Below are 60,948 nucleotides of genomic sequence, written 5' to 3' on the forward strand. Positions count from 1 at the left end.
ACTTCCCTACCGTCAACCGCCAACCGTCCAGCCCCCCCTCCCAGGTCCACCTATTCGGCCTGGGCTCTCTCTCAGGCCCATCGGCCCTGGAAAGTTTTTCTTTTCATATAAACCAAAGCTGGACTTTGAAGGTGGCTCCTTCAACAAGGCTCCCTTCATAAAAAAGTTTCCACCTCAGTTGCTTGAATTTCCTCCTGCCCCACCCAGGGGTCCCAACCCCCCTGTCCCCATCCTCCGACCTCGGAAGAGGCGACCTCCCCCGCCTGGTTTTCGAACATGGTTCCTGCCTCCTGCCTGGCTCCGACCCGCTCACAGATTACGAGATTATCGCAGACTTTCTGGAATGTTCTTTCTCCCCTTGCACACCCCATCCTGGTCCGGTCGACATCATTTCCTGAGACGTCTGGAGTTTGGAGTCTTGAGGTTTGGCGGCGAGGGAAGGCTTGAACCTAAGAAGAGCTAGGCCCGAGGCTGGCTTGGAAGGCTCAGCTGCAGGGGGGCAAGAGGAGGTTGCAGACATGAAACTGGCAGGTGGGCACAGGATGGCACAAAAGTGACTAAATGGGCAGCTCCTGGCACTTCTGAGAATTGATCACTCCGAAGCCCCCGCCAACCAGAGCGGAGGAGTGGACTTCTAATCATCATCGTCCTCATCATTAATGGTATTTATTGAGCGCTTATTGTGTGCAGAGCACGGTACTAAACGTGTGGGAGAGTGCAGTGCAGTAGAGTTGCTAGACACTTTCTCTGCCCAGAACAAACTTACAGTTTAGACTTCTATGGAAGTTTTTTGGGTCCGGGAAGACAGATGGTTTATCAACGGTCATAATCATTCAATCGTATTTATTGAGCACTTACTGTGTGCAAAGCACCATACTAAGCACTTGGGAGAGTATAACAGACACATTCCTGCCTGCAAGGAGCTCACAATCTAGAGGGGGAGATAGACATGCATATAAATAGATAAATAAATCAGTCCTCAGTCCTTCATGGTATTGATTGAGCGCTTTCAGCTGTCCTAAGCTCCTGAAAGAGTACAGTGGAGTAGAGTTGGCAGACATGATGCTTGTTCTCAAGAAGCTTCCAATCTAAAATAAGTTAGAGTTGGGGGAAATGGGCAAGTAAAGCAATATTTTCCTAAGTGCTGGGAGTGAAGCAAATATCAAGTGAAGCAGCATGGCCTAGTGAAGAGAACACGGGCCTTGGAGTCAAAGGACCTGGGTTCTAATCCTGGCTCCACCCAGTTATATTGAGTTATATTGTCCTCTCCCAAGCACTTAGGACGGTGCTTTGCACACAGTAAGCACTCAATAAATACCACTGAATGAATGACTCAGACGAAGGCAGTTCTCTCTGGTGGTCCTTGTCTCATGGCCCCGCAGCAAGCAGCAGGGGTTATAGGTGTCTGCAGAGTAGGTGGGGAGAAAAGAGCACAGCGGTTCACGGTGAGGCAGAGGGTGTCTCCCTCTCTCCCTTCCTTCCTCCCTCCCTCCCTCCCTCTCTCCTCCTCCTCCAACTCTCTCCATTCCTTGTTTGGCAGAACGGCGCCAACATGCTTGCTGCTGGAAATAGTCCCTGGGCTGAACCTCTGTTGCTGATTTTTTTTTTTCCCCTTCCTTCCCTCATTCATCCAGTTGTATTTATTGAGCACTTGCTGTATGCTGAGCACCTACTAAGCACTTGGGAGAGTACAGTGTAACACCCACCGCCCACCCTTGGGCACATCTGGGGGATCTCCGGGACCTCCCGCCCTTTGGCGTGGTTTTGCACGAGGCCTCGGTGCTTCGGCCTGGTTGGCCGATCTTCCCGCTGCCCCCATAGCGGGTCCTAATGGACGGAGTATGGGACTGGAGGCTCGGCTCCTCATCCCGCTCTGCCCCTGGCCGGCTGTGCGACTGCGGACAAGTCACTTGACCTCTCTGGGGCTCAGTTTCCTCACCTCTCACTTGCTGATTCCTGGATCGCGAGCCCCGTGGGGGTCGAGGACTGCATCCCATCTGATAAACTGAATCTACTCCAGCACTTAGCGCAGCATTTGACACATAGTAATCCTTCAATAAATGCTGTAAATACAATGATCAGTGCCCATGTTTTTTTTTCTTTGGGGAATATTGGAGATCCTTTGGGGTCTTTAGCCCTGGGATGTCACCCCGTTAAGGAGTCAACTGCTTCACCAAGGGGAGCTTGGCACCCTGGGAGTGAAATCCAGGACTCACTAGTTTCTAAGCGTGAGAGCCACAGAAAGAGACAGTTCAGATGACCCCCAGTGATCAATCAATCAATCAGTTATATTTATTGAGTACTTACTGAGTACTTAAGAGAAGCAGGATGGCCCAGTGGAAAGAGCAAAGACTTGGGAGTGAGAGGACATGGGTTCTAATCCCGGCTTCGCCGCTTGTCTGCTATGTGACCTAGGGCAAGCCCTTTAACTGCTGAGTGCCTCAGTTACCTCATCTGTAAAAGGGGGATTAAGAAAGAGAGCCCCACGTGGGACAACCTGATGACCTTGTATCTATTCAAGAACAGTGCTTGGCACATAGCACTTAACAAATACCATCATCACTGTTATTACTGTTACTGGACTAAGTGCTTACTGGACTAAGTACAATAGTAACAGAGTTGTTCCCTGTCCACAATAATAATAATAATAATAATTATGGTATTTGTAAAGCGCTTACTACGTGCCAAGCATTATTCCACATACTGGGGGAAATATAAGGTAATCAGGTTGTCCCACGTGGGGCTCACAGTCTTAATCCCCATTTTACAGATGAGGCAGCTGAGGCACAAAGAAGTTTAGTGATTTGCCCAAAGTCACACAGCTGGCAAGTGGCAGAGCTGGGATTAAAACCCACGCCCTCTGACTCCCAAACCCGTGCTCTTTCCACTGAGCCACAACAAACAGGGTCTTACGGTCTGGGGAAATGTGTAGGAAGAGGGCAGGCGTGTCTCGAGTGAGCCGGTTGAAGTCTCCAGGTTTCTTGGGATGATAACAGGGCCCGATTCGGCGTCCTGAAGCGAGGGTGGAAGCCCTGATGGGGTCCATCCAACAGGCCCCTCTACCGCCCGGCTCTTGCAAGACCGGAGAGTGGAGGTCTTCCTGGACTCAGCAATGATCTCAAAGGGGCACAAGCTAACACCCTCTTCTCTGTGGGGGGTTTCAGGGAGCCAGCTCTCCCCTCTAGAAAGGTATTTTCTCAGCTCTGCCCCCTCTTTTCTTTTCTTTTTTTATGGTATTTGTTAAGCATTCGCCATGTGCCAGGCACTGCACTAAGCACTGGGTTAGGTTCAAGCTAATCAGGTTGGACAGAGTCCCTGTCCCACGTGGGGCTCACAGACTTATTCCCCATTGTACGGATGAGGGAATAGAGGCACAGAGAAGTGAAGTGGCTTGCCCAAGGTCCCAAAACAGACCAATGGTGGAGCCGGGATTAGAACCCAGTCCTCCTGACTCCTAAGCCCGGGCTCTGTCCACTGGGTCACGTTGCTTCTCGGAGACTGCGTCTCAGGGTTGTGAAAGGAAATTGCCAGAGGCTTTCATTCTCTCATTAAAGGCTTCCTGAATAATTCATGGTAATAATCGAATTACTGACATACGGGAAGGGGAGGGCTGGGAGGGTCCCACCGACCCTGGCAGGGGATGCATGGGGAGATATTTAGGCTTGGGAAGCTCCTGGCTCCAAGACTAGTAAAACCGGACTTATTGAGTACCCTCTGGCTGCAGGGTCCTGAAATGCACTGTACTAAGCGCCTGGGAAACACAAAACAAAGAAGTAAGGAGCAATTAGAGGAGCAGCGTGGCCTAGTGGAAAGAGCAATCAATCAGTCAGTGGTATTTATTGAGCACTTACTGTGTGCAGAGCACTGTACTAAGTGCTTGGGAGAGTACAACATAGAGTCGGTAGATACGTTCCCTGCCCACAACGAGCTTACGGTCTAGAGGGAGCAATCGTCAGTAGACTACCCCTTCTCCCCGCACCCTCCCGGACACCCTCCCTAACATCCTTCCTGTTCTCTCCCCCACCTCCCACTAAGGTGCCCCTCTGCCGTATGACTTTACACAAAGCCCATGCCGAGACTCTAAAAAAAAAATGTGTGGGATGCATGAGGGTCTAAAAATACCCAGAGAGTCAATAATTATAGCACAGGCTTCCGAAGGTTTGTGTTTTGTGCTTTTTCTTCTCCCCCCATACCCACCACCACCTTCCCGGCCTTAAATCTTGGTTTATTGACAACACTGCGAAGCTGGCTTCCTGTAATGCCATAATAGTATGGAATTAGGCTGGCTGCCCGTCATCTTCAACAGGAAAGACACTATCCCGGGAATATCAGGCATTTAGCCCCCAATCTCTGTGGGCCCCCCAGGGATAGGACTCCCACCCTCACCTCCCACCCCCACCAGCCTTTGAACCCCGCAGCTTGGCAAATCTGGATCCTTCGCTTGGATCTGCTATTTTGGGTGGGGGAGACGGGGAGAACAGGTCCCCGGGAACAAGGCGGTGTGGGAGGGAGACTCAGTCAATCAATCGAAGGTATTTATTGAGCGCTTACTTTGTGCCAAGCACTGCACTAGGCACTTAGGAGAGAACAATACTGTAGAGTTGGTAGATGCAACAGCCGATGGAGCGGTCAGGGAACGTGACTACCAATTCTCTTGTAGTGTACTCTCCCAAGCGCTTAGTACAGTGCTGTGCACAAAGTACGCGCTCAAGAAATGCCATCGGTGATGACGATGGAGCCCCTAAAGGGTGTGCCAGAAGGGGCCCTGGATCTCTTCCACTGAGGAGGACGAGGAATGACGAGGCCACGGACGTTTCTAGTGCTGGTGCCACCGTCAGCTCTCCGAGGCCTGCAGCCAGCAGCTCTGCATCCATCTCTCCCCCTCAGAATCGAGGGTCCTGGATGCTGACCACCCTCCTCTCCCCCCAGCAAATTACTGTCAACTTTCCAGCTGGGGGTGTTGTCCGAAGGCTGGCAACCCCGGCCTCGGACTCTCCATTCTGCTCCATGGAGCGAGCAGTCCCCCTGTTTTTTCTATATGGTATTTGTTAAGCGCTTACTATGTGCCAGACGCTGTTCTAAGCATGGGGTAGATGCAAGGTAATCAGGGTAGACACAGTCCCTGTCTCACGTGGCACTCACAGTCTTACCATTTTACAGATGAGATAACTAAAAATAATAAAAAAGTCAGTCGTGCCATTCTAAAGCAGGTTACCGCTGAGCAGTTGTGACATCTTTGTAACTTTTTTTCTTAATGGTGCTTATTAAGTGCTTATGATGTGCCATCCTAAAGTGACTCATGCCTTCCCTCAGCTTTTCCTCAGACCGCTCACCCATGAAGCTTCCCCATCTTAGCCAGCCCCACAAAGCCCTCCAGTCCTCTTGTCCACTGTCTCCTAGCCACTCCCACCTCTTCCTAGCCACCCTGGCTAGTCCACCCTCTCCCCCCACGACTAGCCTTAAGCCTGCCTAGACACCTCCATATGCACCAAACAGCCAATTTTCACCCTTAAAGGGCTGCAGGATGCAGAAGGAGGAGACAGTGAGGCGGCCAGTTCCCAACAAATGACTGGTTTTCCTCATCTGCCTCCTGACAGTCAGATAGAGAGGCTTCCTGAAGGTTTGGGGCTTTGCCTCTCTTTCTCTCTCCTCTTCTCCATCTCTCTCTTTCTCCCCCTTTCCCTCTCTCTCCCTCTCCCCTTCTCTCTCTCTCACCTTCTTCCTCCTTTTGCCCCTATAGACTGTCAGCTCTGTGTGGGCAGGGAACGTGTCTACCAACTCTGTTATAGTGTACTCTCCCAAGCGCTTAGTACTGTGCTCGGCACACATTAAGCATTCAATAAGTACCATTGATGGATCCTTCTCTCTCCGCCTTCTCCCTTTCCTGGAAAAAGAATTCCCCTTGCCCCAAAGTCTGGGATCCATGCCAGAAAGCCCACCACAGGCCCCAGCATCTCCAACCTCTTCTGGGATGCAGATCCTTTGTGCTTCAGTTTCCTCATCTCTAAAATGAGGATTCAATACCTGTTCTCCCTCCTCCTCAGACTTTGAGTCCCATGTGGGACCTGATTATCTGCTGTTTACCTCAGCACTTAGTGCAGTGCTTGGCACATAATAAGCAATTAATAATCACTTGTTATTGTTATTATAACTTACTATTATTAGATTGTAAGCTCCTTGTGGGCAAGGAACATGTCTGCTAATTGTGTAGTACTCTCCCAAGCACTGCACACAGTAAATACCGTTGACAACTGCCCCCTTACAAGTCAGGAGGATTATTGCCACATTCCCCAGGACCTTCTAGACTGTGAGCCCGTTGTTGGGTAGGGACCATCTCTATATGTTGCCGATTTGTATTTTCCAAGCACTTACTACAGTGCTCTGCACACAGTAAGCGCTCAATAAATACGATTGAATGAGTGACCCGCTTAGATGCCCAAGCAGAGCTGAGGGGAACAGAGAGATGCTGCCAATCAGCCTTTGCTTTTCCACCTACCAGGTTTTCCAAGGGGGCAGCTCTAAATGGCCACTGTCACATATGTTCCCCTCCTCTGTGGAAACCGTTGCGTTGGTTCCCCTGCCCTCTCTTCTGTTTGGAGCTCTTCTGTTCAGGCGTAGGAAGAAAAAGGCTTGGGAAACTGCCCAAAGCCAGCCTCGTGAACAATAGCCCCGGAAGCTGGCACCTCCTTTGAGTCCCCAAGCTAACGTGGGCCGTGGCTTTGTTTAGACTCGGTATCTGGTTGTCCTCGTTGGAAAGATGACGCTATCGACGGCGAACTTGTCCGCGGGGCCGCTGAAAAGGCTGGTGTGCATTCAGTGGTCCCTTGCCCCCCACGTACGCTGAAATGACGTCCTTCGCTGTGCACTTGCATTTATTTCTCGGTTCTTCCGTGGCGGTGACCTTTACGGCATTCTGGGATCTCATCAGCGGCGTTCTTGAGTCACCCCTAGGTGACAGTGGTAAAACTGCTCAAAAAGGCAGATGCAACAGCTGTGGTAGTTCGAGGTCGCCAAGATGCCGATCAGTAATGATTAGTATTTACTGAGTGATTTCTGCATGCACAACACTGGACTGTGTGCTTGGGAGAGGACAAGAGTTAGTAGGTGTGTTCCCTGCCTTCAAGGAGCTTTCAATTTAGTGGGGGAGATAGGCCCTAAAATAGGAGACTGGGACCCTACCACAATTTTGTAGACCCTAGGTTTGGCCTGGGGCTTGATTCCTAGTTGGCGCTGCTCTATGTCCAACAGTATTGCAGAGGTTTTCTCGTTTCCTTGATCAGGTTCTCTTCTCTGTCAGGTCACCGTGTTGCTTAGGTAATAATAATAATAATGACGGCATTTGTTAAGCGCTTACTATGTGCAAAACACTGTTCTAAGCGCTGAGGGGGATACAAGGTGATCGCGTTGTCCCACGTGGGGCTCACAGTCTTAATCCCCTGAGATATCTGAGGCTCAGAGAAGTTAAGTGACTTGCCCAAGTTCTCACAGCAGACATGTGGGGGAGCCGGCATTAGAACCCATGACCTCTAACTCCCAAGCCCGTGCTCTTTCCACTGGTAGCGGAATCCAGTGACCATTTTCAGCTCTGCTTCCATCATGAAAGTCCTCGGTTGTGTGCAAGGCTTCCCTGATTTCAGACTGGTTGAGAACCTTGACTTTCTTCAGGTCCATAGTGCTTTGATAATTCTGCAAGCAGGTTTGTAATTATTTACATATCCCCTTGGGTGTGCGCTTCCAAAGCATAACCATTCGTGTCTAACAGCTCCGCTGATGACTGTTTCTAAGGGTTTCGATGCTGCTCAAAGCCTGTTGAGTTGGAAGAGTTTCCCGGAGGACCAAAAGGACATTCTAACACCTCTTGTTGCTTGAGGAATCGTACGTTTGTGATGGAGAGAGAGGCAGACAGGACCCCTCCAAGTCCGACACAGCCGGGCCCTCACTCTGGTGTGATAATCGTCATCTCGTAGGGCACTTGGGGTCTTGGAGAGCATCTGGAAGCAGCCATATTTACTTACGAGATGCCAGGGCCCGTGGAGCCGAGGTAGCAGCCGGCATCTAGTTTAGTGATGGCATTTATTAAGCGCTTACTATGTGCAAAGCACTGTTCTAAGCGCTGGGGAGTTTACAAGGTGATCAGGTTGTCCCACGGGGGGCTCACAGTCTTAATCCCCATTTTACAGATGAGGGAACTGAGGCCCAGAGAAGTGAAGTGACTTGCCCAAAGTCACACAGCTGACAAGTGGCGGAGCCGGGATTTGAACCGATGACCTCCGACTCCAAAGCCCGGGCTCTTTCTACTGAGCCACGCTGCTTCCCGCACAGATGAGGGAATGTCTAATGGTGTTGAACATTTTTGTAAGAACCACAAACGCTGGGCAGAGAGCTTGATGTCCCGACGGTGGCCATTGCAGCCAGTCCCTCACCCTAAGACACAAAAACAATGTCTTCAAGAATAAAGGAAAGCTTTACATGAAGAGCTTGATGATGTTTCTGCATCTGCTGAGGGTTTTTTATGGCATTTGTGAAGTGCTTATTATGTGCCAGGCACTGAAGGACACCGGGATAGACACAAGGTTGTCAGGTTGGACACAGTCCCTGTCCCACATAAGACTCATAGCCTTCACCCCCATTTTACAGAAGAGGTAATGGAGGTACAGAGAAGTGAAATGACTTGCTGAAGATCGCATAGAAGACAAGTGACGGAATCAGGTTTCGAACCCAGGCCCTTCTGATTCCCAGGCCCATCTTCTATCCATTAAGTCACTCTGCCTCTCTGCAGTTACAGTCTAATCAGTCAATCAGCGGCATTTATTGAGTGCCTACTATAAGATGATTCTGAGGATACATGTAAACAACACTTTTCTGCTGAAACCCCGATAGAAAGAACCTGGCTAGGAATTTTCCGGCAATAGAGAAAAAAGATCAATCAATAGTGTTTATCGAGCATGCTCAGGGCACTGTACTAAGTGCTTAAGAAAGGCAACAGAATTAGTAGACATGATGATTCCTGTCCTCAAGGGGCTTCCAATCTAGCAGGGGAGACCCGTTACTAAAATAACTTCCAGATAGCAAGAAGCGGATGACGACAGCGTTCGCAGTGAACTCTCAGTCTTCTTATGAGGAAAAGGTGAAAGTTGGTGGCCTCTGGGAAATCCTGCGGTACTTCCTCACAGCTCCAAGGGTGGGGGAAAAACTCCATATGGACTTTAGGGCCAGTGAGTCCCAACGGGGCTCCTGTCAGATCTCGAAACTTTCCCATTCTTTCCAGCTTTGACCACAATGGTGACTTTGAAGGTTGGAACGCAGCCCAAGTCATTTCATCTTGGCAGGTTCTTTAGTCTCTGTAGAGTTTCATCCTCAGTGGCGGAAGGTGTAGGGAGAAGATTTTTGAACTATCGCTGCCTTCACTACAAGATTCTCTCCCGGCCTGGCGCCGTCTCCAGTCTTCACCAGGATTCTGTGGTTGTGAGCGTGAGTCCATTTAGAGTGTTCAGGGATGTTAGAAGTCTCAGCGGCAGGATCCCAGATCTCTTTAGTCTTTGAATTCTACTAATGATAATAATCATAATAATGATAATTGGGGTATTTAGCAAGCGCTTATTCTGTGCCAAGCACTGTTATGAGCACTGGAATAGATACAAGATTCAAGATACAGGACAGACCCAATCCCTGTGTTGAATGGGGCTTGAGTCTAAGTAGGAGGGAGAATGGGTATTTAATCCCCATTTTACAGACGGGGAAAATGAGGCCCAGAGAAGCACAGTGAGTTGCCTAACGCCACATAGCAGGCAAGTGGCGGAGGTGGCATTAGAACCTGGGTCCTCTGACGCCCAGGCCTGTGCTCTTTCCTCCATTTGGTGAGGATCCCAAGGAATCGCAGAATAATAATAGTGATAATGATGGTATTTGTTAAGTGCTTACTATGTGCCAAGCACTGTTCTAAGCACTGAAGTGGATACCAGTAAATCGGGTTGGACACAGAATTGGAGAAGCAGCGCGGCCTGGTCGAAAGGGCAGGGACCTGGGGGCCAGAGAACCCGGTTTCTAATCTTGGCTCCACCACTTGTCTGCTATGTGACTTTGAACAAGTAACTTACCGTCACTGGGCATCAGTTTCCTTATCCGTAAAATAGGAATTCAGTACCTTGTACTTAAACTGTGAGCCTCAGGTGGGACAGGAATTTTGTCTGCCCTGACTATTTGTATCTACCCCAATGCTTAGTTCAGTGTTTGATGCCTAGTAAATGCTTCACAAGTACCCTAATTATTATTAAAGTGTGGGAGGAGAGTAGAGAGGAAGGCGGGAGGGCTGGGAGATAGGGCTCAGATGAGGACAGGTGGCCCAGAGAAGTGAAATGACTTGCCAGTGATCCCACAGCAGACAAGAGACAGAGCTGGGATTAGAACCCAGGTCCTCTGACTCTCAGACCCGAGCCCTTTCTCCTCGGCCACGCTACACTAGACTGTAAGGCCCCCCTCTAGACTGGAAGCTCATTATGGGAAAGGATCATGTCTGCTAATTCTGTTGTATTGTACTCTCCCAGGTACTTAGTACAGTGCTCTGTACATAGGAAGCGCTCGGTAAATACCATGATCAATTGATTGATTGCAGCAGTTTATAGGGCCCTTGGGTTAGCGGAGCAGCACACGGGCTGTTTCTCCAAACATGGATGCCTGGCCCCTGGCCTGCATGCCTTCTCCCACTTGGCTTGTGTATTTCTAGAGAAGGAGCCAGGAGCCCAGTCAGTGGTTCATGACAGAGAGCACAATTCCTCCCCCGAGGTCCACAGAATGATCAAAAAGATGCCACCCATCTCTGTGTGGTCACGAGTATGGAGGTAATTCTCTCTCTCACACACACACACCTGCACACACACATAAAAACACCCACACAGACGCTTCAGAAATGTGTGGATGCAATAACCATCAGGGAGGCTTAGACATGTCTGGAGGATGATCCAAAGAATAATAATAAAATGTCAGTAATCTTTAGGGACTTCTCCCTAAGGAACTCCAAAATGCTTTCCGTATGGCATCTCCTTCGGGTAATTTGGAAACCAAAGGGGAGGCCGGGACCCCGATGACGTTGTTAATCAGTGAACCTGGGCTGGGGCTCTCCTCTTCAGGGCTTGCTCAGCTTGGGTTGGGGTGTGGGGGGCGGAGGGAATGGGGGTGACTGTACATATTTATTACTCTATTTATTTTACTTGTACATATCTATTCTATTTATTTTATTTTGTCAATATGTTTTTGTTCTCTGTCTCCCCCTTCTAGACTGTGAGCCCACTGTTGGATAGGGACCATCTCTATATGTTGCCAACTTGTACTTCCCAAGCGCTTAGTACAATGCTCTGCACACAGTAAGCGCTTAATAAATACGATTGATTGATTGATTGAGGAGGAGTTGGGGTTTGGATTTACTGAGAGGGTAGGGTGTTGGCCACGGTGAACGGTAATAATAAAAATACCACTAATAATTGTGGTGTTTGTTGCGCCAAGCACTGTAATAAGCCCTGGAATAGATATAAGATAGTCAGTTCCCACTTGGGACTTACAGTCTAAGTAGGAGGGAGAACAGGTGTCGGTTCCCCATTTTGCAGATGAGAGAACTGAGGTCCAGAGAAGTCAAGTGACTTGCCGGTAGTCAAAAAGCGGGTACATGGTAGAGCCGGGATTAGAACCGAGGTCCTGTGATTCTCAGGCCCAGGCTCTACCCATTGGAGAAGCAGCGTGGCTCAGTGGAAAGAGCCCGGGCTTTGGAGTCAGAGGTCATGGGTTCGAATCCCGGCTCCGCCACTTGTCAGCTGTGGGACCTTGGGCAAGCCACTTAACTTCTCTGTGCCTCAGTTACCTCATCTGTAAAATGGGATTATGACTGTGAGCCCCATGTGGGACAACCTGATCACCTTGTATCCCCCTAGCGCTTAGAACAGTGCTTTGCACATAGTAAGTGCTTAATAAATGCCATTATTATTATTATTATTATTATTAGGCCACGCTGCTTCTGATGCTCTCCACCTCTTCCATCTTTTCTCCCAGAAGCCTCCCCCGGGGAGCTTGACCTGGACACCTCTGGGGGCTTCTGCCTGAGGGGGCTGGTGACTAAGCTCTTTGGCAATCCAGATGACCACCCTCTTGCTCATTCCACCCCCCCTTGCCCCCAACCTTTAGCATGAGGGCACAATCCTTATCTCAGCCCCCCACTATAGAAGTCATTGTATAGTTACCGGTCCTGAACAGTTGACACTTCTTCAGTACTTTCCATCAATGATACTGTACTATCATGGACATATACACTACTCTAGTATATAGTATCCTATGCAAGTGTATATACAATATACCATTTATTGAGCACCTCTTGAGTGCAGGGCTCCCGAGTGTCCTTGGGAGAGTGCAGTAGAGGTAGAAGACAGAATTCCTGGCCTCGAAGGTCCTACATCCCCCTGGAGTGTGAGAACTCTGTAGTCAGGGAACGTGTCTACCAATTCTGTTATATTGTCCTTTCCCAGACGCTTAGTACGGTGCTTTGCAGAGTTAAGTGCTCAACAGATGCAACTGATGGATGGATCGATCTAATAGGAGAGAGAGATCTTCCCTGAATCCCCAAGGAGTTTTCCCCACCAGCCCCCTCATATGTGGACAAGGGCCTGGGGTATTCACCTCAGGGCAGCCAAGTGGAAAGAGCACAGATCCGGCTGTCAGAGGACCTGGGTTCTAATCTCCGCTCTGCCACTCGTCATCCCTGTGACCTTGAGCAAGCCACTTCTCCGTGCCTCAGTGACCTCAGCCGTAAAATGGGAATTAAGCCCAGAAGCCCCATGTGGGACAGTGAGTGTGTCCGGCCCGATTATCTTGTATCCACCCCCTGCACTTAGTACAGTGCCTAGCACATACTAAGCGCTTCACAAACACCATGAACAACAACAACTACCCCGTTTTCCTTGGGGGGAAGACCTTCTGCGCTAGCGGGGAAAGATGGGGCTGCTCTCTTGGAACATTCATTCATTCATTCATTCAATCGTATTTATTGAGCGCTTACTGTGAGCAGAGCACTGTACTAAACGCTTGGAAAGTACAATTCAGCAACAAAATAACATCAAGGAACTCTGAGGAGCAGCGTGGCCTAGTGGATAGAGCACAGGCCTAGGAGTCAGAAGGACCTGGGCTCCAATTCTGGCTCTGCCACTTGTCCTCTGTGGGATCTTAGGCAAGTCACTTCACTTCTCTGGGCCTCCATTACCTCATCTGTAAAATGGGGATTATGAGACCTGTGTGGGACAGGGACTGTGTCCAACCTGATTAGCTCTAGACTGTGAGCCCGCTGTTGGGTAGGGACTGTCTCTATTTGTTTCCAACTTGTACTTCCCAAGCGCTTAGTACAGTGCTCTGCACACAATAAGCGCTCAATAAATACGAATGAATGAATTAGCTCGTACCTACCCCAGAGCTTAGTTCAGTGCCGGCTGTCAGAGGACCTGGGCTCTAATCTCCACCTCCTTCAGGAGGCCTTCCCAGACTGAGCCCCCTCCTACCTCTCCCACTCCTCCCCCTCTCCATTCCCCCAGCCTTACCTCCTTCTCTTCCCCACAGCACCTGTATATATGTATATATGTTTGTACGTATTTATTACTCTATTTATTTATTTTACTTGTACATATTTATTCTATTTATTTTGTTAATATGTTTTGTTTTGTTCTCTGTCTCCCCCTTCTAGACTGTGAGCCCACTGTTGGGTAGGGACCATCTCTAGATGTTGCCAGCTTGTACTTCCCAAGTGCTTAGTACAGTGTTCAGCACACAGTAAGTGCTCAATAAATACGATTGAATGAATGAACTTAGTGAGTGCTCAACAAATCGAATGAATTAGCTCGTACCTACCCCAGAGCTGAGTTCAGTGTCTGGCACTTAGTAAGTGCTCAACAAGTAAGTGCTTCTAGACTGTGAGCCCACTGTTGGGTAGGGACTGTCTCTATATGTTGCCAACTTGTACTTCCCAAGCGCCTAGTACAGTGCTCTGCACACAGTAAGCGCTCAATAAATACGATTAAAAAAACAAACAAATACCATCAACAATTTTAAAAAACGAGGTCAAGCCTCGGTGGGCGGGGAGGGGGCCGGGGAATCCCGCTTCTCCCACCCCGACCCCCGAGAAGTCTGCTTCAGAAATGGGCATCCCCCGGCCAGGGTAGGGACTGTCTCTATATGTTGCCAACTTGTACTTCCCGAGCGCTTAGTACAGTGCTCTGCACACAGTAAGCGCTCAATAAATAGGATTGATTGATTAAAGCGGAGCCGGTGTCGTGGTAGTGGGGGATTCTCCAAGAGGGGAAGGGGGGAGTCTGTCCATCAATGAAGCCAACTGTGGGAAGGACCCAGGCCGGGGACAAGGAGCAGGTGGCCACCGGGGCCCACCCCCTGGCAGTGTCAGTCATCACAGACACACACACACACACACACAGAGAGAGAGAGAGAGAGAGAGAGAGAGAGAGAGAGAGAGAGAGAGAAAGGCGGCCCTGGTGACCGGCCTCCCCCCCTCCCCGGCTTTAGGAGGGCGAAGGGATCTTTTGTTATTCCAATCCCAATCTCCGGCGTGCGGCGGGCCGCGCCGCAGGCTCCAGCCAAGGCCGGCCCTCCTTTTTTTTCTTTTTCTTTCTTTCTCTCCCTCTTTTCTTTTTCTCCAAACAATGTATTATTGATTTTTTTCCTCGTCCTCCTCCTCGTCGTCGCCGGTCCCTGGCCGGGGTCGGGGGTCCTCGGTGTGTGTGTGTGTGTGTGTTTTCCGTCCGGCGTTGGGCCTGGGGGTCCCCGGGGGTGGCCGGGCCATGGGGGCCGGGGGTCCCGGGGCCCCGCCCCGGCCCCGGCTCCCGGTGCCCGGCCCCTCCGCCGCCCGGGGCTCGCCGCGGCCCGGCCCGCTCCGCTGAGCCCCCAAGACACGACCCCCGCCCCATCGCAGCCTTCGCCATGGATGGCAGCAAGATGGTAAGCGCAACGCCCCCCCGAAGCCGGTCCCCTCCCAAGGGCAGGGGAGGGCGAGAGGAGGGAAGCTGGGGTCCCCCCCCTGTGCCCCCGGGGAACGAGCGGCCCTGGCATGAGGATCCCCCCCACACACACCCCTTCTTGGAGAGATGGGGGGCAGCCCCCAGACAAACGGACCGTCCGGTGTGCCAGCTGGCCACGGGTCAGCAGGAGGGGATGGGGAGGGAGGGAGGCCGGGAACCCCCAAATCCTGGAAGGAGCCAAGTGGAGCCTCCTTAGCCCATCGGGCAGCTGACACCCAGGATAAGGGGGTGCCCGCGGGCACAGCTCAGTGCCAAGACGGTACAACCCATCGGACCCCAATCCTCAGCCGCCTCAAAGGTCACCCTCCACCCCGGCCCCTTCGGGGATGACCCGGGGAACCCTGGCCGGGGGCGGCTGCCTGGGCAGAGCGGGTCCCGGGCGTGCTTATACTTCTATCTACTTATATTAATGATGTGCATAGAGCTATAATTCTATTTGTGTTGATGCTATTGATGGCTGTTGACCTGTTTCGATGCCTGTCTCCCCCCTTCTGGAATGTGAGCCCGTTGTGGGCAGGGATGGTCTCTGTGTGTCACCGAATTGTACTTTCCAAGCGCTTAGTACGGTGCTCTGCAGGCAGTAAGAGCTCAAAAATATGATCGAATGAAAGACACCCCACCCCCGTGGAACCAGCGGGAGTAGAAGCCGTGGGGCCGGGGTCCCTCACCCCTCGGCTGCCAACGCTCCAGAGGGCACAGGCCCAGGCGCGCCCTCGACTTGGATTCATGCGGAGCCTGGGCGATCTCTTGGCTTGGCTACGGTCGGCGTCTGACCGACCACCGGACTATCGAGGGGCAGCGGGTTTCCTGGCCATCAGAACTTGGTGCCCCATAAGCCCCCAATAGCTGCCAGGGGTGGGCGGGAGAGGCCTGTGAGGGATCCGGGGGTCCAGTCTGATCCATCCACCTCCTCCTTCCGGGGTGCAGGCAGCCCGCGGAGGATCCAGGTGGATGGGGTCCAGGAGTGTGAGGGGGGAGGGTGTGTGTGTGTGTGTTTGTGGTGATTCCCTGCCATGAGGAGGTGGAAACCCCCTCCCTCCCTGCTCTCTGAGGACTCGGTCATCCCTGCTGTCTATCAGTCTCTAGGACTCCGTGAATGGGGACCAAGCGGAGGAGCCAACGGTTCCAGGGACGAGACCAAACGGGAGCGGAATCTCTCCCCTCCGAGCACATGCAAGATGGCCGGAGGTGGAAGAGAAAACAAATCCTCCCCAACCCCAATTCCCTCAGAATGTGTGGGTCCTCAGTTCATTCAAAGAGAAGAAAACCTAGCGTCTCCCCACCCACTCTCCGGGCAGGACTGAGGGATTTGGACAGAGCCTGTGTTTCGCTCATTCAATCAACAGTATTTTTTGAGTACCAGCTGTGTGCAGAACACTGTACTAAGCGCTTGGGATGGCACAATAGAATTAATAGACATGATCCCTGTCTTGGAGGGTCTAGCAGAGGAGACAGATGTAAAATCTTCTAAAGATGGAACAAAAAGGAATCCAGAATATGTAGATGAATAATAATAATAATGATGATAATTAAGGTACTTGTTAAATGCTTACTATGTGCCAAGCGCTGCACCAAAGACTGGGATAGGTACAGGAAAATCAGGCTGGACATAGTGTCTGTCCCACATGGGGTTTACAGTATAAGTAAGTGAGCGAAGGATTTAATCTCCATTTTACAGTTGAGGAAACTGAGGCATCGAGAAGGTTTTTTTTTGAGGGGAAGGGTTGGTTTTTTTTTTTCATATTTAAGTGCTTTTTATGTGTCAAGCCCTGTTCTGAGCACTGGGGTAGATAAGAGTCAATCAGGTTGGACACAGTCCCTGTCTCACAGAGGGGGGAACAGTCTAAGAAGGAAGGAGAACAGGTATTGAATCCCCATCTTGCAGTTGAGGAATGTGAGGCCCAGAGAAGTGAAGTGACTGGTCCAAGATCACACAGCGGACAGATGGCGGAGCTGGGATTAGAACCAAGGTCCTCTGACTCCCAAGCCCGTGCTCTTTCCACTAGGCCACACCACTTCCATAAGTAAGAAGTTAAATGAGAGGATCTGTCACTCAGTGCCACTGGGGCCAGGTCTCCAAGAGATAGACCGGTGAGCTGGAGTCCTGACTGTCCCCTCCCCTCTGTTGTCCCAGTAGCCTGCACTGGTGGAGAGCCGGCGAGGGTGGGAGAGAAGATGATTGGATGAATGTCATGTGGCATTGGGGCTTGAGATGGAACTTAGGTTTAAACAATGATAACAATACTAGTTGTGATGTTTGCTAAGCGCCTATTACTTGCTGGGGTAGATGTGACGCAGAGTCTGTCCCAAACGGGGATTACAGTCCAAGGGGAAAGGGAAAACAGGTATCATTTTACTGGCGAGGTAACTGAGTCCCAGGGGAGTAAACTGACTTGCCCACAGTCACACAGCAAGCAAGTGGCAAAGCCAGGATCCGAACTTCAGTCAATTAATCAGTCCATCAGTTGTACTTATTGAGCATTCACTATGTTCAGGGCGCTGTTCTAAGCGCTTGGGGGGGAACACAGTACCCCAGAATTAGCAGACACGTTCCCTGCCCTTAATGAGCTTACAGTCTAGAGGGACTCTTGATTTCCAGTCTTGTGTTCTTTCCACCAGCCCCGTTCTAACCATTAAACTCTTTCCTCCCCCGTCACCCGCCCCTCACCCCCATTCCCATCTCCTCCCTTCTCCGAAGGGGGCACTTCTTAAGGCTCCACGGGTCTGGCATTAATGCCAACTGCCTTTTGAATGCCGGGGTAGGCCGAGCCAGACGCTCGGTTGGTTCGAATGTGATGGACATTTCTCGGCAGCATTGAGAAGTCTTGCTGCCCTCTCTCCTTTCCTCCCTCCCTCCTGACCCAGAGAGCCGTGCCGGCGGCTCAAAGAGATGCCCCTGCGGGCCCAGCCCCGATAGGGCTCTCTCAGGCTGTAGAGAATGGGCCTAGAGGAATCAGCTTACGGTCCATCCCCCTCACATGTGTCCTTCCGCCTTGGGGCGTGCCAGCTGTGCCCCTACCCATGGGTCCCCTTGTGGAGAAACAGAGACGGGGACCGGCCGGGGGCAGCTGCCATCAGAGCACAGCGGGGTGGCCGACGGGCCGGACGGGATGAAGAGGTGCCCGCCGCCGCCCCCGGGCCCGTGAACAGACCGAGAAGCCCACACGGCTCCCACTTGATGAGGGCAGAAGCGGACCGGACCGTCGGGGGCCGCGGCCCGGCTCTGAATTCCTTCGTGCTAAAATGGCTGCCGGGAGGAGAAGTGAAGGCATTTCACTTCTCTGTACCTCCATTACCTCATCTGTAAAATGGGGTGAGGGGCAGATACCTCAGTAGGTGGGCGTCCTCTCTCGCCCTCCCATCAATCTCTCCATTAGCGCCACTCGAATGAAGCCTTCGAGCGCCACTCGAATGGGTTTGGGCCAGACGGTTCTTGGCAAAGGCAGAGCGGGGCCATTTCCGGTCCACTCCCATCCCTCGCCTCCTCATCTGTTTCCTTGACGCCAGGACTGGAGCAGTTCCAGCCCAGAGTGGCACCCTCCGCCCCCATCTCAGAAGATCTGTCTTTCTGCCCATGGGCAAATTAACCCCGATCCCAGGGTCCAGAGGGAGTTAAGCAGTGGGCCGGAAAGAATTAGGATAAACTCGGCCTCCTCGGAGCTCCTGTTCCCTAGGTTCTGTTTGGAGTCTTCCGGTGAGAGGGAGCCCCGGAGACAGAAGCCGAAGGCTCGAGCTGGGCGGGAGGGCTTGAGTCCAGGCAGATTCTGCAGGCTGAAGATTTTTTAAACCTTTGGGTCAGGCCAGCCAAAGTTCAGAATTCCGGTGGTTTCACTTGATGGCTTGGGCGGGACTTTATTTTTTTCGGTAGAAATGGTAAGGAACAGTGTTCCCAGACTGTTAATGGGGGCGGTAATATGTATTTGGGGGTCCTCGATAAACGTCCACATATATTGTATGGTATTTACTAAGCACTTTCTACAATCTGTCGGTGGTTTTTATTTTAACACTGTGTGCAGAGCACAGTACTGAGCACTTGGGAGAATACAGTACAACAAGGTTAGCAGACACATTCGGTACCCACAATGAGTCAGTCAGTCAATCATATTTACTGAACACTTACTATGTGCGGAGCACTGTTACTAAGCGCTTGGGAGAGCACAGCTAACAGTCTACTTACCAAGACCCAGGGGAGACACAGAGCCTCAGTTTCGACACAAATCCTGACCCGTATGGGGCTGGCTCATAAAGAGGGCATCTTGTCCCCATTTTGCAGATGAAGCAAGTGAGGCTCAGAGAGGTCATGTGACTTGCCCAAGGTCACACAGCAGGACAGTGGCCAAACTGAGTCTAGAACCCAGGTCTTCCCTGACTTCCCACCCTATTCCATTTCCTCTAGGCCATGTTGCCTCTCAGCCAACAACAGGCAAGCAAACCTGTAGTCTAGTTAGTGAAAGATAACCAGGGAGAGGAAGGTTTTTACGGGAAGCAGCATGACCTAGTGGATAGAGCACGGGCCTGAGAGTCAGAAGGTCATGGATTCTAATTCCGGCTCCTCCACTTGTCTGCTGTGTGGGCTTGGGCCAGTCACTTAACTTCTCTGTGCCTCCGTTCCCTCACCTGTAAAATGGGAATTAAGACTGTGAGTCTCGTGCGGGATAGAATCCAACCCGATTTGCTTGCATCCACCCTAGCGCTTAGTATAGTGCCTGGCACATAGTAAGCACTTAAGAAATACCATAGGTATTATTATTATTGTTATTATTAAAAGCCCCCCCATTGGCCACCACCTAAAGGCTTTTCAGAACCCCCAACCCTGGCTCTCAGGCAGTCATGACAGAAGAATCAAGCTAGGGTCGGCTACAGAAGTCAAGACTGCTGAGATCGGCCTTTGGTCACCTCAACACCCCTAGTGCGTAGAGATTTCGGGGCCCGGAGGAGGGGTCCTGAGCCCCTCTGGATCTCTCTTGGGGGCTTCGGTGTCCCCCCGCTTTCTCCGTAGCCTGTGCTTCTCTGACAAAATCTGGCCACCTTACTGTCCCATGGCCTTGGATAAACTGTTACCGTCCAAGGCCGAGAGCAGTCAGATTTGACAGAGGGGACCCCAAGGGCCCAGAGCCGGAGGCGATTATCTGGGAGATTTTGTCAAGATAGAAGGGAAATCCAGCTTCCCTCCACCGCACAGGCTGAGCATCGGCATTTCCAGAGACGCCCCGGCAGCACAAAAGCCTCCTCCCAATGGGAAGATCAAAAGGTGCTGGAGAGATGAGGGAATGTTTTTATCCAGTGAGCAAGAGAAATAGCCATAACACACATAACAAGTGAGATAGCCATAGTGCACGCGTCTGAGGAGAGCCAAGCTCCCCGAGCAGAGGTGTTTGGCCACAGAAGACTTGGAGCGGGAGAAAGGGGTCGGGGACGTTGGCCTTGGTTTAGATTGGCTGAGGACTGTCAGCGTTTGTACCCCAGGCATGGCCTGGAGAGGAGTTAACTGCACACCCCGAGCCAGGGGAAGGTGGACTTGAGCCACGCGGGAATACAGAATCTCCCGGAAAAGGTTCGGCCATGGGACCGAATGGAAAGAACCTGGGCTGGAGAGGTGGGGCCCAGGTTCCACTCCCGGATCTGCCACTGGCTTGCTGGGTGACCTTGGGCAAGTCATTTCCCTCCTCCGGGCCTCAGTTTTCTCATCTGGAAAGTGGGGAGTCGATACCTGTTCTCCTTACTACCTAGACTCTGAGTCCCATGTGGGCCAGGAACTGGGTTCAATCTGATTGTATTGCATTTACCTTAGGGGTTAGCATAGTCCTCGGCACAAAGTAAAGTGCTTAACAAACACCGCTAGTCCGGTGATGATGATGAAGTGTCTAGTCCGGTGATGATGATGAAGTGTCAACTTGCAAGCCTCTGGCTGAGGAAGCTTGGCTTCCAAGTGTCTGGTTAAGATTAGCCTCTCTCAAACTGGAGGAATTGAAACTATAAATACCAAGAAAGTTGAGAAGCCCTTAGAACGCCACTCCCTCAGCCAAAGCTGAAGCTCGGAATAGACGTCCGGGCCAGCCAGTGGAGCTGAAGACTAAAGACGCCTTTAAGGGACACGTTCCCTGGATCTCCTCAGGCAAGGTGGGAGAGGGCGCTAATAATGATGGTAGTAATATTAATTGTAGTGTTCGTTAGTAATAATTACCATATGTATCAAGCACTTACTGGGTATCGAGCCCTGGGGTAAATACAATCAAATCGAACATAAGCGCTTAACAAATATCATCAACATTATTATTATCATTATTATTATTATTATTACTACATAGTCCCTGTCCCACACTGGGCGTATTTTACAGTTGAGGAAATTGGGGCATGGAGGAAAGCGAAGTCACAACTTCTCATTGCCTGTTTCTTCGTGTGAAAAATAGGGATCCAGTACTTGTTCCCTCTCCCATTTAGACCGGGAGCCCCATGTGGGACAGGGACTGGGTCTGACTGGATTATTCATTTATTCGTTCAGTCATATTTATTGAGTGCTTACTGTGTGCAGAGCACCGAACTAAGTGCTTGGGAAAGTACAATACAACAATAAGTAGATTATCTTTACCTACCCCAGCACTTAGTACACTCCTGGACTGCTTGACTGCTTAGCAAATGCCACAGTTATTATTATTATTACTTTTCCAGGGTCACCCAACAGGCAACTGGTAGAGTTAGGTTAGAACCCAGGTCTCCCGGGCTCTGGAGGCCAAGGGCGACTCTGTCCCCTAGTCCCCAGATTGCAGTCTGCTAATCCTCTCCCTGCGGTTCTTCTTCACAAACTGGTGAGAATGGGAAAGGATCATGTCCATGGCCTTTTTAGTGTTCTCCTTAGCGTTGAGTACAGTACTCGGCACCCAGACGGCTCTCAGTAAATACTCCTGATGGAGTTTTATTTTATTTTGTTATTTATTTTATTTGTTATTTGTTATTATTTATTTTATTTGTTATTTATTTTATTTTGTTGGTATGTTTGGTTCTGTTCTCTGTCTCCCCCTTTTAGACTGTGAGCCCACTGTTGGGTAGGGACTGTCTCTATGTGTTGCCAATTTGTACTTCCCAAGTGCTTAGTACAGTGCTCTGCACATAGTAAGCGCTCAATAAATACGATTGATTGATTGAGTTCAACCTGGAGCTTCCGTTGCCCGTCTCCCTGTTCTCCCCAACTCCGGTCCTCCTCACTCCCCTAGGGGCCACTGGGATTTCTCCTTGGGCAGGTCAGCAGGGAACCGAGGAAACAGGGTGGCTCAACTCTGCTAGGGTTCTTTTGGTAAAGTAAGGAAACTCAGGGCCTGAAAGTGGGACAAAATGCCAACTTCAGGGGGAGAGGGTTGGCCAACCTCCCAGCAGCCCCTCCTGGATCGCTTCACCCCATCCTCCGCCCCTCTGGGCAGCACAAGACCCTCTCCTTTCCCCCTCCCTGAGGGAAACTGGCCTCACCTCCCACAAAGGAGAAGTGAGAGCAGTGACCCTTTTCTTCTCCTCAGAGGAAGTGTCATCATCGCTCTGTTGTCAGCCAGGAACTGGCAGTGGGGCGGGGGGGAGCGGTGGGATGGTATTGGGGGGAAGAAGATGATAAAATCCACCTTTAGAGAGCCCAAAGAGAAGCTGCCCCTCAAACCTCACAACCCGAGCTCCTGCCCGGAGAGGGAGGGAGACCTCGGGGGCTCCAGTGGGCTTGGAGCGAGCCACCAGGAAGAGAAGCAGCGGAACCTAATAGCTAGAACACAGGCCTGGGAGTCAGAAGGACCCAGGTTCTAATCTTGGCCCCTCCACTTGTCTGTTGCAGGACTTCGGGCAAGTCACGTCACTTCTGTGGACCTTGGTTACCTCATCTGTAAAATGGGGATTAAGACTGTGAGCCCCACGTGGGACAGGGACTGCGACCAATCTGATTAGCTTGGATCTTCTCCCAACGCTTAGCACGGTGCCTGGCACATAGTAAAGTGTTGAATGCGATAAAAAGAAAACAGGAGAGAAGGTGATGGATTAGGAGGTGGGGACCTGCCTTCCAGAGATTCATCCAACCCTGACCTCAGGGAGTCAATGGACCATCCCCCCCATTCCCCATAGCCTCCCCCAGTCCCAGTCTGCTGCTGGGGTCAGACCCAGTTAGCCCACTGAGCTGCCTGAGAACTGGAAGGGGCTGGGGGCGGGGTGTGCAGAAGGCAGGAGGAAGCCCAAACCATTTCCTGAAAGGGGCGGCCAGGCAGAGACAGAGCAGGTGACTCAGTTTGAGTGGGAAAGCCCTGCTCCCTTTGGAAGGGACCACTGTCCCTTCCCAGTACTCCCTCTCTAGCCTGTGAGCTCACTGTGGACAGGAAACGTGTCTGCCAACTCTGTTGTATTGGCCTCTCCCAAGTGCTTAGTATAGTGCTCTGCATATTACTCTATTTATTTATTTATTTATTTTACTTGTACATATCTATTCTATTTATTTTATTTTGTTAGTATGTTTGGTTTTGTTCTCTGTCTTCCCCTTATAGACTGTGAGCCCACTGTTGGGTAGGGACTGTCTCTATATGTTGCCAATTTGTACTTCCCAAGCGCTTAGTACAGTGCTCTGCACATAGTAAGTGCTCAATAAATACGATTGATGATGATGATGATATACTAAGCACTCAATAAATACCACTGATTGATTGATAGCACCTTCGGCAGGGTGTTTCACCAACTGTCCCATCACCCTGTTGTCTTCTCCCTACGCTCTGCCACCCCACAGACCATTCCCGGCATCTTAGATGTAGAGAAGCAGGGTGGCCCAGTGGAAAGAGTCTGGGCCTGGGAGACAGAGGAACCAGTTCTAATCCCGACTCCGCCACTTACCTGTTGTGTGACCTTGGGCAAGTCGCTTCACTTCTCCATGCTTCAGTTTCCTCACCTGTAATGTGGGGATTCAATACCTGTTCTTTCGGTCCTTTAGCTTGTGAGCCCCATGTGGGACAGGGACTTTGTCTAAGCTGCTTATATTGTATCAACTCCAGCACTTAGTATAGTGCTTGGTACATAGTAATCTCTTAATAAATATCATAAGTATTTATTCACAAATATCACCATTATTGTCCCAGAGTGAGACACAGCCAGTCCCCCATCAATGGTATTCATTGAGTGCTTACTATCTGCAGAGGACTGTACTAATCATTTGAGAGCATACAACAGAATCAGCAGATGTGTTGTTCCCTGTCCGTAACAAACTTCCTCTTCCACCTCAACCAATGGTATTTATTGAGCGCTTACTATGTGCAGAGCACTGTACTACATGCTCCAGAGAGTACAGTGCAACAGAGTTGGAGAACATGTTCCCCGCCCACATGAAGCTTAGAGTCTGGGTGGGAGGCAGACATTCATATGAAGTGCTTAGTACACTGCTTGGCACACAGTAAGCACTCAATGAATAGAAATTGAATAAATAATTTAGAATATATAATTCAAAGATATAATAATGATGGCATTTGTTATGCCCTCACTATGTGCAAAGCACTGTTCTAAGTGCTGGGGAGGTTACAAGGTGATCAGATTGTCCCACGTGGGGCTCACAGTCTTCATCCCCATTTTACAGATGAGGTAACTGAGGCACAGAGAAGTTAAGTGACTTGCCCAAAGTCACCCAGCTGACAATTGGCGGAGCTGGGATTTGAACCCATGACCTCTGACTCCCAAGCCCGGGCTCTTTCCACTGAGCCACGCTGCTTCTCTATGTAGATATGTAGGTAAGTGCTGTAGGGGAGCCTTTATACAGGCTTCCCGTCCTCAATCCTCTCTTCCTCCACAAAGCACTCTTCCTCTAGCCCGGCAAAGCCTGCTCACCGGCCAGTGCCAACATGTCCCCACAGCCAACAGGGCCAGATCTGTCAGTCAGTCAAGTCAGTTGTATTTATTGAGCGCTTACTGTGTGCAGAGCACTGTACTAAGTGCTTGGGAGGGTACAGTATAACAATGAACAGGTACACTCCCTGCCCACAACGAGCTTACAGTCTAGAGGGGGAGGTAGACATTAATATAAATAAATAAATGACAGATATGTGCTGGTGGGGCTGGGAGAGGGGATGAATAAAGGGAGCAAGTCAGGTCGACACAGAAGGGAGTGGGAGAAGAGGAAAGGAGGGCTTAGGGAAGGCCTCTTGGAGATGTGCCTTCAGTAAAGGAAGGTAGGCTCAGGGTCTGTCGGAGGTGAGCACACACTAAAGCCCCCGGTACTTGAAAGCCAAATTTGGTCACGGGTACAACTGCAAGTCATCCAGCAACTCCCCGCAGCCTGGGTCATGCCACTTCCAAGCCGGAGTCTTCAACCGCAGAATCTGGCAAGGGACCTGAGTGCTTCCCAGCAGCAGGAGGAGACGCAGGGGGTGGAGAGGAATCCATGCAGGCACCCCGCCCTCCCCCGCCCCCCGACTGTTGACCAGTTGACCAGAAATCAGTGCCTCGCACCCCATCCCTGAGGGCCGCAGAGGCTGCTCCTCTTGGGCAGAGAACCGGGGCTGGCTCCTAGTGGGAAGCACGGGAGGCAGCTGCCTCGGGGCACCCTGTCAGAAAGGGCAAAGCGGCAGCAGGAGCGGATTTCCTCGGCAGAACTTTTGGGGCCCAGCCATTTTGAAGTCGACTCGTTTTAAAGTCGATAAAAGGAGGCTGCATTGATCATTAGTCTTTTCTAGTATCACGTTCTTGAGAGAGTTTGGGGCGGATTTCCACCCAGTGACCCGTATGACATTTCGTTAAGCCGTGTGCCCAGTGCGGTGGTGTTTCCCAAGTGCTTATTCTGTGCCAAGCACTATACTCAGCACTGGGGTAGATACAAGGTAATCAGGTCGGGCACACTGCCCTATGGATTGGAGCGGCTGTGGTAAACGCCTTCCTCCTTGGGACAGCCAGATGTCTAAAGCCAACCACTTGGGGAACGTGTGTTTGGCTTCGGCCTGTACTCTCCCAAGCGTAGGTGCAGTGCTGTCCGTGCTGTAGACCTGCCATAAAACCACTGCACTCTGGAGAGGAGCTTGCCATCAAATGTTGACAGATCCCAATGGACAGACATGTCCATAGATGGAAGTTTCTGGTCACTATGGTCACCCTCCTTTATTTTTTTATAATATTTGTTAAGTACTTACTATGTGCCGGGCACTGTACCAAGCGCTGAGGTAGATACGAGCTAATCGGGTTGGACCCGGTCCCTGTCCCACATGGGGCTCACAGTCTTAATCTCCATTTTACAGAAGAGGTAATTGTGATGATGATGATGGTGTTTGTTAAGCACTTACTATGTGCGAAGCACTGTTCTAAGCGCTGGGTTGTGGTCCATAGAAGTGAAATAACTTGCCCAAGGTCACACAGCAGACAAGCGGAGGAGTTGGGATTAGAACTCAGATCCCTGTGACTTCCAGGCATGAGCTCTATCCACTAGGCCCCACTGCTCCCAGCTCTACCTCCTAGGGCAGAGGAGGTCAAAAATTTCCAGCTCATGATTCCCCGTCTTATTCCTCCAGGGTCCCTCGTGGCCTGCCAGGGACCAGTCCAGCCTAGAGATTCAGTCCAGAGGCAGCCGGCACCAGGAGTCAGTCAGTCAATAGTATTTATTGAGTGCTTTCTCTGTCAAGAGCACTGTACTGAGCGTTCAGGAGAGTACAGTATAATGATATAACAGACGCATTCCCTGCCCACAACGAGCTTAAAGTCTTGAGGTAGGAAGTTAGACAGGGCTTAGCAGAGCCTGAATGTGAGGACCTAAGGAGTCTGATGGGTCTGTTGGAACGGAGAACTGGTTCAGCCCAGGATAATGATAATAATAATTATTATGAATAATTAACAATAGCAATGATATAATGGTCATTATGACATCATTCTGTTAAGCCATGCACCTGGGGTGGGGTGGGGGGGTCTTCTTTAAGTGCCTACTAAATAGCCCACCCACCTGCTCCCCCAAAAGTCCTCTCACCCACAGCATCGTCGGGATGGCAAGCAGTAGCCCAGTCCACTCTGCAGACAGGGAGTTGGAGCCAGGAGTGGGAATTTGGACTCCCAACCGGTCCTCGGGAACCTACTGTTTTCCCTGCGCTCTTCTAACCCCCACCCCACCCCCACCCCAGCTCCTGCGCGGAGTCTAACGAGGTTCCGCTCTCCAAGGCCCCTTGGTCGGGGGCCTGGCCAAGAGCTGTGTGCGTGACTGGGTAGCGCCCAGCTGGCAAGGAGCGGGCAGGGCCCATGCCTTGCTTTCCAGAGGAAAACAGTCAGTGATTTCTTGGCTTTGGCCGTGTCCCGGTGTGGGCTGCCTTTGGGGCGGGGGGTTGGGGGGCAGGGGGTGCTGGGAGAGAGCCCGCCTTCCTGTGTACGGCCGCCGATAATTGCCTCTCCGGAACTAGCGTGGCACATAGAGGCCAGGGCAGGAAGCGTTGTACAATGCAGCTCTTTCAGGGGAAACTCTGAAAGGTCTCAGCCCCTTCTGTGACTCCAGGAAACGCCGAGTCCTATGTGACTCGTTCTCTAACCTTCCGGGCGGGCGGGTGGTCCGGGGCGAGACTCTCCAACGCCCGGAGAGCCGCATAGGTTAGGTGAGGAAACGGAGTGGGAGGAAGCTCTCGAGCCCGCCAACCCCCACAACCTCCCAGCCGCATCTTGGCCCAGAGAGACCAGAAAAGGGCTCTTGACGGGGGTGGGGCCGGGTGACCCCAAGGGGCCCACCCGTGGGGCTTCCCAGCGGAGCTGTTGACTGGGCTACCGGGAGGTCGGCCCTGAGCCTCCGAAAGGGAATGTTCCCGCCCAGCTTGCCAAGCCCGGCGGCTGGTTCCTGGCCCCCTGGATCCATTAGTCCGAGTCTGAGATCTACTGGAAATCAGGCAACGGGCCTAAAAGGCATCAGATAAACTCCCCTCCTTTCTAGTCATTCGATTTTGGTTTCAAGGGAATCTCACAACAATAATCATTGTGGTCGTTGTTAAGGGCTGACTCTGTACCAAGACTGTACCGAAGGCTGGAGGAAGTGCAAAATAATCAGGTCGGACACAGTCCCTGTTCCCCACTGGGCTGGCGTTGGGGGACGTGGCACAGTCTAAAGGGGGAGGGAGAACAGGTTTCTTTTCCCCATTTTAAAGTTGAGGGAACTGAGCCCCATGGAAGTTCAGTGACTTGCCCAAGATCACACAGCTGGCAAGTGGCAGAACCGGGATCGGAACTCAGGTCCTCTGACTCCCAGGCTGTCTCCACTAGACCGAGCTGCTTCTCTAATATGTGTAGGGAAGTTTGATCGTGGAAGTTGCCAATGTGGTATTTGCTGCTTGGTAATTTGGGCAGCCCGGGGAGGGCATGGGACCCCTCAAGAAGAGCCGGGCAGGGCCGGTGGACACTGAGGGTCAGAGATTTGTTAGGACCCAAGAGCAAGGATGGTCAAGTGGGTAGCTCTGGGCTTGTTAGATTGGAAACTCCTTGAGAGCAGGGACCGTATCTACTGACTCTGTTGTGTTGTACCTGTTGTGTTGTGTTGTATCAGGCAGAAACTCCTCACCCTGGGCTTCAAGGCTGTCCATCACCTCGCCCCCTCCTACCTCACCTCCCTTCTCTCCTTCTCCAGCCCAGCCCGCAACCTCCGCTCCTCCGCCGCTAATCTCCTCACTGTACCTCGTTCTCGCCTGTCCCGCCGTCGACCCCCGGCCCACGTCATCCCCCGGGCCTGGAATGCCCTCCCTCTGCCCCTCCGCCAAGCTAGCTCTCTTCCTCCCTTCAAGGCCCTGCTGAGAGCTCACCTCCTCCAGGAGGCCTTCCCACACTGAGCCCCTTCCTTCCTCTCCCCCTCGTCCCCCTCTCCATCCCCCCATCTTACCTCCTTCCCTTCCCCACAGCACCTGTATATATGTATATATGGTTGTACATATTTATTACTCTATTTATTTATTTATTTATTTATTTTACTTGTACATTTCTATCCTATTTATTTTATTTTGTTGGTATGTTTGGTTCTGTTCTCTGTCTCCCCCTTTTAGACTGTGAGCCCACTGTTGGGTAGGGACTGTCTCTATGTGTTGCCAATTTGTACTTCCCAAGCGCTTAGTACAGTGCTCTGCACATAGTAAGCGCTCAATAAATACGATTGATTGATTGATTGATTACCTCTCAAGTGCTCAATACAGTGTTCTGCACAGAGTAAGTGCATGGCCTAGTGAAGAGCATGGGCCCGGGAGTCAGAAGGACCTGGGTTCTAATCCTGGCTCCACCACTGATCTGCTTGGTGAGCTTGGGGAAGTCACTTCACTTCTCTGTGCTTCAGTTCCCTCCTCTGTAAAATGGAAATTAAGACTGCGAGCCCCTCGTGGGAGAGGGACAACCAGATTAGCTTGTATTTATCCCAGCGCTTAAGGCAGTGTTTGACACATAGTAAGTGCATAACAAATTCTGTTATTATTATTATAATATAATAATATATTATAATATAATATAATAATAAATTCCACTGATGGATTGAGAGTTTCTGGGCTTCACCAAAGGCCTCACGTTGGGTCGGAGATCCCCAGCCGGCTTTGCACTGGAAGCCCAGTTTGGGCAGGAGCTTGGGAGCAGGCTCCATCCCCGGGCCTCCCACTGGTCGTCAGTGACCCCTGCCCGTCTTTTCCCGTCTGGGAGATGGAGAAAGCCCCTGTCCGCCAGAGATGTGGGGCTGAGTCGCTGACTAGACCAGATGGGGAAATCCGCCGAGGGTCGTCACTTCTCCCTTCTAGCGGCACCCTGCTCAGCCCCCGTCATCCACTCTCTGCCTAATGGGCCGGGAACAAGAGGGGTTTCTGCTTCATGGGCCGATGCGGTGACTGTGCTCAGGAAGGGTCAATTTGTCTGGCTTGGAAGGTGGGAGAGAGAAGAGGGGAGAGGAGAGGGGAGAGGAGGGGGGAGGGAGGGCCCCTGCTCTTCCTCCATGAGTTTGGAGGGAAGCCTCAACTTGTCTAGTCTTCCTCCTGCCGCTGCTGCTGCTGCCGCCGCCACCCTGACCAGAGGAATAATGTTTCCCTCAGGAATGAAAAGTTTCTCTTTGTCACCATTTTAATTGCTGTGTTGTTGTGCCCAGTGAATGAGCGGTGGCCTGGGCTGAGCAGCTGGCCCGGGAGCCGTGCCCGCTTCCCTCCCTCCACCAAGCCAGAGGCCGCTGGAGCCAGGCCGGGCGGGCAGGAGGGCGGGCACGGACGGGCAGGGGTGGGGAAGGGAGGAATGCCGAGCGGGAGGGAGAGAGGAAAGGGGTCTGGGAACCGCTCACATCACCCTTGGCGGCTTATTCATCCCTTTCTCCTCCCCCCACCCCTCCGTTGTTTTCCAGACCGTCAGCATCAATAAGGCCATTAATACACAGGAAGTGGCCGTGAAGGAGAAACACGCCAGAAATATCCTTTTTGGAGCCGGTCCCCCGCGAGGGGTCAGGAGGTGGGGGCTCTTGAAGTTTCAGGGTGGCGGGGACCCCGAGGCTTGGGTCCCCCGGGAGTGGGAGCGGCCCCCCCGGTGCCGGCGGGGTGAGGCCTAGCCGGGCATAAGGTTCTTCCGCTTGGCAAGGCCCTCAGAGCCCGATGGTCTCCTCGCCCGGGGAGCGAGGGCCTGACAGTGCCTCAGCTCTGAAGGCCCCGGGATTGGTGAGGGTTTGGGAATGGGGGGCGGAAGGTGCTGAGGGAAGGTGAGGACAATGGGCAGCCAACTATAGGAAAGCAGAACAGACACCTCCACCGACAGGGAGAGGAGAAGGGTGGAGTTGGGGGGGTGGGGGGGGGGCGTGTGTGTGTGTGTAAAAGAGTTTCCCTGCTCCTCTCCCCAGCCCCTACAGCTTCTCAATCCCTTCCACCTCGTCTGGGGCCTACATGGTGGAAAGAGCCTAACACCTTCCCTTCCCCCTTCTTTCCGGGACTTTTTATTTGGGGAGAACAAAAGCCCTGGTGAAGGCCTCTCCAACCCTCCAAAGCCTAGGGAGGTCGCTGGCCTCCTTGTCCTCAAAGAGCCTCACGGGGAGGGAAGGAGGAAAAGAGAGAGAGAGAGAGAGAGAGAGAGAAAGAATGAATATCTCGGGCAGAGCAAGAACTTGATCCTGTGCCCAAGAGGTAGAGCTTGGAGTCGGAAAGATTGACACTAATAGTCTTAAAAAGATGCGTGCAGAATGTAAACAGAGGGAGGCTGCCAGGGGCGCTGAAGCAGCGGTGTCAGTGTAAAAGAGAGTGCGTGTGTGTGTGCGCACGTGTGCGCCTAAGTCTGTGCCCGTCTAGGTCTGCGTGTGTCCGAGTCCACATGTGTCTCTGTGCGTGAGTCGGAGACTGATTTGCGGGTCTGTGCCTGAAACTGTGTCTCTGGGCGTCTGTGTTTGTGTGCCTGAATCTGCGTGCGTGTGTCTGTTTTTGTGTTCCCGAGTCTGTCTGCGTCTGTGTTTGTTTTCCGAGTCTGTCCGTGTCTGTGTTTGTGTCCAAGTCTTTGTGTGTCTGTGCATCTGTCGGAGTCTGTGTGTGAGGAGGGGTGCCTGCAAGTGGGGGCCTGGGATTGTGTGGAGCTCTGTGTTTGTACTTGCGAGTGGGTCTGAATCTATAGGTGAGACCCTGAATTGGGTGTGTGTGTGTGTGTGTGTGAATTTTCCCAAGGAGCTATGTGTATACGTGTGTGTGGGTGTGTTTGAGAGTTTTCCCAAGAATCTTTGTATGTGTGTGTATATGTGTGTTTTCGAAGGAGCTGTGTGTGTGCGAGAGAGAGAGAGAGAGAGAGAGAGAGAGAGAGAGAGAGAGAGAGAGTTTTCCTGCGGAGCTATGTAAGTGTCAGTTTTCTGAAGAGCTGTGTGTGTGTGTGTGTGCGTGTGTGTGTATGTATGTGAGTTTTCCTCAGGAGTTATGTAAGAGTTTTGTGAGGAACTGTGTGTGTCTGAGAGTTTTCTTGAAGATATATTTGTGTAAGGATTTTTCTGAGGAACTGTGTGTGTGTATGTGAAAGAGAGTTTTTCTTAGCAGTTGTGGTTGTGTAAGTTTTCCCAAGGAGCTGTTTGTGTGTGTGTGTGTGTGTGTGTGTGTGTGTGTGTGTGTTTGAGGAGCTCTGTGTGTGTGAGTTTCCCCAAGGAACTGTGTGTGTTTGATGTGTGTTTGTGAGAGTTTTCCTGAGAAGCTGTGCTTGTGTTTGTGTGTGTGTGTGTGTATATGTGTATGAGATTTTTCCTGAGGGGCGGGGTGTGTGTGTGTGTGTGTGTATGTGTGTGAGAGAGAGAGAGAGAGAGAGAGAGAGAGAGAGACACACACAGAGAGACAGAGAGAGAGACAGAGAGAGAGTTTTCCCGAGGAGCTGGGTGCTGCTCTCAGTGGTCCGGGGCAGGAGAGTGGGCAGCAGCCCTGCTGTGTGTGGGTGGGTTGGTGCCAGAGGAGCCAGGGGCCGCGGCGGCTGGAACAGGAGAGTCCTGAGTGGCACCACCCGCCCACCCGCCCACCCCCCTGCCCGCCCGTGATGTCACTGCTCCCACTGGGCCTCAGCCTCGACCGCCGGCAAGGGAACGGAAGGGAAAGGAACAGAATGTGCCGCTGCCGCCGCGGCCTCCGACCGCTCCCCACCTCAGCCCTGGGAGCAAACCCGATCCAAGGAGCCGGGGAACCACAGGCCTGCCGGAGGCCTTAAAGGAGCCCCATCCCTTTCCAGCCCGGGGCCTCTGTGGTGCCCAGTGGAGTAGGGGAGAGGAGGAAGGGAAAAGGGGGCTGCCTGAAACCCAGAGGGGCTGGGGTCCACAAAGGGAGCCCCATGAGGCGCAGCCTGGACCAAAGCCCCTATCCCTCAGGCCAGGGGTTTCCCCATCAGCACCCCATCCAGGCCGGGGGCTTCCCCACCAGTACCCCTACGGGCCAGGGGCTTCCCCTCCGGCATCCTCACAGGCCGGCTGGCTAGCTGCTGCGGGACGGCAGGCTCTGCCTCATCCAGCTGGGAAGCAGCTGGCCCCAGGCGGCCCCGGCCGGCCCTGCTGGCATTTTCCGTGACTCCTTCCCTCACCATGCATCCTGGGGACCCACCACGAGAAGGGGGCGCAGACCTTCTGGTCCGTGGTGAACCGCCTGCCCCTGTCCAGCAATGCCGTGCTCTGCTGGAAGTTCTGCCACGTGTTCCACAAGCTGCTCCGGGACGGCCACCCCAATGTGAGTCCCCCGGGACCGGGAGCAGGGCCCCTTCCCCTGCTCTTTCTGGAGGCTCTGGCCGTAGGTCTTCCCCTGCCCCAAGCTGTGTCCTAGTTCTGGCCCCCTCCCTCACTTTCCCCACCTCCTCTTCCTCCTCCTTTACCTCCCTTCCTCCCCACCCCGGCTCCTTTGGCCCATCTTCATCTCTTCCTTCTCCTCCTCCTCCTCTTCCTGGTCCTCGTCCTTGTCCTTCTCCTCCTCCTCCTCCTTGTGTTTACCCTGCTAGTCCTCTCAGAAGCAGCTTGGCTCAGTGGAAAGAGCCCGGGCTTTGGAGTCAGAGGTCATGGGTTCGAATCCCAGCTCCACCACGTCTGCTGTGTGACCTTGGGCAAGTCACTTAACTTCTCTGAGCCTCAGTTACCTCATCTGTAAAATGGGGATTAAGACTGTGAGCCCCACATGGGACAACCTGATCACCTTGTAACCTCCCCCCCAGCGCTTAGAACTGTGCTTTGCACATAGTAAGCACTTAGCAAATGCCATCATCATCATCATCTTTTCCCTTCCTAGGTCCTGAAAGATTCGGTGAGGTTCAAAAATGAGTTGAGCGACATGAGCCGGATGTGGGTGAGTTTGGAGAAGGTCCGCGGGCCCTGCCCCCTGGGGTGAGAGGTGCAGGGTCTCTGACTGGGGCCCCCTTCCCCACTCCAACACCCTCCAGACATGTGCCTCCCCTGCCCGCCCTCTCATTCATTTATTCATTCAATCGTATTTATTGAGCGCTTACCATGTGCAGAGCACTGGACTAAGCGCTTGGGAAGTACAAGTTGGCAACATATAGAGACGGTCCCTACCCAACAGCGGGCTCACAGTCTAGAAGGGGAAGACAGACAACAAAACAAAACATATTAACAAAATAAAATAAATAGAATAAATATGTACAAATAAAATAAATAAATTGAGTAATAAATATGTACAAACATATATACAGGTGCTGTGGGGAGGGGAAGGAGGTAAGGCTGGGGGGATGGGGAGGGGGAGGAGGGGGTGAGGAAGGAAGGGGCTCAGTCTGGGAAGGCCTCCTGGAGGAGGTGAGCTCTCAGTAGGGCTTTGAAGGGAGGAAGAGAGCTAGCTTGGCAGTGTGCGGAGGGAGGGCGTTTGTGCGGAGGGAGGGTGTTCCAGGCCAGGGGGAGGATGTGGGCCGGGGCTCGACGGCGGGACAGGCAAGAACGAGGCACAGTGAGGAGATTAGCGGCAGAGGAGCGGAGGGTGAGGGCTGGGCTGGAGAAGGAGAGAAGGGAGGTGAGGTAGGAGGGGGCAAGGGGATGGATGGACAGCCTTGAAGCCCAGGGTGAGGAATGATGGCTTATCTTCAGGGGCAGTCCAGAGGAGGAGAAAGGGAACCATAGTCCAAGTAGATGCAGTACTGTTTGTTATCTATCAATCAATGGCATTTACGAAGCACTCTGTGCAGAACACCGTACTGGACGCCTGGGGTAGTTCAGTACAGTTGATAGACACGATCCCTGCCCTCACGGACCTTACAGGCTAAAAGTCAGTTAAGCGATAACCATGTACAACACACTGGACTAAGCACTGGGGAAGAAATACTAGCATAGGAGCAAAACTCCATGGGAGCCATTAACTCTTTCGAGGCCATTTTCAGAATGCTTTTCACTGCCCGCCCCCAGGACCCAGCCGGAGCCGAGAAGGCTCTAAATCTCCATGGTCCGGGCCGGGCGAGGGAGGGGAACTGGCTCCCGGCCCTGGAGGATTCCCTGTCCTCGGCCCCCAGCTACCTGTGGGTCTGGCACCCCTCCCCCGGCCCGAACCTTGGTGTTGACGGAGTCCGTCTGCTTTCTCTCCCCTTTCCTCCTCCAGGGCCACCTGAGCGAGGGGTACGGGCAGCTGTGCAGTATCTACCTCAAACTGCTGAGAACCAAGATGGAGTTCCACACCAAAGTGAGTGGCAGCCAGCTCCCGTCCTCCTTGTCCTCCCTCTGTCCCTCCGTCCATCGTCTGGGTCAGGCTGGGGGGCTCCCTCGGTGTCTCCAGCCGGGGGCCGAGCCCTACCCTGCAGGCCAAGCTGAGGGGCTGCCCTGGACTCTGACCAGGCCACGAAGGGCCACGAAGTGGGGAAGTGTTTGGAGGCACTTCAGGTGGAAGTTCCAGGAAGTCATCACTGACGATTCCTCCCGTCTCTGTTCCCCCCCACTTCCACTGGGCCCCCCTCTCCCAGAATCCCCGCTTCCCTGGCAACCTCCAGATGAGTGACCGGCAGCTGGACGAGGCGGGAGAAAACGATGTCAACAACTTGTAAGTGAACCTTTTCCCGGTCGGGCCCATCCACCCTCACGAGGGCTGGGGTTCGAGGGTGGGGGCTCAGGGAACAGCCCCATCTCTGTGGCCTCCCTCCAGCTGCATCTGGACCCAGTGGCCCGAGGGCCTGGCTTGGCCGTAGTTCTGATCCCAAGAGCCAGGCCTGCAGCCTTCAGGTTAGGGGCAGGGGGCTTCTAAGCAGCGACCGATTCCAGGGTCCCCAGACAGAGCTTGGGGCCGGCTTCTTTTCCCAGAAGCTCCTGCCCATCGCAGGGCAGAAGGCACAGCGCTATCCCATTAACACACCGGTGCTGTGAGTTTGGAAGATTGGAAGAACGCTCGCCTACTGGCCTGGGCTCCATGGAAGGTGTGGGAGGCAGTGTGGGGTGAGGGTTGGGCAGTGACTCGGAGAGCTCGGGCCCCCTTTAATATTGGCGAGGTTTTTGGAGGTGACTGGCTTGTGTTCTCCCGGGCTTAGTTTCCAGCTGACGGTGGAGATGTTTGACTACTTGGAATGGGAGCTGAATCTGTTCCAGACTGGTGAGCCCCCACCTCCCACCCCCACCATAATAAACCACTGGTATTTATTGAGCGCCTGTGATGGACAAAGCCCTGCAGGAAGGACTTGGAAGAGTGCACTAGAAACAAAAGACAGTCCCCTTGACCTCAAGGAGGTTTTACTCTAATGGGGCAGACAGGCAGACATAAATTCTTGGCAGGTAGCAGGAGCGAGAGGACCAGCCTTGATCTAAAGGAAGTAGCACGAGTATCTCAGGATGAAGTAACTGAATAAGTAATTAAAGACACATATACATCCAAGTGCTGAGGTTGGGTAGAAATGCCTAAGTGCTCAGGGTAGCTGCTGAGTTAATCATTAAGAGTAATAGTAATAATAATTGTGGTATTTGTTAAGGCCTTACTATGGGCTAAGCATGGTACTAAGCCCCGGGGTAGATAGAAAGTAATCAAGTCCCACATGGGGCTCCAGACTAAGTGTTGGGGGAGCATAGGTATTGAATTCCCCTTGTGCAGATGAGGGACCTGAGGCACAGAGGAGTGAAGTGACTTACCCAAGGTCACACAGCAGACAGGTGGCCGAAACCGGGTAGCAGTGTGGCCTAGTGGAAAGAGCATGGGCCCGAAAGTCAGAAGAACCTGGGTTCTAATCCCGGCTCCGCCACTTGTCTGCTCTGTGACTTGCCAAGTCACTTCACTTCTCTGTGCCTCGATTCCCTCATCTGCCCAAGGGGAATTCAATACCTATTCTCCCCCAACACTTGGTCTGTGAGCCCCATATGGGTCGGGACCTGTGTCCAACCTTATTTGCCTGTATCTCCCCCAGCACTTAGGACAGTGCCTGGCACATAGCACTTCACAAATATGACAATTGTTATTATTATTATTATTATTATTTAAACCCCAGGTCCTCTCCCTGCCAGGCCGGTGCTATTTCCACTAGGCCATGCTGCTTCTGTAGTTGACACGCCTTTGTTTGTTGACTGTTAACCAGGGAAGGCTTCCTGGAGGAGATGGGTTTTCAGGAGGGCTTTGAAGATGGGGAGGGTTGGAGTCTGCCAGACTTGGCAGAGGAGGAGGGACAGAGGACAAACCTGAGGTTGCCCACCGGGAAGGGGTCCCGATTCAGGCCGCAAGGGACCATGGAGATCCAGCTCCCCGCCCCAGGCCCAGCAGACGGCGAGTTCTGCGTCTCATTCTAGTGTTCGGCTCCTTGGACATGTCTCGCTCGGTGTCGGTGACGGCGGCCGGGCAGTGCCGCCTGGCGCCCTTGATCCAGACCATCCTGGACTCCAGCCACCTGTACGACTACACCGTCAAACTCCTCTTCAAACTCCACTCCTGTGAGTCCTGCAGAGTGCCTCCCCAGCCCCAGGAACCCCTCCTCTTCCTTGTCCTCCTCCTCTTCCTCCTCCTCCTCTTCCTCCTTTTCCCCCACTCCTCTCTAGGCAGGGGGCCAGACGCCTTGTCCACCACTTCCCTGTCCCCCCAACTCAACCTCCTCCCACCCTATCACTCTTCCTCCGAGAGGAAGAATAAGAGAGAGAGAGAATCTGGGGTAGGAGGAATTGCCCAGCTACCTCGACAGGGAATTCATCCCTTCGTGACAGGCTTAGGGACATCCCACACCCTGGGGCTCCATCCAGCCACCCAAGCTCGGAGGAATATTCCAAAGAGGCCGGCAGAATCCCTCCAGAATCGAAGTCCCTCCAAAGACGATCGGTCCGGCTAGAAACCCATCGGCTCCAGATCGGTTGTCCCGGATCTGACCTCTGTCTCAGTCCATCCAGGGCAGCCCGCAGGGTTGGCCATTGGACAGCTGAGAGCCCAGGGACCCTCGCTTCCTCAAAATGTCAGCTCCCCCCGGCTCCCCGAGCATCTGGGCACAAGCAGCGCCCTGGGAAGGAAGCTCGGGGTCTCCCCCCCTCCCTCCTCCATCCCCACCGCAGGGCCTGCCTGCAGCCTAAAGAACAATGCTGGGTCATCACAGCAATGTGCCCACCAACCCCGCCCTTCCTGTCAGCGTCTCTTCCTCTTCTCCCCGCTGCCTCACCCCCACCCAGCCTAACCTCAACCTCGCTCTTCCTCTCTCCCCCGAAATTCCCAAGTGGGTCCCAGAGAGAAGAAACTCCCAGCACAAAGCCCAACTTAACAGACCATCTCTTGGTGGTTCCTGTTAGACCCGCCGCTTCTCCGTGACTGTAACTCAGGACTGTTCGCCGGCGGGTAGGAAGAAGTACAGGCCACCAGATGGGACTCAGATCAGGCCCTAGAGGGAAGTCGCTGAGGTGTTTGTATATCTGAGGGAAAAGGGAGTGTTGGGTTTGCAGTAATAATAATATAATAACTGTGGTACTTGTTAAGTGCTTACTGTGTGCCCGCACTAAACGCCGGGGGTAGATACAAGATAATCAGGGTGGACACAGTCCTTGTCCCGTGTAGGGCTCACAGTCTTAACCCCCAGTTTTACAGATGAAGGAACTGAGGCCCAGAGAAGTCAAGTGACTTCGCCAAGGTCACACAGCAGACAAGTGGCAGAGCTGAGATTCGGACCCAGGCCCTCTGACTCCTAGGCCCGGGCTGTTTCCACTAGGCCACGCTGTCATATCAATCAATTGATCGTATTTATTGAGCACTAACTGTGTGCAGAGCAGTGTACTAAGCGCTTGGGAAGAACAAGTTGGCAACATATAGAGACAGTCCCTACCCAACAGTGGGCTCACAGTCTAGAAAGTCTCACAGTCTCGCAGTTGAGCTCACAGTCTCATATTCAGCCGTGGGAACAAATGCAGCTTCATCATGGTGAGGGATTCGCTCCCAACCAAATATTTTCAAAACCCCAGCCTTCTGTGCTCCCCTAGAACACCCATCCAGGCTCGTTGTAAAACCGTCCGGATCGAGAAATGCCCCCAAAGCTGCTTGCCCCGTGGGTGATTGATGGCTGCTACCGGAGAACCACTCTGCTCTGAGATTGTTCTTCGCCCGGCTGCAATCTGCCTCTGAGCTCTGCCAACTCAGACGGTCCCCAGGGGGATGGAGAAGGTCTCCGTCCGCCCGGATCCATCTCCGATTTCCACCCGCAGCAGGGCCCCGCCCCGCTGCCCAGAATTCTCCTCCGGCCAGGTTCTGGAAGAGCGGGGTCCCCGGGCCAGCACACATGCTCAGTCTCACAGATCACAGCACTAAGCACAGGGTCTGAGGCGAGAGGGAACTGTGGGAAATGGGCAGGGTCAACCTGGTTCTCTGAGGCAGTGTCGGGGACAGGAGAAACAAGGCCGTGGAGAAAACAGGGCAAGCTAAGGCTGGACTGGGCCAGTGTCGGCCAGTTCTGAGTTGGAGTAGCTCACAGAAGCCATGCTGACAGTCAGCTAGGAGAATGTTGCAGGAGACGGAGTAAAGGCACTTCTGCTTCTCAGACAGTCCCTCCTCTCCCCTACCCTTCAGACGCATGCGCTGTCCCTCCCTGGGGAACGTTCTGGGGTCATCCTAGCCCTGCCCCGTGACTGGCCAAGCTCAGCCCAATATCGGAGATGTGACTACAGCCCTTTGGAAAAGAGAACGATTCTTCTTCTTTGGCCCAGTGACCATTAGCAACCATATCCATTCCCTTTCGGGGATCATGATGTCCAGGGCGTTTTTCTGGGAGGTTTTTTTCTGGAAAGTTGTGGGCACCCAAGCTGAGGAGAAGGAGCCAAGCCCAAGGAGGGGGCCAGTGAACTGTCATGACAAGAACACGGGGCAAGGAAGACCTCTCTAGGTTTGCAAAGGAGGTAGGGAAGAAAGAGAGGTTGGAAGAGCCCCCACCTCACAGTTGTTGCAAGTCCCCACTCAAGAGCCTCCTCCACTGGTCTTGAGCCCCCTGTTAGGAGAAATCAAGCCGCGGTCACACCTTTTTGAAACTCTTTCAGGTCTCCCAGCCGACACCTTGCAGGGGCACCGGGACCGCTTCGTGGAGCAGTTCAAAAAGTATGTGGCGTGGGCTGTGCTGGCCTCTGAAAGCGTCCGCCATTCTGCCCGCTGTTCAGCTGGGCACTGGGCACTGGCTCCAGGCCTCTGTCTAAAGCCCGCCCGCCCCCACCCCAGTGGTTTAAGATCAGCTCTGAGAAATGGGCTTTTCCACCTGCTTCTCTCCCACTGGTCTCCTGGGCCAAAGGGCCATCCCGGCACTTGCTGTCCCCTCCAATAATAATAATGATAATAATGATGGTATTTGTTAAGCGCTTACTATGTGCAAAACACTGTATAGTAATAATAATGATAATGGTGGTATTTGTTAAGCACTTCCTCAGCATCAAGCACCATACCAAGCTGTGGGGTAAATACAAGATCATTAGGTCGGCCACAGTCCCCGTCCCACGTGGGACTCGCTACTTCCCCCACCCAGGCTCCCCGAGCCCACCACGATTCCAAGGCCGGTGGAGTTGGCTGGGATATTGGAGACCACTGGCTGCTCAGGTCCAGGGAACTTGGAGCAGGTGGCTGAGGGCCCCCCCTTCCCCTCCCCGACGCCAAATACTTGAGCATCTGGAACGAGGCATTCCTCCACATGACAGTGACATGGGCACTGGGCTGGGCTCTGGGCTCTCCTTGCCCTTGGCGAGAGCACGGGAGGGAACGGAGGGCCGCCACACTTTAGGTATGACTCCCCTGAAGGGCTGGCAGTGAGGATGCCAGGGACCCTGCTCCCCCAGGCCGGGGCTGAGCTGGGTTCCGGAGCCTTGACCCCGCTGTCACTTCCAAGGGAGTTGTTTGGTGTCCTTTCCGGGCAGGCGAGAGGGCGGCTCAGTTCTGCTGCCTGATACCCAGGGCCAGTCTGGTTGAGGGCAGGGAGCGTGGGTGGTCCGGGCCAGAGTTCCATGAGTCATTGCTGGAGGCTGCGAACCACGCAGAAGCACCAGGGAACATTCATTCATTCATTCATTGACTCGTATTTATTGAGCGCTTACTGTGTGCAGAGCACTGTACTAAGCACTTGGGAAGTACAAATCGGCAACAAATCGGAACACTCAGGCCAAAGGGAACATGCCGTGTCCCACTGGGGCACGCTCAGTGCAGGGGTCACCCAGACTTTCCCAAAGCTCTGGACAACTCCCCCAGGGTGGGGCCCCCTTCCCCATCCCTCAAGGCTGGTGCTCCACAGCTTCCGTCCCGGACAGCGAGGCGTGGGGTACAAGCCAAAGTGTGAGGTTGTGGCCGGGCTCTAACTTGGGCCCACGACTGCTCCCCACCTCCCCTCCCCATGGTCCTGCAAGGCAGCAGAGATCCAGAATCCTTCTCAGTGGGAAATAAGGGGCTCCCTCAAGCATTGGCCCTGGGGCAGAAGCCATGATTGCCCACCCCTGCTGCTTCTCACCTTACACCATCCTCTCTCCCATAGGTTGAAAGATCTGTTCTATCGCTCCAGCAACCTGCAGTACTTCAAGCGGCTGATCCAGATCCCCCAGCTGCCAGAGGTGAGCCACCTACCCTGGCTTTCCTCTGCTCCCCCAACCTGGGCAGGGGGTCAGCGGCGTGATGCGGGGGGGGTGCCGGGGACCCAACCAGGGGTTCAAGGGTCCATGCGTGCGTGCGTGCGCCTCCCGCAGCACCCCCCCAACTTCCTCCGAGCCTCGGCCCTGTCAGAGCACATCAGCCCCGTGGTGGTGATCCCGGCGGAGGCCTCGTCCCCGGACAGCGAGCCCGTCCTTGAGAGGGACGACCTGGTGGAGATGGATGCCACGTCCCAACAGGTCGGGGGCCCCTTTGGGAGCCTCCCTGGGCCCCCTGCTCCCCCTTCCCACCAGTAAGAGCTACCCAAGGGATGAGCGTGTGGGACTGTCTGATCCAAGGGGCCTCTTGCCCGAGTCCCCAGTTTGGCCTGAAGTTGGGGACCACCTTCACCCCTGGGGAGTAATGGGGTTTCCATTCCAGGCAGGATGTGGGGATGGCGTGGCCCTGCCCATCTTCCCCTTCTCTCCATCCCTCCCCACTCCCAGCCCCTGACTGAAGCTATGTGTCCTTGGGTCCTCGGGCCCCGCAGACATTCGACAACAAGTTCGATGACATCTTTGGCAGCTCATTCAGCAATGACCCCTTCAATTTCAACAGCCAGAACGGCATGAACAAGGACGACAGGTGGGCAGCGGGGAAGAAGCCCCCACCCTGGAGTCCGAGCCGAAGGAGCAGGCACGGGAGGCGGGAGGGGTGGTCCACCGGCCCCTTGAGGGTGCCCCAGGCCAGGTCTTCGTGGGGCTTCATGACAGCCTCAGATGGGACGCCAATAGGTTCGGGAGCTCGCTGTGTTTTGGAATTGCCTCATGGAAGCTCTCCGGTGGAGAGGGGTTGAGTCTCCTATGAGGAAGGTTGTCCCGGAGATGTCACCCCCCCTGAAGACTGAGGGCGAGGGTGGGCCTGCCGAGGGAAGGCAAGCCACCCTCTCCCTCTCCTGACCAGGGACCGCCTGATCGAACAACTGTACCGAGAGATCAGTGCGCTGAAAGGAGAGCTGGACAACTGTAAAGCGGAGGTAGGCGTTGGCCGTGTTACTCCCGGCACCCTCTCGGCCCTCAGGGGACCCTGACATCGGGGCTAATCTACGACTGACCTGCTGGGTGTCCTAGGGGGAGACCCTTAGCCTCTCTGAGCCTCAGTTTACTCCCCTGTAAAATGGAGCTAAGGTTCCTGCTCTCCCCACCCCTTAGAGCGGGAGCCCTGGGCGGGACAGGGATTATATCTGATCTGATCATCTTTATCTACCCCGGGGTTTAGCGCAGTGCTTTGGTGAGTGGGAAGCGCTTAGTAAGTACCACAGTCACGATGATTGTTATCTGGGTGCTGAGCAGGGCCATCTCTGAGGCTTTGAGTGGGATACCAGTGGGGACTCCAGCCCATCAGAGTCACCGCACCATGCAGGGTCAGGCCGTAAAGGACGTGCGGAACCGGCCTCCCGCCCAGTGGCTGGAAGGCCAGGTCTCTCCCCCTGCCTGTTGGCTGGAAGGGCAGGAAGGATGTCTCCCTGGGCGAGTAGCCGGGACTCTCATCAATCCTGGCTCCCTGAAGGGACCCAGGGTGGAGGAGTTGCGGGCCCGGTTCTGGGGCCTGGGGGAGTCCCCGGCACCCCTCCACCGCCACCCCCCCAGCCCTAAATCCCCCTCTTCCGGGCCCCCAGAGCCACTGCCTCACGGTGCAGCTGAAGGGGCGGATCAGCGAGCTGGAGGCCGAACTGGCCGAGCAGCAGCACCTGAGGCAGCAGGCGGCCGACGAGAGCGAGTTCCTGCGGGCCGAGTTGGACGAGCTGAAGAAGAGGCGGGAAGACACGGAGAAGGCCCAGCGGAGCCTGACGGAGATCGAGAGTGAGAGGCCGAGCGGGTGCCGGGGAGCGCGAGGGGGTGGGGAGGAGGAGCGCTGAGCCCCGGAGCTGAGGCGGCAGGAGACGCTGAGGAGACTCCTGGCCCTTTCAGCTCCAAAGGATTCGTGGTCCTGAGTGGAGGGTGGGGAGGTTGGCGGCGGGGCTGGGGGGGATGGTCCTCAAATGGCTGGGGGGCCTCCCTCGCCTGTCCTTGACCCCTGTCCCCCACCGTCCCCTTCAGGGAAAGCCCAGGCCAACGAGCAGCGCTACACGAAGCTGAAAGAGAAGTATAGCGAGCTAGTCCAGAACCACGCCGACTTGCTCCGCAAGGTGGGAGTCCCCCCGGCGCCTCCCTGAGCCGACCACTGGTCCCTGACCCCGGCCCCCCGGAGACTTCTGAAGTCCCCCAGGGGCTGCCTAAGGCCCGCTGCTTCTGGGGAGCCCGCCCGGAGTCCATCGTGCCATTGGCAAGAAGCCGCCTGGTCCGGTCAGAGGCCTAGAACCAGAACTCCTGGATCCCCTCTCTGGCTCGGACCCCGGCGACACCACTTGAGTCCCCTGCCCGGCCGCGGGGCCTCTGCAGCCCATCAGTCCATCGTAGTGTAATCTGCGCATCAGGCAGAAACTCCTCACCCTGGACTTCAAGGCTGTCCATCACCTCACCCCTTCCTACCTCACCTCCCTTCTCTCCTTCTCCAGCCCAGCCCGCACCCTCTGCTCCTCCGCCGCTAATCTCCTCCCCGTACCTCGTTCTCGCCTGTCCCGCCATCGACGCCCGGCCCACGTCATCCCCTGGGCCTGGAATGCCCCCAATCCCTCTGCCCATCTGCCAAGCTAGCTCTCTTCCTCCCTTCAAGGCCCTACCGAGAGCTCACCTCCTCCGGGAGGCCTTCCCAGACTGAGCCCCTTCCTTCCTCTCCCCCTCATCCCCCTCTCCATCCCCCCCATCTTACCTCCTTCCCTTCCCCACAGCACCTGTATATATGTATATATGTTTGTACATATTTATTACTCTATTTATTTATTTTACTTGTACATATCTATTCTATTTATTTTATTTTGTTAATATGTTTGGTTTTGTTCTCTGTCTCCCCCTTTTAGACTGTGAGCCCACTGTTGGGTAGGGGCTGTCTCTATATGTTGCCAATTTGTACTTCCCAAGCGCTTAGTACAGTGCTCTGCACATAGTAAGCGCTCAATAAATACGATTGATGATGATGATGATGAGTGCCGGCTGTGTGCAGAGCACTGTGCTAAGCGCTTGGGAGAGTACGGTAGAACGAGAAGACACGACCCCTGCCCTCGATCCGCTCACAGTCTCTGCTGGCCGCGGGGGAGGCCGAGACCCCCTGTTCTCGGTTCCCTTTGTCTCCCGGGTCCCAGGAGGCCTGGGACTCCCTGCATGAGCCTCCCGGGGGCTGAACCCGCTGGATGGTGACTCGCCCCTTCCCTCCCTCCCCCTCACAGAACGCCGAGGTAACCAAGCAGGTGACGGCGGCCAGACAAGCCCAGGGGGACGTCGAGCGGGAGAAGAAAGAACTGGAGCACTCCTTCCAGCGTGTGAGTGAGCAAGCCCAGAGGAAGGTGAGTTGGACAGAAGGACACGGGAAAGCGTTTCCGCTTCACCACTGGACCCTCAGAAAGAGCGGCCGCGACCCCTCCTCAGCCCCGCTGTACGTACGCGTGTATGTTCGGAGGAGCAGTGTGGCCTAGCGGAAAGAGCCGGGGCCTCGGAGTCCCGGGAACCGGATTCTAATCCTGGCCCCACCACTTGCCTGCTGGGTGACATAGGGCCAGTCAGTTTGCCTCCCTGGGCCTCGGTTACCTCATCTGTGAAATGGGGATTCAATTCCTGGTCTCCCTTAGTCTGTGAGCCCCAGGCGAAGCAGGGGCCTGATTATCTTGTACCTAGTCCAGTGCTTGGCACATGGTAAGCACTTTACAAATATGATAATAATCATAATAATGTTATTCCATTGTACAGTCAGTTTTTTATTCTGATTTATTCCGGTTATAAATACTCCCTATATGTCTGCCCCCTTCCTTCCTCTCCCCCTCGTTCCCCTCTCCATCCCCCCCATCTTACCTCCTTCCCTTCCCCACTGCACCTGTATATATGTATATGTTTGTACATATTTATTACTCTATTTTACTTGTACATATCTATTCTATTTATTTTATTTTGTTAGTATGTTTGGTTTTGTTCTCTGTCTCCCCCTTTTAGACTGTGAGCCCACTGTTGGGTAGGGACTGTCTCTATATGTTGCCAACTTGGACTTCCCAAGCGCTTAGTACAGTGCTCTGCACACAGTAAGCGCTCAATAAATACGATTGATGATGATGATGATGATGATGCCTCCCCGACAGAGTGTAAGCTCCTCGGGGGCAGGGAACGTATCTTGTTCTTTCATTTATTGAGTGCACACTGTGTGCAGAGCACTGTACTAAGCGCTTGGGAGAGTGTACTACAACAGTAAACAGACACATTCCCTGTCCACAACGAGCTTACAGTCTAGAGTTCTTGAGTTGTACCTCCCCGAGGCTCAGAGCACAGTACTGCTCTGCTTGACGGGTCAGTAGTACAACTTCTTAGGGAGAGCCATGACCAGCTCAGAGATCCTTCTGCTTTCACCTTCTAGAAGGTGCTTTCACCAGGCGCTTAGTACAGTGCTCGGCACACAGTAAGCGCTCAATAAATACGATTGATTGATTGATTCTAGACTCAAGAACAGACCGAGGTTCTGGAGACTTTAAAGCGAGAACTGGCAGCCAGCAAACAGGAGCTCCAGACCGTAAAGGGCACGCTGGAGACCTCTGCCCAGGTAAGACCCTCTCCCTCCACCCCCCAGCTTCCTCCCCTCATTTCCTCCTCCGGAAAACGGGACCATCTCTGCCCCTCCCATCCTTCTGGGATCTTGAGGTAACAGATGAGTAGCGTAGTGGATGGAGCACGGGCCTTTGAGTCACCAGGACCCGGGTGCTAATCCTGGCTCCACCACTTGTCTGCTGACCTCGGGCAAGTCACTTAACGTCTCTGCGCCTCAGTTACCTCATCTGTAAAATGGGGATTAAGACTGGGAGCCCCATGTTCGACAGGGATAGTGTCCGACCTGGGAAGTGACATGGCGTGGTGGATAGAGCAGGGGCCCGGGACTCAGAAGGTCAAGGGTTCTAATCCCTGCTCTGCCACTTGTGTGGCCTTGGGCACGTCACCTCACTTCTCTGGACCTCAGTTCCCCTGTCTGTAAAATGGGAATTAAGACTGTGAGCCCTATGGAGGACAGAGACTGTGTCCAATTCTACTATCTTGTGTCTACCCCATGGCTTAGAACACATAGTAAGCACTTAACAAATACCATAAGTATTCATTATTGTTATTATTAATAATAATTAATAGTATTATTAGTATTAAAAGTATTATTCATCATTATTATTATTATTATTGTCATTAACTTGTGTCTACCCCATGACTTGGAACAGTGCCTGACACATAGTAAGCGCTTCACAAATACCATAAGTATTCATTATTATTATTATCATTAACTTGTGTCTACCCCATGATTTAGAACAGTGCCTGACACATAGTAAGCGCTTAACAAATACCATAAGTATTCATTATTATTATTATCATTAACTTGTGTCTACCCCATGACTTAGAACAGTGCCTGACACATAGTAAGCGCTTAACAAATACCATAAGTATTCATTATTATTATTATCATTAACTTGTGTCTACCCCATGACTTAGAACAGTGCCTGACACATAGTAAGCGCTTCACAAATACCATAAGTATTCATTATTATTATTATCATTAACTTGTGTCTACCCCATGACTTAGAACAGTGCCTGACACATAGTAAGCGCTTCACAAATACCATAAGTATTCATTATTATTATTATTATTATTAACTTGTATCCACCCCAGCATTTCATACAGTGCATGGCACAGTAAGTGCCTAACAAATACCATTAAAAAAACCCAAAGCAAGCAAACAAACAAAAACTGATGAGAAAGTGCTGGGGCGGACTAGAGTGCCATAACTGCCCCAAGCTCATTTATGAAATGAAGTCAGAATAAGACCAGGTGCCTCCTGGAAACCGGGGTCAAGGTTGTGGCCACCTTCAAATCCCGTGGCATTATGCCGCCAACATCACCTGGGGCTTTTACTGAGCGCCAACCAGATGCAAGCACTGTGCTGGGCACTCGAGATCCTGTGCCGGAAAATGAGAAGACACAGCCCTTCCCGGTGCGGGGGAGGTATCTTTCCATCATTTCCGCTATAACACACATCGGACAGGGTGGGACCATAGTGGGGGAAACAGTTGCAGGAATGTGGCTAGGCATTGGCAGTTCCATGCTCTCTGGATGGGGAAACTGAGGCATAGAAAAGAGAGGACCGGCGTAGAAAAGAGAGGATCCCTAGGCACTGTCTGTAGAGAAAAGAACAAAAGCAGAGGGCTTGGGGAAATGCCGAGCTGCACCTGAGAAGTGGGTGGGGAATCAGGTGCCAGAGGGCCTAGTAATAATAATAATTATTATTATTATTATGGTATTTGTTAAGCGCTTGTTATGTGCCAGACACTGTACTAAGCACTAGGATAGATACAAGCAAGTCGGATTGGACACTTTCCCTGTCCCACTTGGGGCTCACAGTCTCAGTCCCCATTTTACAGATGAGGTAACTGAGGCACAGAGATGTAAAGTGAGTTGCCCCAGGTCACACAGCAGACAGGAGGCAGAGCGGGGATTAGAAAACATGACCTTTGGACGTCCAAGCCCATGCTGTATCCACTAGACCATGCTGCTGCTAGTGAGAAGAGCTCAGGGAGAGAAGATGGGAGTCCTCGGTTCTAATCCTGATCTGCCACCTTCATGCTCTGTGACTCTGGACAAGTCACTTAACTTCTATGGGCTTCAGTTTCCTTATTTTTATTTTATTTATTTATTGTGGTATTTATTAAGCGCTTACTAGGCGTCAAACACTGTTCTAAGGACTGGGGTAAGTACAAGTTAATTAGATTGGACACAGTCCCTGTCCCACATGGGGTTCACATTTTAAGTGGGGGGGTGATATCGAATCCCCATTTTACAGGTGGGAAAACCGGCCCAGAGAAGTCAAGTGACTAGCCCAGGGTCACTTGGCAGCCAACTGGCCGAGCTGAGATTAGAACCCATGTCTCCTGATCCTCAGGCCCGGGCTCTTCCTACTGGGCCACCATAGAACAGAAACACCTGTTCTCCCTCCTCTTAGACCGTGAGCTTCGAGTGGGTCAGGGACTCATGCCTGATCCGATTATTTTGTGTCAGTCCCAGTGTTTAGCCCAGGGCTTGGCTCACGGTAAGCGTCCAAACAAGGCCCTCCTGGCTGGCCAGGAAGTGGTACACCCCTGCCGTCCGATCCCGGGCGGTCCCGGGGCCCGGCAGAGGGGCGGCTCAGCACCCGCGGCCCTTTGCCGTTCCCCACGTGCAGTCCGAAGCGGAGCGGGGGGCCCAGCTGGCGGGCCTGGAGGCGGAGAGGGCCAGCCTGGTGGAGGCGGCCGGGCGCCGAGAGGAGGAGACGGCAGCCCTGCGGGCCGAGCTCCAGCAGCTGCGGGTCACCCAGAGCCGGGAGCAGGAGAGCACCAGGTCCACCCTGGAGGAGCTGCGCGCCCAACTTGGAGAGAAGGTACGTGCCGTGGGGAGGGCGTGCCGGGCAACGTGGAGCCTGGGCATCTGGGAGCCTCTCTGTCTGCGAGGGCTGGCTGCCAGGGGATAGGTAGGCCCCAGAGGTGAGCCCCTGGGGCCACTGCAGCCCGGGTCCCAGCGTGCACCCGCCTGGTCCAGCCGACCACAGCATTCTGGGGTCGGTCGGGCCTGGCCACACACCCCTTTCCCCCGCCCCCCCGGCCCCAAGGGGTCCCCCGGAGGGCGGGCAGGATGGGGCTCACCCGTCCGGCCCGCCGGCAGGAGGGCAGCGAGCAGGCCCTGCTGCGGCGGCTGGAGGAGGAGCGAGGGGCCCTGCTGCGGGCCGCCGTGGAGGAGGCGGAGGCCGTGGTGCAGGACGCGCTGAACCGGCTCGAGGAGCCGGCCCACATCAGCTGCAGCGGCTCAGCAGGTGCGTGCCCGCGGGGCCTCGGACCGGACCGGCCGCCGCGGTCGTGGCTACCCCGGGTCCCGCCCGCCCCCGATTGGTGCCCTTGGTCGGCAGTAGAGAGACACCATAGCTGGGCAGAAACGGGTCTGAGTCCATTCGGGGCCTTGGTTGCTCACAGGGATCAATCAATCGTATTTATTGAGCGCTTACTGTGTGCAGAGCACTGTACTAAGCGCTTGGGAAGTACAAGTTGGCAACGTATAGAGACAGTCCCTACCCAACAGTGGGCTCACAGGGATGCCCCACCCCTGAACCCTGCTGTCCCGGGCCCTGGACGAGCGGAACAGGAGGTGACCCCAGGGAGGCAGGGCCCTGACCCCCGACGCCTGACCCCAACCTCGGTTCTGTCTCTGCTCCCCACCCACCTCCACGGCCCGGGCACAGATTATCTCCTGTCCAGGACGCTGGCCGCTGCCGGCTGCATAGAGCGGCTTCAGGAGGCCTGTGACCGATATGTGGCCCGCCCAGAGGGTGAGCCTGGGTGGCCGTGGGGGACGGGGAGGGGGGGAGCCTCCGTCTACGATTGACTGAGGCCTGGGAGGGGGCCGGCTTGGCTCTTAGGCTGGGGTGGGTGGCCAGAGGTGGGGGGTTGTGTGTGTGTGTCTGTGTGTGTCCATGAATGTTCTATCAATCAGTGGTATTTATTGAGCGCTTTCTCTGCCAAGCACTGTAACAAGCGCTTTTTAGAGCACAATAAAATGAGTCGAGCCCTGCTTTCAAGGAGCTTACCGTCCGGTGCACGGTGGGGACGAAGACATTAAAATCAATTTCAAATAAGGGAAGTAACCGAGTATAAGGATTTGGACATAAGCAAATGGTAGAAAGAGTGTGAGGGGGTGCGGGGGTGTGCGCGCACCCGCAGCACACTGTGAGCACGAGCATTCTAGGGAGGGAGTGTGTGCGAGTGTGTGTGAATACGTATCAGTGTGTCTTCTGGGGATGAGTGTGTGTGTGTGTGTGCGCGGGTTGTGTGTATATACTACAGGAAGCGCTGAGGGGGTGGTTTGCATGAATGTGTGTGTCTGTGTGTGTTTGTGTTTGTACTCCAGGAGGTGATGAGGGCAGGTTTGCGTGCGTGTGTGTATGTGTGCAGTTGTGTGAAGGAAATGTTGTTGATGAGAGAGGGAGGGAGCATGTGCCAAGCCAGTGCCCACTGGGCATGGGAAATACGGATCCAAAATGTGCTGTCCTGGCATCACAGCCTTCTCTTGCAAACTCCCCGCAGAGGTGAGCGGGCTGGTGCGCTCCGTGGCCCTCTTTGCCCACCTGATTGGCGACACCATCCTGCAGGGAAGCGCCACCTGCCACACAGCCCCCATGGAGCCCGCCGACAGTAAGCACTGCCGCCCTCGGGATCACCGGGGCCCCTGGCCCGGCTCTCGGGTGGGAGGGCGGCGTAGCGGTTAGGGGAGCGAGGATGGGGAGTGGCGGGGACCCCCCGCCTTGAGGGCAACGGTCCCGCCTACATCCCCAGCGCTGGCCGAGCTGTGTAAGCAGTGTGGGGGGGAAGCCCTCCTCTACCTGGCTTCCCTGAAGGACGCCGCCTCCATCGGAAGCGCCGACTGCACGGCTGTGAGGAACTGCGTGAGCAAGATCACCGCCATCGGCGAGGTGCGTGGGGACGCGGGGCCCTGGCCCCGGTGGGGGTCTCGGCAGCCCCAGAAGCCCGGCTGGCACGGAGGGCAGCCCTGGGGGACGTGGAGCCCGCTCGCTATCAACAGGTCGCACGGCTGGACGAGGCCAGTCCCATTCCCACCCAAGCCCTGGTTTCCATTGGCTGGGGTCTGGGCCGGCCCTGGGTGGCTGGCGGCCCTCAGCCTCTTTCCGTCTGTCCCTCCCGCCATCTCCACCCAGGCTGAGAGCAAGGACTAGCTGGGGCCCAGGGGAAACTGAGACGGTGGTTCCTGAACTGGAGCCAGGCCCCAGGGCGGGGAGGCAGGAGGGTCCCGGCAAACAGGAGCCCCCGGGAAAGGAGCCGTGGGGCAGGGATGGGCAGGTGGGACCACTGCCCCTCTGTCCTTGGCTAGGAGCTCAGACCCCGGGGCCTGGACATCGAGCAGGAGGAGCTGGGGGACCTGGTGGACAAAGAACTAGCCGCCACCTCGGCTGCCATAGAAGCCGCCACCACGAGGATCGAGGTGAGGGCCACCGAGTTCATTTTCCTGGCTCTCCGGGCGCTCCGTTTCAGAGGGGCAGGAAAGCGATGCTCAGAGAAGACAAGTAAGATCCCAGAAGATCACACAGCGTGGTGGTGTTCCCGGAAGAAGTGGCCCAGTCGGGCACCAGCAGGAGACCCGGTCTCACGACTGGACCCTCTCCACCCACCCCGTGGGTCACCTGGCAGGGTCCATCCCCTCCTGAGGATTGAAGTGTGGAGGGCGGGTCAGGGGATGGGTCAGAGGCGACCGGCCCCCTCCTCAAGCCCAGCCCTCCCCGCGGGGGAGCTTTTCTCTTTCTCCAGGAGATGCTCAGCAAGTCACGCGCCGGAGACACCGGGGTCAAACTGGAGGTGAACGAGAGGTCAGTGAGGAGGGCCGGAAGATCCCGCTTGCTTGTTAACGTCCCGTGTGGGGTGGCGGGAATGGAGAGGAGAGAGACAAAGGAAGCACTACCCCAGCATGGAGCGTAGGGTTGAAAAGGAAGTGGGTGGATCTGAGGCCCGGCGGCCACAGCCGCCATCGAGCCCGCTGTCCCTCGGTGGGAAAGCGGGGGTCAGGACCCCCAGGGTGTCCCACCCATCCTGGAAACGGAGAGTCCCCTCTCCCTGAGTAGGCCCAAATCTTCTCCCTCTTCCAATCAACCAATCAGTCATTGGTACTAAGAGCATCGTACTAAGCATTTGGGAGAGCACAATGTAACAGAGTTGGTAATAATAATAATAATTGTGGTATTTGTTAAGCACTTACTATGTGCCAAGCACTGTTCTAAATGCTGGGGTAGATACAAGGTAATCAGGTTGGACACAGTCCCTATCCCACATGGGGCTCTCAGCCTTGATGCCCATTTTACAAATGAGGTAACTGAGGCCTAGAGAAGTGAAGTGACTTGCCCAAGGTCTTACAGCAGACTTGTGACAGTTTCAGGATTAGAACCCACGTCCTCTGACTCGCAGGCCCGGGTTCTTTCCACTAGACTACGCAGGTAGACACGTTCCCTCCCCACAGCGAGTTTACAGTCTAGAGGAGCTTACGGGGGGGAATCCAGGGTGCCACCAGCGGGGGGATGGGTTGGACATTGACTCTGCCAGGGGATCCTGACCCTTCTGAGTTCCCTGCCCACCCCCATCCCCACCAGGTGCCCCTGGGTTGGCTTTGGTCGGGGGTGGGGGGTCCCACCGCCCCCACCCTGCCAATCCCATCAGGCATTGGAGCCTAGGTCCCTAACGGAGGGCCTCCTTTCCAGGATTCTCGGCTCCTGCACCGGCCTGATGCAAGCCATTCAGATCCTCGTGGTGGCCTCCAAGGACCTGCAGAGGGAGATTGTGGAGAGCGGCAGGGTGAGCGGGGGCCAGAGGGCCGGGCGACCAGGCCACGCCACAGCCAGGCTGCGGCCTCCCCTGCCTCTAGCAGTCGAAGGCCTGGAGCTGTGACGGAGCCCAGGCTGAACCCGAAGGCACAGATGTCCTCATCAGTAGCGTGGGGTCCCCAGTCCTGCCCCTCCAACCGGTCCAGTCAGTCCAGTCCTGGACTGATATCCGCAAGGGGAGCCAGGAAGGGTGAAAGGGGACCCTGGGAAGAGAGCCGGAGGCCCATCCGGGCCCGAGGGCCGTCACTGTTACTCTTGTTACTTGACCAAGGTTGGGAGGAGAGGCACTTCGGAGACACACAGTAGAGAGGACAGCCTGGGCCTGGAAACGGGGCCTACATGTTCCCCAAATGTCTCCCACCGCCTGTCCACAGTAGGCACTCGGTCAGTCCCAGCGAGGCCGAGTCCGGTCCCCGGCCACCCCGCCCCCGGTCGGCCGCCCCGGCTGCCGAGCCTCCCCGCTGCCGTCGGCTTTCAGGAGCCTCATTATCCCCTCTGCTCACAGTCCGTCCAGCCCAGAGCCAGGCCCGGGGCTGTTGCCGGGGGCCCGTGTTAGCTTCCCCCTCCCACTGCCAGCCCACATCCCCTGCCCAGCCCAGGATGTAACCACGTCTGCTCCCGTCCGCTCCCCCAGGGTGCCGCCTCCCCCAAGGAGTTCTACGCCAAGAATTCTCGGTGGACCGAGGGCCTCATCTCGGCTTCCAAGGCCGTGGGCTGGGGAGCCACCGTCATGGTGTAAGTGTCCCCCCCTACCCCCACCCCCGGCCCCCTCTGCCCATCACGGTCCCTTAAGGGAGATGCCAGAAAGCTAGCCGGGCGGGGGCGGGGGCGGGGGCCCCAGCGAGGGAGGGCCGGGATTCCCAGGAACCGGGTTCCTCTTCCTTCCCGATCCCCGCATCCCACAACCCCCCCTTTCGTGTTCATCAGGGATGCGGCCGACCTGGTGGTTCAAGGGAAAGGGAAATTTGAGGAACTAATGGTGTGCTCGCACGAAATCGCGGCCAGCACTGCCCAACTGGTGGCCGCGTCCAAGGTCAGCGGCGGGCCGGTGGGGGCCGGGGAGGGTCGCCTGCTGGGGCTCAGGGGCCGGACAGGAGGGGCTCGGATTGGCGCCCCAGATCTCCGGATTTCAACCCAAAACTCAGCCAGGCTCTCAGCATGGCAGGGGTGATGGGCATGCGGGAGGGCCTCCTTCACCAGTCCCACCTCGCCCCAGTGGCATGACTTCCTCCTGCCCATTCCCTCTCTAAGCTCCTCTCGGGTCTTGCCCCTTGCTGTCCTCCTTTGGCTACTCTCCGCCCCCACGGCCCCCCAGCTGCCTCACCACACGAAAGGAAATTTTTCTGGATGGCCGGGGCCGGGGCCGGCTCTGACCGGGGAAGCCGTGGGGTTCAGGGGCCCAGACCCGGGCACGGCGAGTGGGTACCATCCACCGGGCACCAGCATGACGCAGCGGCCCTAACAGTCTAGGCCGGGCCCGTTCTGTGTTCAAATTGCTCGACCCTGGGGCCGAGCCTGGGGTGGAAGGCCCTGCGGGGCGGGCGGGGCCCTGACTTGGCCTCGGTCTCGGCAGGTGAAAGCGGACAAGGACAGCACAAACCTGGCCAAGTTGCAGCAGGCCTCCCGAGGGGTCAACCAGGCCACTGCTTCCGTGGTGGCCTCAACCAAGGCTGCGAAATCACAGATCGAGGAGACAGGTACCACCCACCCCCAACCCTACCACTCCCGGCCACTGCACCTTCCCTCTTTCTCTCCCTCCCAGAAATTGCCCCTGCCAACTCCCGGCCCGTTTGACTCCCTGCCCTCCAGGTCGCCAACATTTCATGGCCACCAGTGGCTATGGGATACCCTCCTTTGGGCCCACCTCCACCTCCCCCCTCATCCTCTCACACACTCCCCCAAAACAACAGCCCTTTCCACTTCCCGAGAGCTCCCGGAAGGTGGCCAGAAGCCTTCCCAGTAGTTAGTAGTAGTAGCAATAGTAAGAATAGTAGTAATAGTAGCAGTAGTAGCCATAGTAGTAGTAATAATAGTAGTTAGTAGTAGTAGAAGGGGTAGTAATGAAAGTAACAGTAGCAGTGGTAGGAGGGAGAGTAGTAGAAGCAGTAGAATCATAAAAACGTACTTATCGAACAGCCACTGGGTACGTTCACTACCCTCGGCACCTGGGAAACTGTATCACAAGGAAGCGACAAGTTCCCTGCCCACAAGGGGCTGACACTAAAATTATGGACAGATGCTCTCGTCAGCGGGGACGACTGAATGAGCAATTGAGTGTGTAGCTCTTCACGAGTTCTAGCGGTGCGGGGTCGTTGACCATCTTTCGGGGCAGGGAAAGCTGGGAAGTGGCTGAGAAGCAGTATGGACTAGTGGTTAAATGCTTAGGACAGTGCTCTGCACACAGTAAGCGCTCAATACATACTGTTGAATGAATGAATGAATGAATTTCACTTCTCCATGCTTCAGTCCCCTCATTGGTAAAACAGCGATTAAGGCTGTGAACCCCAAGTGGGACAGGGACTTTGTCCAACCAGATTAGCTTGTATCTACCCCAGTGCTTAGTACAGTGCCTGTCATATAATAAGCGCTGAATAAATGCCATTAAAAAAATGGTGGATGACAGAGGAGTCGGTCTCGTGTCCCTCCTCGCAGACACCATGGACTTCTCCAGCATGACCCTGACTCAGATTAAGCGGCAAGAGATGGATTCTCAGGTGAGACAAGTCGCGCTCAACACCGGGGACCCATCTTTGCCCCAGGACCCTCCCTAAGCGGGCAGGCGGGCGGCTGGAGGGTCGGCTCCCTCGGGTGGGCACCAGAGCTGAGGGAGGGATAAGAGAGGACGAGGATGAGGACAAGCCCGGGATTGGCGGAGCCCAGCCGGAAGGAGAGCGAGCCCGAGTGAGGGTGGGTGGGCATGACCGTTCTGCCTCAGCCTGCCCTTGCGAGGGTGGGGTCCGAGGTGACCCTCCACCCTGCAGCAGTCCGGGAGAGAGAGGGGGGAACAGCCAGCCACGGGGGTGCTGACCACGGAGGTTTGTGGCAGGTGGGCGCCGGGGGAGCATTTTCCAGCAGGGGAGAGGGCTTGGGTGCGAGCTGCGAGTGGAGTGGGCGCTCCGGGTGAAGGGAGCAAAGCTGGGACTAACGGGAGAAATGGACCCTGAATCGTTCACCTCACCCCCCCGCCATCCGGCGAGGTTGGGCGTGAGGCCTACTGGGCTCTTCCCGCAGGTCAGAGTGTTGGAGCTGGAAAACCAGCTGCAGAAAGAGCGCCAGAAGCTGGGAGATCTACGAAGGAAGCACTACGAGCTCGCCGGCGTGGCCGAGGGCTGGGATGAGGGTGAGAGGACCCGACCCCGGGGGGCTGCGGGGGCTGGGCTCGTATCCAGGGGAACCCAACAGTCCTCCCGAATGTGCTCGGGTCAGGCAAGGCTCCTCCGGCATCTCCAGGAGCGGCCTCTCCCCCTTGCCCTCCCTCCCGGCCTCCGCCTTCCCAGAGGCGTCCAAAATCCTGCCGCAGAGTTTCGGGGCTCAGAAGCGGCACCTGTTTTTCACAGGGACCTGGGAGGGGAAAACAGAGGCTCCAGAGCAAATGGGGGTGGGGGACCAGGGGTCCTCCCTCCCTACCCTCCGGAGACACACGGAGCAACCATCTGGGTCCTGCAAACTTCCACAAATTGACATTAAGGGGGTCACCAGGGGGAGTTGAAGGTTCTTTAGGGTCATCCCCTGTGGGAACAGGGACATCTCCTTCCTTGATTTTTGCTCCCTGTCTCGCGGGGCGACTGGTCCAAGGGATGAGGAGTAGGGGTGAGGTGGGCCCCACACCCCAGCCTGCGCAGGGGGCAGCACCTGAGCCACCGGCCGACCCGCTGCAAGCCCCTCACCCTCTCGGGGCTTCAGTTTCCTCATCTGGAAAATGGGGGTGGCAATACCTGTCCCTCCCCACGAAGCAGGGAGGCGTGGGGCGGATGAGGGCCCTGACACGCAAGCAACTGGGAAAAGTCAAAGGAAGGGCTAGGAAAATTGAGGGGTAGGGGGACCTGGATCATATTCATTCTTATTTCTCAGGCAAATCCAAGCTTTTTAGAGTTCGTTGTTGGTACTGGAGCAGGGGGCTTCCATGGTCCAGTTGAGGGGTCCTAGGAGGGCAGCTGCCCCTGGGAAGGGTTCATTCCCTGTCCACAACACACGTATTCCCTGCCCACAACGAGCTCACACCACTGCAGCTGCTCCTGACTGCGGGCACTGGCTAAATGGGAATAGCCCAGCTTCCTGACAGGCCCATCATCATCATCAATCGTATTTATTGAGGGCTTACTATGTGCAGAGCACTGTACTAAGCGCTTGGGAAGTACAAATTGGCAACATATAGAGACAGTCCCTACCCCACAGTGGGCTCACAGTCTAAAAGGGGGAGACAGAGAACAAAACCAAACATTCTAACAAAATAAAATAAATAGGATAGATATGTACAAGTAAAATAAATAAATAGAGTAATAAATATGTACAAACATATATACAGGTGCTGTGGGGAAGGGAAGGAGGTAAGATGGGGGGATGGAGAGGGGAACGAGGGGGAGAGGAAGGAAGGGGCTTAGTCTGGGAAGGCCTCCTGGAGGAGGTGAGCTCTCAGCAGGGCCTTGAAGGGAGGAAGAGAGCTAGCTTGGCGGATGGGCAGAGGGAGGGCATTCCAGGCCCGGGGGTCGATGGCAGGACAGGCGAGAACGAGGCCTAACGGTGAGGAGATTAGCGGTGGCAGAGGAGCGGAGGGTGCGGGCTGCGATGGAGAAGGAGAGAAGGGAGGTGAGGTAGGAGGGGGCGAGGGGATGGATGGACAGCCTTGAAGCCCAGGGTGAGGAGTTTCTGCCTGATGCGCAGATTGATTGGTAGCCACTGGAGATTTTTGAGGCACCAGGCTAATTAGCCACCAGGCTAATTCCAGCCCTGCAGGGGAGGGGCAGCCATGGCATGCCTCTGCTCCCGGGAGTTCACAGACCCAAGAGGAGGAGCCCGGGAATGAGGCGAGGGGTGGTGGCGGCAGCGGGGGAAGCTGCTTGGCTTCCGGCCGGAATCTCCCCGTTCCTGAAACCGCCAGTCCCCGGGGAAGGGGGGACCGAGCCGAAGTCCATCCACTCCCCTCCGGACAAGGGCTCGCCCCAGCCAAGCCTCTCCCCTGCCGTAACCTTAGCCGACGGAACTACCTAATACCTGAGCAGAGCCATTTCCAGGCTGTGCCAGGACCGGGGTGCCGATGAGGCCCATGGAGCAGGACTGTTTATGAGCTGAGCATCTCTGATAATAATAGTAATAATAATTGTGTAGCGTTAAGCACTTACCATGTGCCAAGCACTGCTCTAAGTGCTGAGGTAGAGAGAAGATGATCAGGTTGGAGACAGTCCCTGTTTCCCACGGGGCTCACAGTCTAAGAGAGAGGGAGAACAGTTGTTAGCCCCATGTTACAGATGAGGAAACTGAGACCCAGAGAAGGGAAGCGACCCGCTCAGGGTCACGCCCCCTCCGCCGCCTGCCGTCTGTAACTTCTCCGTCCGTGTCGTTGCTCCCCTCAGCCGCAGACTAGACGCCGGGGGACCCTCGGGGCAGCAGCCGTCCACTCCCGATGGCCAGCGCCGGGCGGCCCCTCCCGACGATCCGCTCCCAGCCCGGCCCAAAGCACACGTCCGCCACTCCCCCCAACCCACCGGGCGCCCACCCCGGCCCCCAGGCACCCGAGATCCACAGAGAGAGAAAAGGGTCACGCTGGCCTGCAAGGGCTCTGCTGCAGTGGGCTTATTTATTTACTTATTTTATGGGCAGGGGGAGGGAGGGGGAGGGGGAGAGGGAACAACCGCACTCATCTCCTTTCTGTTTTCTTCTCAACCTTTTCCGTTTCATCGTCGGCCCCAACTCAAGGGGTGCAGGGGTGGAGCTGAGAGTCAGAGGGCTCCAAGCCAGAGCCTCCTCAGTGGCTCTGCCCTAGCCTGAGTTTGCCAAGGCAGATTCTCGCTCCCCCCGTGGTGCTTCCCAACAATTTCCTGGGTCATCCTTCTGCTCCCAAAGCAAACTCTGCAAAAGGAGTCGTGCCCGGAGCCGTCCGTTTGGCCCCGGCCCCGAACGGGCCGGCGGCCGGCCAGCGGTTAACCGGGCCGGCCGGGTGCTGGCGAGGGGCTCCCCGTGGCGGCCCCCCAGAACCCTGTGCCTTTCCTTGCCTCAGCTGGAAAAGGAGCAAACATGCTTAGCGAGCGCCGGGAAGCCCACGTTGCCTTGGTTTTCCCCCCGGCCCTTCCGCCCGGCCGTCGCTCCGTCCCGGCCAGCACGAGAACGGTGACATCCCCCAAACGATTCGCCACAGTGTCTTCTCAAATGGACCCCGGGGGCGGCGGCTCCGCCTTCTTCAGGAGAACACCCTGAAGCGCCTCGCCGGCCTGGACCCGAGAGCCATTGAAACCATCCCCCAGCTGCCTCCGGGGATTCCCCCGAACATCCTCCGGGCAACCCATCACGGACCCTTCCTGCTACTTATTACCCCCTACCACCTACAGCCAGCGCCTGGGGAGGGTTACACAGAGGAATCCAGGACCTGGGGGCCACTGGCTCCGAGATTCCCATCAAAGAAGTCATCTGTGGGAATCGGAGGGAAAACGGCAAGAGCGGATCGGCCCGCGGGCACCACCGGATGGACGGCTCTCCCGGCCACCGGGCCCCGGTTCTGTTTCCGTAGAAACTCTCCAGCAGGAGCCAGCAACCTAAGCGTCACGGACCAGCTCTCGTCCCAAAGGCACCCCCCGAGTTGCGAGGGCGGTGGAGTTTCCGCATCCGAGCCATGAACCGCTGGGAGAAGGAGGACGCCGAGGCCGACGGTGCAAACCGTGCTGCAGGAGGAAGGTAGAGGGGCTTTAGCTTCGGATGACAAGCCCCATGGACAGGAGGCAGTAACCCACCAGAGCCCTTGATGGGGGCGCAGGGCTGGACTCGTGAGTTGTCAGGATTTAATGCCTGGCTGTCCCAAGGCGGTAAAGACGGCTCGGTGTTGGTGTGTGGGCTCGGTGGAGGCAGGGGACCGTCCAGGAGGGTGTTGAGCCGCCGGACCGGACCCCCAGAAGCATCCATCGCAAACCCTCAGGCTGCGGGTCATTGAGGGTCCGGAAAGAGCCTCCCTCCTGCTCGGACACCCAACCTGGAAAAGGCCCTAGAGGAGGGCGAGAAGGCCCAGATCCTGAGGTGCGCCTGGAGCAGGAAAGCAGCCGGGAGCAGGGAGAAATCTCTCCCGTCCAGCCCCTTGTTGGGGATTCAGCCGCCCCCCAGAGATCCCCACATCTCTGGGCATCACCGGCAGCCCTTACGTACAAGGGTCCGTGGCCCCGAGTCTGGCCTAAGTGGGCACGGGGCCTGGGGGAGACTGGTCCGCTGAGCAGCTCAGTGAACTGCAGGAATTTAAATCAGATTTTTAGGAGCCAGCCCTGAGCGGTTCTATCTCTCCTCACATGCGGCGGCAGCCTTCACAAGGAGGCTCACCGCATGGAGAACGAATCTTCAGCCAGTGTCACGCACGCAGGCAGGCCGGCGGAGCCCTTGCCTACTCGTGCTGTTGGGAGAGTCTCCCCTAAATCTCAAAGGGCAGAGGGGTGGAGGTGCAGGTGCTATGGTAGAGCTGATACACCTGGGGAGAGAGAGAGAGAAAACGTAGCATGTGCATGCGTGCACACGCTTGACTTCTCTTCCCACGCTGAGCTAAAGCCGAGCAGTCACGATCCCTTGGGGTTGAGGCCTTTCCACCCCCTGAACGGCCAGACCTTGGGAGGGCGGCAGCCGGACGCCCCTCATCGTTAGCCCGCCTTTCAGGGAGGACCGTCCCACGTCCGCTGCCTGTAATGGTGGCCGAGCTCCTGGGAATGGGAAGCCCTTGCCCTCCCTGCCCGGTTCACGCCCAGGGGGTTCCCCCCGCGGGTGGGGAGGAGAGGCTGGGCCA

The 60,948-nt window shown here is 54.9% G+C and overlaps 1 protein-coding gene across 1 annotated transcript; it reads left to right on the plus strand.

Moving 5' to 3' along the window:
- The first annotated feature begins 14,896 nt into the window (after positions 1–14,896).
- HIP1 (huntingtin interacting protein 1) lies at positions 14,897–59,708 on the plus strand. The gene is made up of 31 exons (XM_038758883.1): positions 14,897–14,979; positions 30,364–30,427; positions 33,036–33,178; positions 33,728–33,784; positions 35,039–35,119; positions 35,397–35,473; positions 35,955–36,016; positions 37,195–37,335; positions 39,901–39,958; positions 41,370–41,445; positions 41,578–41,721; positions 42,012–42,106; positions 42,425–42,497; positions 43,140–43,323; positions 43,561–43,649; positions 44,787–44,903; positions 46,040–46,141; positions 48,792–48,986; positions 49,268–49,415; positions 49,839–49,925; positions 50,680–50,787; positions 50,929–51,065; positions 51,482–51,592; positions 51,916–51,974; positions 52,857–52,950; positions 53,614–53,714; positions 53,907–54,012; positions 54,553–54,676; positions 55,632–55,693; positions 56,211–56,319; positions 58,550–59,708. The coding sequence occupies exons 1-31, from the start codon at positions 14,962–14,964 to the stop codon at positions 58,558–58,560; spliced, it is 3,033 nt and encodes a 1,010-aa protein (XP_038614811.1). The 5' UTR covers positions 14,897–14,961; the 3' UTR covers positions 58,561–59,708.
- Positions 59,709–60,948: the final 1,240 nt, after the last annotated feature.

Source organism: Tachyglossus aculeatus, chromosome 17, assembly GCF_015852505.1.
Source record: "Tachyglossus aculeatus isolate mTacAcu1 chromosome 17, mTacAcu1.pri, whole genome shotgun sequence".
Taxonomy (NCBI): domain Eukaryota; kingdom Metazoa; phylum Chordata; class Mammalia; order Monotremata; family Tachyglossidae; genus Tachyglossus; species Tachyglossus aculeatus.

Excerpts from the sequence above, each read along its gene's own strand:
- HIP1 (XM_038758883.1), top strand. Across the intron at positions 39,959-41,369 it reads TTCGTGGAGCAGTTCAAAAA|GTTGAAAGATCTGTTCTATC; the intron begins GTATGTGGCGTG and ends TCTCTCCCATAG. Across the intron at positions 54,677-55,631 it reads ATCACAGATCGAGGAGACAG|ACACCATGGACTTCTCCAGC; the intron begins GTACCACCCACC and ends CCCTCCTCGCAG.